Consider the following 58946-nt stretch of genomic DNA (forward strand, 5'->3'; position numbering starts at 1 on the left):
TCCTTACCCTGTTTGAGAAAATGTAAAATTTTCCTCATTTTTGAGCAATTTAGCAAACTTTATAAATGTGATATATTTTCATGCAAATTTGTTGCAATGTGTTTCTTTTCACTCAAATAATGCTTTAAACTAAAACCATAATAAAAAATCAGAAAAAAATTTTTTAAAAATTTTCAACTCGAAAATTTCATAAGGCTTACCCCTTACGTTTTTTTTGGGAAATTTTGCAAAAAAAATGAAATTGATTTATTTTAATGCCAATTGGTTGCAATGTGTTTCTTTTCACTCAAGTAATGCTTTAAATAAAAAAACGAGTGAAAAATAATAAAAAAATCAAAATATTCAAAAAATGAAAATTTACTAAGGCTCATTTTTGCCCCAAGTTTTGCCTATAACTCGGTCGGTATCTAACGGATCGCCAATCTTTAACCTGTGGTCGATAGATGGCACCAATGGCTACATTTTCTTCTCAGACGGCCATGCCCTCAGATGTCCGTGCCGGAAGTTATTCGAGGAACCAAGTTCCTTACCCTGTTTGAGAAAATGTAAAATTTTCCTCATTTTTGCACCAAGTTTTGCCTATAACTCGGTCGGTATCTAACGGATCGCCAATCTTTAACCTGTGGTCGATAGATGGCACCAATGGCTACATTTTCTTCTTGGACGGCCATGCTCTCAGGTGCCCGTGCCGGATGTTATTCGAGGAACCAAGTTCCTTACCCTGTTTGAGAAAATGTAAAATTTTCCTCATTTTTGAGCAATTTAGCAAACTTTATAAATGTGATATATTTTCATGCAAATTTGTTGCAATGTGTTTCTTTTCACTCAAATAATGCTTTAAACTAAAAACATAATAAAAAATCAGAAAAAAAATTTTTAAAAATTTTCAACTCGAAAATTTCATAAGGCTTACCCCTTACGTTTTTTTTGGGAAATTTTGCAAAAAAAATGAAATTGATTTATTTTAATGCCAATTGGTTGCAATGTGTTTCTTTTCACTCAAGTAATGCTTTAAATAAAAAAACGAGTGAAAAATAATAAAAAAATCAAAATATTCAAAAAATGAAAATTTACTAAGGCTCATTTTTGCCCCAAGTTTTGCCTATAACTCGGTCGGTATCTAACGGATCGCCAATCTTTAACCTGTGGTCGATAGATGGCACCAATGGCTACATTTTCTTCTTGGACGGCCATGCTCTCAGGTGCCCGTGCCGGAAGTTATTCGAGGAACCAAGTTCCTTACCCTGTTTGAGAAAATGTAAAATTTTCCTCATTTTTGAGCAATTTAGCAAACTTTATAAATGTGATATATTTTCATGCAAATTTGTTGCAATGTGTTTCTTTTCACTCAACTAATGCTTTAAACTAAAAACATAATAAAAAATCAGAAAAAATTTTTTTTTAAATTTTCAACTCGAAAATTTCATAAGGCTTACCCCTTACGTTTTTTTTGGGAAATTTTGCAAAAAAAATGAAATTGATTTATTTTAATGCCAATTGGTTGCAATGTGTTTCTTTTCACTCAAGTAATGCTTTAAATAACAAAATGAGCGAAAAATAATAAAAAAATCAAAATATTCAAAAAATGAAAATTTACTAAGGCTCATTTTTGCACCAAGTTTTGCATATAACTCGGTCGGTACCTAACGGATAGCCAATCTTTAACCGGTGATCGATAGATGGCACCAATGGCTACATTTTCTTCTCAGACGGCCATGCCCTCAGATGTCCGTGCCGGAAGTTATTCGAGGAACCAAGTTCCTTACCCTGTTTGAGAAAATGTAAAATTTTCCTCATTTTTGCACCAAGTTTTGCCTATAACTCGGTCGGTATCTAATGGATCGGCAATCTCTAACCTGTGGTCGATAGATGGCACCAATGGCTACATTTTCTTCTTGGACGGCCATGCTCTCAGGTGCCCGTGCCGGAAGTTATTCGAGGAACCAAGTTCCTTACCCTGTTTGAGAAAATGTAAAATTTTCCTCATTTTTGAGCAATTTAGCAAACTTTATAAATGTGATATATTTTCATGCAAATTTGTTGCAATGTGTTTCTTTTCACTCAAATAATGCTTTAAACTAAAAACATAATAAAAAATCAGAAAAAAATTTTTTTTAAATTTTCAACTCGAAAATTTCATAAGGCTTACCCCTTACGTTTTTTTTGGGAAATTTTGCAAAAAAAATGAAATTGATTTATTTTAATGCCAATTGGTTGCAATGTGTTTCTTTTCACTCAAGTAATGCTTTAAATAAAAAAACGAGTGAAAAATAATAAAAAAATCAAAATATTCAAAAAATGAAAATTTACTAAGGCTCATTTTTGCCCCAAGTTTTGCCTATAACTCGGTCGGTATCTAACGGATCGCCAATCTTTAACCTGTGGTCGATAGATGGCACCAATGGCTACATTTTCTTCTTGGACGGCCATGCTCTCAGGTGCCCGTGCCGGAAGTTATTCGAGGAACCAAGTTCCTTACCCTGTTTGAGAAAATGTAAAATTTTCCTCATTTTTGAGCAATTTAGCAAACTTTATAAATGTGATATATTTTCATGCAAATTTGTTGCAATGTGTTTCTTTTCACTCAACTAATGCTTTAAACTAAAAACATAATAAAAAATCAGAAAAAATTTTTTTTTAAATTTTCAACTCGAAAATTTCATAAGGCTTACCCCTTACGTTTTTTTTGGGAAATTTTGCAAAAAAAATGAAATTGATTTATTTTAATGCCAATTGGTTGCAATGTGTTTCTTTTCACTCAAGTAATGCTTTAAATAACAAAATGAGCGAAAAATAATAAAAAAATCAAAATATTCAAAAAATGAAAATTTACTAAGGCTCATTTTTGCACCAAGTTTTGCATATAACTCGGTCGGTACCTAACGGATAGCCAATCTTTAACCGGTGATCGATAGATGGCACCAATGGCTACATTTTCTTCTCAGACGGCCATGCCCTCAGATGTCCGTGCCGGAAGTTATTCGAGGAACCAAGTTCCTTACCCTGTTTGAGAAAATGTAAAATTTTCCTCATTTTTGCACCAAGTTTTGCCTATAACTCGGTCGGTATCTAACGGATCGCCAATCTTTAACCTGTGGTCGATAGATGGCACCAATGGCTACATTTTCTTCTTGGACGGCCATGCTCTCAGGTGCCCGTGCCGGAAGTTATTCGAGGAACCAAGTTCCTTACCCTGTTTGAGAAAATGTAAAATTTTCCTCATTTTTGAGCAATTTAGCAAACTTTATAAATGTGATATATTTTCATGCAAATTTGTTGCAATGTGTTTCTTTTCACTCAAATAATGCTTTAAACTAAAAACATAATAAAAAATCAGAAAAAATTTTTTTTTAAATTTTCAACTCGAAAATTTCATAAGGCTTACCCCTTACGTTTTTTTTGGGAAATTTTGCAAAAAAAATGAAATTGATTTATTTTAATGCCAATTGGTTGCAATGTGTTTCTTTTCACTCAAGTAATGCTTTAAATAACAAAATGAGTGAAAAATAATAAAAAAATCAAAATATTCAAAAAATGAAAATTTACTAAGGCTCATTTTTGCCCCAAGTTTTGCCTATAACTCGGTCGGTATCCAACGGATCGCCAATCTTTAACCTGTGATCGATAGATGGCACCAATGGCTACATTTTCTTCTCAGACGGCCATGCTCTCAGATGTCCGTGCCGGAAGTTATTCGAGGAACCAAGTTCCTTACCCTGTTTGAGAAAATGTAAAATTTTCCTCATTTTTGCACCAAGTTTTGCCTATAACTCGGTCGGTATCTAACGGATCGCCAATCTTTAACCTGTGGTCGATAGATGGCACCAATGGCTACATTTTCTTCTTGGACGGCCATGCTCTCAGGTGCCCGTGCCGGAAGTTATTCGAGGAACCAAGTTCCTTACCCTGTTTGAGAAAATGTAAAATTTTCCTCATTTTTGCCCGAAGTTTTGCCTATAACTCGGTCGGTATCTAATGGATCGCCAATCTTTAACCTGTGGTCGATAGATGGCACCAATGGCTACATTTTCTTCTTCGACAGCCATGCTCTCAGGTGTCTGTGCCGGAAGTTATTCGAGGAACCAAGTTCCTTACCCTGTTTGAGAAAATGTAAAATTTTCCTCATTTTTGAGCAATTTAGCAAACTTTATAAATGTGATATATTTTCATGCAAATTTGTTGCAATGTGTTTCTTTTCACTCAAATAATGCTTTAAACTAAAACCATAATAAAAAATCAGAAAAAATTTTTTAAAAATTTTCAACTCGAAAATTTCATAAGGCTTACCCCTTACGTTTTTTTTGGGAAATTTTGCAAAAAAAATGAAATTGATTTATTTTAATGCCAATTGGTTGCAATGTGTTTCTTTTCACTCAAGTAATGCTTTAAATAAAAAAACGAGTGAAAAATAATAAAAAAATCAAAATATTCAAAAAATGAAAATTTACTAAGGCTCATTTTTGCACCAAGTTTTGCATATAACTCGGTCGGTATCTAACGGATCGCCAATCTTTAACCTGTGGTCGATAGATGGCACCAATGGCTACATTTTCTTCTTGGACGGCCATGCTCTCAGGTGCCCGTGCCGGAAGTTATTCGAGGAACCAAGTTCCTTACCCTGTTTGAGAAAATGTAAAATTTTCCTCATTTTTGAGCAATTTAGCAAACTTTATAAATGTGATATATTTTCATGCAAATTTGTTGCAATGTGTTTCTTTTCACTCAAATAATGCTTTAAACTAAAAACATAATAAAAAATCAGAAAATTTTTTTTTTAAAATTTTCAACTCGAAAATTTCATAAGGCTTACCCCTTACGTTTTTTTTTGGGAAATTTTGCAAAAAAAATGAAATTGATTTATTTTAATGCCAATTGGTTGCAATGTGTTTCTTTTCACTCAAGTAATGCTTTAAATAACAAAAAGAGTGAAAAATAATAAAAAAATCAAAATATTCAAAAAATGAAAATTTACTAAGGCTCATTTTTGCACCAAGTTTTGCATATAACTCGGTCGGTATCTAACGGAACGCCAATCTTTAACCTGTGGTCGATAGATGGCACCAATGGTTACATTTTCTTCTTGGACGGCCATGCTCTCAGGTGCCCGTGCCGGAAGTTATTCGAGGAACCAAGTTCCTTACCCTGTTTGAGAAAATGTAAAATTTTCCTCATTTTTGCCCCAAGTTTTGCCTATAACTCGGTCGGTATCTAATGGATCGGCAATCTTTAACCTGTGGTCGATAGATGGCACCAATGGCTACATTTTCTTCTTCGACAGCCATGCTCTCAGGTGTCTGTGCCGGAAGTTATTCGAGGAACCAAGTTCCTTACCCTGTTTGAGAAAATGTAAAATTTTCCTCATTTTTGAGCAATTTAGCAAACTTTATAAATGTGATATATTTTCATGCAAATTTGTTGCAATGTGTTTCTTTTCACTCAAATAATGCTTTAAACTAAAAACATTATAAAAAATCAGAAAAATTTTTTTTTTAAATTTTCAACTCGAAAATTTCATAAGGCTTACCCCTTACGTTTTTTTTGGGAAATTTTGCAAAAAAAATGAAATTGATTTATTTTAATGCCAATTGGTTGCAATGTGTTTCTTTTCACTCAAGTAATGCTTTAAATAACAAAATGAGTGAAAAATAATAAAAAAATCAAAATATTCAAAAAATGAAAATTTACTAAGGCTCATTTTTGCCCCAAGTTTTGCCTATAACTCGGTCGGTATCTAACGGATCGCCAATCTTTAACCTGTGATCGATAGATGGCACCAATGGCTACATTTTCTTCTCAGACAGCCATGCCCTCAGATGTCCGTGCCGGAAGTTATTCGAGGAACCAAGTTCCTTACCCTGTTTGAGAAAATGTAAAATTTTCCTCATTTTTGCCCCAAGTTTTGCCTATAACTCGGTCGGTATCTAATGGATCGCCAATCTTTAACCTGTGGTCGATAGATGGCACCAATGGCTACATTTTCTTCTCAGACGGCCATGCCCTCAGATGTCCGTGCCGGAAGTTATTCGAGGAACCAAGTTCCTTACCCTGTTTGAGAAAATGTAAAATTTTCCTCATTTTTGCCCCAAGTTTTGCCTATAACTCGGTCGGTATCTAATGGATCGCCAATCTTTAACCTGTGGTCGATAGATGGCACCAATGGCTACATTTTCTTCTTCGACAGCCATGCTCTCAGGTGCCCGTGCCGGAAGTTATTCGAGGAACCAAGTTCCTTACCCTGTTTGAGAAAATGTAAAATTTTCCTCATTTTTGCCCCAAGTTTTGCCTATAACTCGGTCGGTATCTAATGGATCGGCAATCTCTAACCTGTGGTCGATAGATGGCACCAATGGCTACATTTTCTTCTTCGACAGCCATGCTCTCAGGTGTCTGTGCCGGAAGTTATTCGAGGAACCAAGTTCCTTACCCTGTTTGAGAAAATGTAAAATTTTCCTCATTTTTGAGCAATTTAGCAAACTTTATAAATGTGATATATTTTCATGCAAATTTGTTGCAATGTGTTTCTTTTCACTCAAATAATGCTTTAAACTAAAAACATAATAAAAAATCAGAAAAAAATTTTTTTAAAATTTTCAACTCGAAAATTTCATAAGGCTTACCCCTTACGTTTTTTTTGGGAAATTTTGCAAAAAAAATGAAATTGATTTATTTTAATGCCAATTGGTTGCAATGTGTTTCTTTTCACTCAAGTAATGCTTTAAATAACAAAATGAGTGAAAAATAATAAAAAAATCAAAATATTCAAAAAATGAAAATTTACTAAGGCTCATTTTTGCCCCAAGTTTTGCCTATAACTCGGTCGGTATCTAACGGATCGCCAATCTTTAACCTGTGGTCGATAGATGGCACCAATGGCTACATTTTCTTCTTGGACGGCCATGCTCTCAGGTGCCCGTGCCGGATGTTATTCGAGGAACCAAGTTCCTTACCCTGTTTCAGAAAATGTAAAATTTTCCTCATTTTTGAGCAATTTAGCAAACTTTATAATTGTGATATATTTTCATGCAAATTTGTTGCAATGTGTTTCTTTTCACTCAAATAATGCTTTAAATTAGAAAAATAATAAAAAATCAGAAAAAAATTTTAAAAAAATTTTCAACTCGAAAATTTCATAAGGCTTACCCCTTACGGTTTTTTGGGGAAATTTTGCAAAAAAAAATGAAATTGATTTATTTTAATGCCAATTGGTTGCAATGTGTTTCTTTTCACTCAAGTAATGCTTTAAATAAAAAAAGAGTGAAAAATAATAAAAAAATCAAAATATTCAAAAAAATGAAAATTTACTAAGGCTCATTTTTGCCCCAAGTTTTGCCTATAACTCGGTCGGTATCTAACGGATCGCCAATCTTTAACCTGTGGTCGATAGATGGCACCAATGGCTACATTTTCTTCTTGGACGGCCATGCTCTCAGGTGCCCGTGCCGGAAGTTATTCGAGGAACCAAGTTCCTTACCCTGTTTGAGAAAATGTAAAATTTTCCTCATTTTTGAGCAATTTAGCAAACTTTATAAATGTGATATATTTTCATGCAAATTTGTTGCAATGTGTTTCTTTTCACTCAACTAATGCTTTAAACTAAAAACATAATAAAAAATCAGAAAAAATTTTTTTTTAAATTTTCAACTCGAAAATTTCATAAGGCTTACCCCTTACGTTTTTTTTGGGAAATTTTGCAAAAAAAATGAAATTGATTTATTTTAATGCCAATTGGTTGCAATGTGTTTCTTTTCACTCAAGTAATGCTTTAAATAACAAAATGAGTGAAAAATAATAAAAAAATCAAAATATTCAAAAAATGAAAATTTACTAAGGCTCATTTTTGCCCCAAGTTTTGCCTATAACTCGGTCGGTATCTAACGGATCGCCAATCTTTAACCTGTGATCGATAGATGGCACCAATGGCTACATTTTCTTCTTGGACGGCCATGCCCTCAGATGTCCGTGCCGGAAGTTATTCGAGGAACCAAGTTCCTTACCCTGTTTGAGAAAATGTAAAATTTTCCTCATTTTTGCCCCAAGTTTTGCCTATAACTCGGTCGGTATCTAATGGATCGGCAATCTCTAACCTGTGGTCGATAGATGGCACCAATGGCTACATTTTCTTCTTCGACAGCCATGCTCTCAGGTGTCTGTGCCGGAAGTTATTCGAGGAACCAAGTTCCTTACCCTGTTTGAGAAAATGTAAAATTTTCCTCATTTTTGAGCAATTTAGCAAACTTTATAAATGTGATATATTTTCATGCAAATTTGTTGCAATGTGTTTCTTTTCACTCAAATAATGCTTTAAACTAAAACCATAATAAAAAATCAGAAAAAAAATTTTTAAAAATTTTCAACTCGAAAATTTCATAAGGCTTACCCCTTACGTTTTTTTGGGGAAATTTTGCAAAAAAAAATGAAATTGATTTATTTTAATGCCAATTGGTTGCAATGTGTTTCTTTTCACTCAAGTAATGCTTTAAATAAAAAAAGAGTGAAAAATAATAAAAAAATCAAAATATTCAAAAAAATGAAAATTTACTAAGGCTCATTTTTGCCCCAAGTTTTGCCTATAACTCGGTCGGTATCTAACGGATCGCCAATCTTTAACCTGTGGTCGATAGATGGCACCAATGGCTACATTTTCTTCTTGGACGGCCATGCTCTCAGGTGCCCGTGCCGGAAGTTATTCGAGGAACCAAGTTCCTTACCCTGTTTGAGAAAATGTAAAATTTTCCTCATTTTTGAGCAATTTAGCAAACTTTATAAATGTGATATATTTTCATGCAAATTTGTTGCAATGTGTTTCTTTTCACTCAACTAATGCTTTAAACTAAAAACATAATAAAAAATCAGAAAAAATTTTTTTTTAAATTTTCAACTCGAAAATTTCATAAGGCTTACCCCTTACGTTTTTTTTGGGAAATTTTGCAAAAAAAATGAAATTGATTTATTTTAATGCCAATTGGTTGCAATGTGTTTCTTTTCACTCAAGTAATGCTTTAAATAACAAAATGAGCGAAAAATAATAAAAAAATCAAAATATTCCAAAAATGAAAATTTACTAAGGCTCATTTTTGCACCAAGTTTTGCATATAACTCGGTCGGTACCTAACGGATAGCCAATCTTTAACCGGTGATCGATAGATGGCACCAATGGCTACATTTTCTTCTCAGACGGCCATGCCCTCAGATGTCCGTGCCGGAAGTTATTCGAGGAACCAAGTTCCTTACCCTGTTTGAGAAAATGTAAAATTTTCCTCATTTTTGCACCAAGTTTTGCCTATAACTCGGTCGGTATCTAACGGATCGCCAATCTTTAACCTGTGGTCGATAGATGGCACCAATGGCTACATTTTCTTCTTGGACGGCCATGCTCTCAGGTGCCCGTGCCGGAAGTTATTCGAGGAACCAAGTTCCTTACCCTGTTTGAGAAAATGTAAAATTTTCCTCATTTTTGAGCAATTTAGCAAACTTTATAAATGTGATATATTTTCATGCAAATTTGTTGCAATGTGTTTCTTTTCACTCAAATAATGCTTTAAACTAAAAACATAATAAAAAATCAGAAAAAAATTTTTTTTAAATTTTCAACTCGAAAATTTCATAAGGCTTACCCCTTACGTTTTTTTTGGGAAATTTTGCAAAAAAAATGAAATTGATTTATTTTAATGCCAATTGGTTGCAATGTGTTTCTTTTCACTCAAGTAATGCTTTAAATAACAAAATGAGTGAAAAATAATAAAAAAATCAAAATATTCAAAAAATGAAAATTTACTAAGGCTCATTTTTGCCCCAAGTTTTGCCTATAACTCGGTCGGTATCCAACGGATCGCCAATCTTTAACCTGTGATCGATAGATGGCACCAATGGCTACATTTTCTTCTCAGACGGCCATGCTCTCAGATGTCCGTGCCGGAAGTTATTCGAGGAACCAAGTTCCTTACCCTGTTTGAGAAAATGTAAAATTTTCCTCATTTTTGCACCAAGTTTTGCCTATAACTCGGTCGGTATCTAACGGATCGCCAATCTTTAACCTGTGGTCGATAGATGGCACCAATGGCTACATTTTCTTCTTGGACGGCCATGCTCTCAGGTGCCCGTGCCGGAAGTTATTCGAGGAACCAAGTTCCTTACCCTGTTTGAGAAAATGTAAAATTTTCCTCATTTTTGCCCCAAGTTTTGCCTATAACTCGGTCGGTATCTAATGGATCGCCAATCTTTAACCTGTGGTCGATAGATGGCACCAATGGCTACATTTTCTTCTTCGACAGCCATGCTCTCAGGTGTCTGTGCCGGAAGTTATTCGAGGAACCAAGTTCCTTACCCTGTTTGAGAAAATGTAAAATTTTCCTCATTTTTGAGCAATTTAGCAAACTTTATAAATGTGATATATTTTCATGCAAATTTGTTGCAATGTGTTTCTTTTCACTCAAATAATGCTTTAAACTAAAACCATAATAAAAAATCAGAAAAAAAATTTTTAAAAATTTTCAACTCGAAAATTTCATAAGGCTTACCCCTTACGTTTTTTTTGGGAAATTTTGCAAAAAAAATGAAATTGATTTATTTTAATGCCAATTGGTTGCAATGTGTTTCTTTTCACTCAAGTAATGCTTTAAATAAAAAAACGAGTGAAAAATAATAAAAAAATCAAAATATTCAAAAAATGAAAATTTACTAAGGCTCATTTTTGCACCAAGTTTTGCATATAACTCGGTCGGTATCTAACGGATCGCCAATCTTTAACCTGTGGTCGATAGATGGCACCAATGGCTACATTTTCTTCTTGGACGGCCATGCTCTCAGGTGCCTGTGCCGGAAGTTATTCGAGGAACCAAGTTCCTTACCCTGTTTGAGAAAATGTAAAATTTTCCTCATTTTTGAGCAATTTAGCAAACTTTATAAATGTGATATATTTTCATGCAAATTTGTTGCAATGTGTTTCTTTTCACTCAAATAATGCTTTAAACTAAAAACATAATAAAAAATCAGAAAATTTTTTTTTAAAAATTTTCAACTCGAAAATTTCATAAGGCTTACCCCTTACGTTTTTTTTGGGAAATTTTGCAAAAAAAATGAAATTGATTTATTTTAATGCCAATTGGTTGCAATGTGTTTCTTTTCACTCAAGTAATGCTTTAAATAACAAAATGAGTGAAAAATAATAAAAAAATCAAAATATTCAAAAAATGAAAATTTACTAAGGCTCATTTTTGCACCAAGTTTTGCATATAACTCGGTCGGTATCTAACGGATCGCCAATCTTTAACCTGTGGTCGATAGATGGCACCAATGGCTACATTTTCTTCTTGGACGGCCATGCTCTCAGGTGCCCGTGCCGGAAGTTATTCGAGGAACCAAGTTCCTTACCCTGTTTGAGAAAATGTAAAATTTTCCTCATTTTTGCCCCAAGTTTTGCCTATAACTCGGTCGGTATCTAATGGATCGGCAATCTTTAACCTGTGGTCGATAGATGGCACCAATGGCTACATTTTCTTCTTCGACAGCCATGCTCTCAGGTGTCTGTGCCGGAAGTTATTCGAGGAACCAAGTTCCTTACCCTGTTTGAGAAAATGTAAAATTTTCCTCATTTTTGAGCAATTTAGCAAACTTTATAAATGTGATATATTTTCATGCAAATTTGTTGCAATGTGTTTCTTTTCACTCAAATAATGCTTTAAACTAAAAACATTATAAAAAATCAGAAAATTTTTTTTTAAAATTTTCAACTCGAAAATTTCATAAGGCTTACCCCTTACGTTTTTTTTGGGAAATTTTGCAAAAAAAATGAAATTGATTTATTTTAATGCCAATTGGTTGCAATGTGTTTCTTTTCACTCAAGTAATGCTTTAAATAACAAAATGAGTGAAAAATAATAAAAAAATCAAAATATTCAAAAAATGAAAATTTACTAAGGCTCATTTTTGCCCCAAGTTTTGCCTATAACTCGGTCGGTATCTAACGGATCGCCAATCTTTAACCTGTGATCGATAGATGGCACCAATGGCTACATTTTCTTCTCAGACGGCCATGCCCTCAGATGTCCGTGCCGGAAGTTATTCGAGGAACCAAGTTCCTTACCCTGTTTGAGAAAATGTAAAATTTTCCTCATTTTTGCACCAAGTTTTGCCTATAACTCGGTCGGTATCTAACGGATCGCCAATCTTTAACCTGTGGTCGATAGATGGCACCAATGGCTACATTTTCTTCTTGGACGGCCATGCTCTCAGGTGCCCGTGCCGGAAGTTATTCGAGGAACCAAGTTCCTTACCCTGTTTGAGAAAATGTAAAATTTTCCTCATTTTTGCCCCAAGTTTTGCCTATAACTCGGTCGGTATCTAATGGATCGGCAATCTTTAACCTGTGGTCGATAGATGGCACCAATGGCTACATTTTCTTCTTCGACAGCCATGCTCTCAGGTGTCTGTGCCGGAAGTTATTCGAGGAACCAAGTTCCTTACCCTGTTTGAGAAAATGTAAAATTTTCCTCATTTTTGAGCAATTTAGCAAACTTTATAAATGTGATATATTTTCATGCAAATTTGTTGCAATGTGTTTCTTTTCACTCAAATAATGCTTTAAACTAAAACCATAATAAAAAATCAGAAAAAATTTTTTTAAAAATTTTCAACTCGAAAATTTCATAAGGCTTACCCCTTACGTTTTTTTTGGGAAATTTTGCAAAAAAAAAATGAAATTGATTTATTTTAATGCCAATTGGTTGCAATGTGTTTCTTTTCACTCAAGTAATGCTTTAAATAAAAAAAAAGAGTGAAAATAAAAATAAAAAAATCAAAATATTCAAAAAAATGAAAATTTACTAAGGCTCATTTTTGCCCCAAGTTTTGCCTATAACTCGGTCGGTATCCAACGGATCGCCAATCTTAACCTGTGGTCGATAGATGGCACCAATGGCTCCTTCTTCTTGGACGGCCATGCTCTCAGGTGCCCGTGCCGGAAGTTATTCGAGGAACCAAGTTCCTTACCCTGTTTGAGAAAATGTAAAATTTTCCTCATTTTTGCCCCAAGTTTTGCCTATAACTCGGTCGGTATCTAACGGATCGCCAATCTTTAACCTGTGGTCGATAGATGGCACCAATGGCTACATTTTCTTCTTGAACGGCCATGCTCTCAGGTGCCCGTACCGGAAGTTATTCGAGGAACCAAGTTCCTTACCCTGTTTGAGAAAATGTAAAATTTTCCTCATTTTTGAGCAATTTAGCAAACTTTATAAATGTGATATATTTTCATGCAAATTTGTTGCAATGTGTTTCTTTTCACTCAAATAATGCTTTAAACTAAAAACATAATAAAAAATCACAAAAAATAATTTTAAAAATTTTCAACTCGAAAATTTCATAAGGCTTACCCCTTCCTTTTTTTTTGGGAAATTTTGCAAAAAAAATGAAATTGATTTATTTTAATGCCAATTGGTTGCAATGTGTTTCTTTTCACTCAAGTAATGCTTTAAATAAAAAAAAAAGAGTGAAAATAAAAATAAAAAAATCAAAATATTCAAAAAAATGAAAATTTACTAAGGCTCATTTTTGCCCCAAGTTTTGCCTATAACTCGGTCGGTATCCAACGGATCGCCAATCTTAACCTGTGGTCGATAGATGGCACCAATGGCTACATTTTCTGCTCAGACGGCCATGCCCTCAGATGTCCGTGCCGGAAGTTATTCGAGGAACCAAGTTCCTTACCCTGTTTGAGAAAATGTAAAATTTTCCTCATTTTTGCACCAAGTTTTGTCTATAACTCGGTCGGTATCTAACGGATCGCCAATCTTTAACCTGTGGTCGATAGATGGCACCAATGGCTACATTTTCTTCTTGGACAGCCATGCTCTCAGGTGTCTGTGCCGGAAGTTATTCGAGGAACCAAGTTCCTTACCCTGTTTGAGAAAATGTAAAATTTTCCTCATTTTTGAGCAATTTAGCAAACTTTATAAATGTGATATATTTTCATGCAAATTTGTTGCAATGTGTTTCTTTTCACTCAAATAATGTTTTAAACTAAAAACATAATAAAAAATCAGAAAAAAAAATTTTAAAAAATTTCAACTCGAAAATTTCATAAGGCTTACCCCTTACGTTTTTTTTGGGAAATTTTGCAAAAAAAATGAAATTGATTTATTTTAATGCCAATTGGTTGCAATGTGTTTCTTTTCACTCAAGTAATGCTTTAAATAAAAAAAAGGATGAAAAATAATAAAAAAATCAAAATATTCAAAAAAATGAAAATTTACTAAGGCTCATTTTTGCCCCAAGTTTTGCCTATAACTCGGTCGGTATTCAACGGATCGCCAATCTTAACCTGTGGTCGATAGATGGCTACATTTTCTTCTTCGACAGAAATGCTCTCAGGTGTCTGTGCCGGAAGTTATTCAAGGAACCAAGTTCCTTACCCTGTTTCAGAAAATGTAAAATTTTCCTCATTTTTGCACCAATTTTTGTCTATAACTCGGTCGGTATCTAACGGATCGCCAATCTTTAACCTGTGGTCGATAGATGGCACCAATGGCTACATTTTCTTCTTGGACGGCCATGCTCTCAGGTGCCCGTGCCGGAAGTTATTCGAGGAACCAAGTTCCATACCCTGTTTCAGAAAATGTAAAATTTTCCTCATTTTTGCACCAATTTTTGTCTATAACTCGGTCGGTATCTAACGGATCGCCAATCTTTAACCTGTGGTCGATAGATGGCACCAATGGCTACATTTTCTTCTTGGACGGCCATGCTCTCAGGTGCCCGTGCCGGAAGTTATTCGAGGAACCAAGTTCCTTACCCTGTTTGAGAAAATGTAAAATTTTCCTCATTTTTGAGCAATTTAGCAAACTTTATAAATGTGATATATTTTCATGCAAATTTTTTGCAATGTGTTTCTTTTCACTCAAATAATGCTTTAAACTAAAAACATAATAAAAAATCAGAAAAAAAATTTTAAAAATTTTCAACTCGAAAATTTCATAAGGCTTACCCCTTACGTTTTTTTTGGGAAATTTAGCAAAAAAAATGAAATTGATTTATTTAATGCCAATTGGTTGCAATGTGTTTCTTTTCACTCTAGTAATGCTTTAAATAAAAAAATGAGTGAAAAATAATAAAAAGATCAAAATATTCAAAAAATGAAAATTTACTAAGGCTCATTTTTGCCCCAAGTTTTGCCTATAACTCGGTCGGTATCTAACGGATCGCCAATCTTTAACCTGTGGTCGATAGATGGCACCAATGGCTACATTTTCTTCTTGGACGGCCATGCTCTCAGGTGCCCGTGCCGGAAGTTATTCGAGGAACCAAGTTCCTTACCCTGTTTGAGAAAATGTAAAATTTTCCTCATTTTTGCCCCAAGTTTTGTCTATAACTCGGTCGGTATCTAACGGATCGCCAATCTTTAACCTGTGGTCGATAGATGGCACCAATGGCTACATTTTCTTCTTGGACAGCCATGCTCTCAGGTGTCTGTGCCGGAAGTTATTCGAGGAACCAAGTTCCTTACCCTGTTTGAGAAAATGTAAAATTTTCCTCATTTTTGAGCAATTTAGCAAACTTTATAAATGTGATATATTTTCATGCAAATTTGTTGCAATGTGTTTCTTTTCACTCAAATAATGCTTTAAACTAAAAACATAATAAAAAATCAGAAAAAAAAATTTTAAAAATTTTCAACTCGAAAATTTCATAAGGCTTACCCCTTACGTTTTTTTTGGGAAATTTAGCAAAAAAAATGAAATTGATTTATTTTAATGCCAATTGGTTGCAATGTGTTTCTTTTCACTCTAGTAATGCTTTAAATAAAAAAAATGAGTGAAAAATAATAAAAAGATCAAAATATTCAAAAAATGAAAATTTACTAAGGCTCATTTTTGCCCCAAGTTTTGCCTATAACTCGATCGGTATTCAACGGATCGCCAATCTTTAACCTGTGATCGATAGATGGCACCAATGGCTACATTTTCTGCTCAGACGGCCATGCCCTCAGATGTCCGTGCCGGAAGTTATTCGAGGAACCAAGTTCCTTACCCTGTTTGAGAAAATGTAAAATTTTCCTCATTTTTGCCCCAAGTTTTGCCTATAACTCGGTCGGTATCTAACGGATCGCCAATCTTTAACCTGTGGTCGATAGATGGCACCAATGGCTACATTTTCTTCTTGGACAGCCATGCTCTCAGGTGTCTGTGCCGGAAGTTATTCGAGGAACCAAGTTCCTTACCCTGTTTGAGAAAATGTAAAATTTTCCTCATTTTTGCCCCAAGTTTTGCCTATAACTCGGTCGGTATCTAACGGATCGCCAATCTTTAACCTGTGGTCGATAGATGGCACCAATGGCTACATTTTCTTCTTGAACGGCCATGCTCTCAGGTGCCCGTACCGGAAGTTATTCGAGGAACCAAGTTCCTTACCCTGTTTGAGAAAATGTAAAATTTTCCTCATTTTTGAGCAATTTAGCAAACTTTATAAATGTGATATATTTTCATGCAAATTTGTTGCAATGTGTTTCTTTTCACTCAAATAATGCTTTAAACTAAAAACATAATAAAAAATCACAAAAAATAATTTTAAAAATTTTCAACTCGAAAATTTCATAAGGCTTACCCCTTACGTTTTTTTTGGGAAATTTTGCAAAAAAAATGAAATTGATTTATTTTAATGCCAATTGGTTGCAATGTGTTTCTTTTCACTCAAGTAATGCTTTAAATAAAAAAACGAGTGAAAAATAATAAAAAAATCAAAATATTCAAAAAAATGAAAATTTACTAAGGCTCATTTTTGCCTCAAGTTTTGTCTATAACTCGGTCGGTATCCAACGGATCGCCAATCTTTAACCTGTGGTCGATAGATGGCACCAATGGCTACATTTTCTTCTTGGACGGCCATGCTCTCAGGTGCCCGTGCCGGAAGTTATTCGAGGAACCAAGTTCCTTACCCTGTTTGAGAAAATGTAAAATTATCCTCATTTTTGCACCAATTTTTGTCTATAACTCGGTCGGTATCTAACGGATCGCCAATCTTTAACCTGTGGTCGATAGATGGCACCAATGGCTACATTTTCTTCTTGGACGGCCATGCTCTCAGGTGCCCGTGCCGGAAGTTATTCGAGGAACCAAGTTCCTTACCCTGTTTGAGAAAATGTAAAATTTTCCTCATTTTTGCCCCAAGTTTTGCCTATAACTCGGTCGGTATCTAACGGATCGCCAATCTTTAACCTGTGGTCGATAGATGGCACCAATGGCTACATTTTCTTCTTGGACGGCTATGCTCTCAGGTGTCCGTGCCGGAAGTTATTCGAGGAACCAAGTTCCTTACCCTGTTTCAGAAAATGTAAAATTTTCCTCATTTTTGAGCAATTTAGCAAACTTTATAAATGTGATATATTTTCATGCAAATTTGTTGCAATGTGTTTCTTTTCACTCAAATAATGCTTTAAACTAAAAACATAATAAAAAATCACAAAAAATAATTTTAAAAATTTTCAACTCGAAAATTTCATAAGGCTTACCCCTTACGTTTTTTTTGGGAAATTTTGCAAAAAAAAATGAAATTGATTTATTTTAATGCCAATTGGTTGCAATGTGTTTCTTTTCACTCAAGTAATGCTTTAAATAAAAAAAAAGAGTGAAAATAAAAATAAAAAAATCAAAATATTCAAAAAAATGAAAATTTACTAAGGCTCATTTTTGCCCCAAGTTTTGCCTATAACTCGGTCGGTATCCAACGGATCGCCAATCTTAACCTGTGGTCGATAGATGGCACCAATGGCTACATTTTCTGCTCAGACGGCCATGCCCTCAGATGTCCGTGCCGGAAGTTATTCGAGGAACCAAGTTCCTTACCCTGTTTGAGAAAATGTAAAATTTTCCTCATTTTTGCACCAAGTTTTGTCTATAACTCGGTCGGTATCTAACGGATCGCCAATCTTTAACCTGTGGTCGATAGATGGCACCAATGGCTACATTTTCTTCTTGGACAGCCATGCTCTCAGGTGTCTGTGCCGGAAGTTATTCGAGGAACCAAGTTCCTTACCCTGTTTGAGAAAATGTAAAATTTTCCTCATTTTTGAGCAATTTAGCAAACTTTATAAATGTGATATATTTTCATGCAAATTTGTTGCAATGTGTTTCTTTTCACTCAAATAATGCTTTAAACTAAAAACATAATAAAAAATCACAAAAAATAATTTTAAAAATTTTCAACTCGAAAATTTCATAAGGCTTACCCCTTACGTTTTTTTTGGGAAATTTTGCAAAAAAAATGAAATTGATTTATTTAAATGCCAATTGGTTGCAATGTGTTTCTTTTCACTCAAGTAATGCTTTAAATAAAAAAAAGAGTGAAAATAAAAATAAAAAAATCAAAATATTCAAAAAAATGAAAATTTACTAAGGCTCATTTTTGCCCCAAGTTTTGCCTATAACTCGGTCGGTATCCAACGGATCGCCAATCTTAACCTGTGGTCGATAGATGGCACCAATGGCTACATTTTCTGCTCAGACGGCCATGCCCTCAGATGTCCGTGCCGGAAGTTATTCGAGGAACCATGTTCCTTACCCTGTTTGAGAAAATGTAAAATTTTCCTCATTTTTGCACCAAGTTTTGTCTATAACTCGGTCGGTATCTAACGGATCGCCAATCTTTAACCTGTGGTCGATAGATGGCACCAATGGCTACATTTTCTTCTTGGACAGCTATGCTCTCAGGTGTCTGTGCCGGAAGTTATTCGAGGAACCAAGTTCCTTACCCTGTTTGAGAAAATGTAAAATTTTCCTCATTTTTGAGCAATTTAGCAAACTTTATAAATGTGATATATTTTCATGCAAATTTGTTGCAATGTGTTTCTTTTCACTCAAATAATGCTTTAAACTAAAAACATAATAAAAAATCAGAAAAAAAAATTTTAAAAAATTTCAACTCGAAAATTTCATAAGGCTTACCCCTTACGTTTTTTTTGGGAAATTTTGCAAAAAAAATGAAATTGATTTATTTTAATGCCAATTGGTTGCAATGTGTTTCTTTTCACTCAAGTAATGCTTTAAATAAAAAAAAGAGTGAAAATAAAAATAAAAAAATCAAATAATTCAAAAAAATGAAAATTTACTAAGGCTCATTTTTGCCCCAAGTTTTGCCTATAACTCGGTCGGTATCCAACGGATCGCCAATCTTAACCTGTGGTCGATAGATGGCACCAATGGCTACATTTTCTGCTCAGACGGCCATGCCCTCAGATGTCCGTGCCGGAAGTTATTCGAGGAACCAAGTTCCTTACCCTGTTTGAGAAAATGTAAAATTTTCCTCATTTTTGCACCAAGTTTTGTCTATAACTCGGTCGGTATCTAACGGATCGCCAATCTTTAACCTGTGGTCGATAGATGGCACCAATGGCTACATTTTCTTCTTGGACAGCTATGCTCTCAGGTGTCTGTGCCGGAAGTTATTCGAGGAACCAAGTTCCTTACCCTGTTTGAGAAAATGTAAAATTTTCCTCATTTTTGAGCAATTTAGCAAACTTTATAAATGTGATATATTTTCATGCAAATTTGTTGCAATGTGTTTCTTTTCACTCAAATAATGCTTTAAACTAAAAACATAATAAAAAATCAGAAAAAAAAAATTTAAAAAATTTCAACTCGAAAATTTCATAAGGCTTACCCCTTACGTTTTTTTTGGGAAATTTTGCAAAAAAAATGAAATTGATTTATTTTAATGCCAATTGGTTGCAATGTGTTTCTTTTCACTCAAGTAATGCTTTAAATAAAAAAAAGAGTGAAAATAAAAATAAAAAAATCAAAATATTCAAAAAAATGAAAATTTACTAAGGCTCATTTTTGCCCCAAGTTTTGTCTATAACTCGGTCGGTATCTAACGGATCGCCAATCTTTAACCTGTGGTCGATAGATGGCACCAATGGCTACATTTTCTTCTTGGACAGCCATGCTCTCAGGTGTCTGTGCCGGAAGTTATTCGAGGAACCAAGTTCCTTACCCTGTTTGAGAAAATGTAAAATTTTCCTCATTTTTGAGCAATTTAGCAAACTTTATAAATGTGATATATTTTCATGCAAATTTGTTGCAATGTGTTTCTTTTCACTCAAATAATGCTTTAAACTAAAAACATAATAAAAAATCAAAAAAAAAAATTTTAAAAATTTTCAACTCGAAAATTTCATAAGGCTTACCCCTTACGTTTTTTTTGGGAAATTTAGCAAAAAAAATGAAATTGATTTATTTTAATGCCAATTGGTTGCAATGTGTTTCTTTTCACTCTAGTAATGCTTTAAATAAAAAAAATGAGTGAAAAATAATAAAAAGATCAAAATATTCAAAAAATGAAAATTTACTAAGGCTCATTTTTGCCCCAAGTTTTGCCTATAACTCGATCGGTATTCAACGGATCGCCAATCTTTAACCTGTGATCGATAGATGGCACCAATGGCTACATTTTCTGCTCAGACGGCCATGCCCTCAGATGTCCGTGCCGGAAGTTATTCGAGGAACCAAGTTCCTTACCCTGTTTGAGAAAATGTAAAATTATCCTCATTTTTGCCCCAAGTTTTGCCTATAACTCGGTCGGTATCTAACGGATCGCCAATCTTTAACCTGTGGTCGATAGATGGCACCAATGGCTACATTTTCTTCTTGGACAGCCATGCTCTCAGGTGTCTGTGCCGGAAGTTATTCGAGGAACCAAGTTCCTTACCCTGTTTGAGAAAATGTAAAATTTTCCTCATTTTTGCCCCAAGTTTTGCCTATAACTCGGTCGGTATCTAACGGATCGCCAATCTTTAACCTGTGGTCGATAGATGGCACCAATGGCTACATTTTCTTCTTGAACGGCCATGCTCTCAGGTGCCCGTACCGGAAGTTATTCGAGGAACCAAGTTCCTTACCCTGTTTGAGAAAATGTAAAATTTTCCTCATTTTTGAGCAATTTAGCAAACTTTATAAATGTGATATATTTTATTGCGAATTTGTTGCAATAAGTTTCTTTTGACTCAGATAGGGCCTTAATTTAAAAAAAAGAATAAAAATCAGAAAAAAATTTCAAAAAAAATTTCCACTCGAAAATTTCTCGGCTCGGTGGTACATGTGGAATAGGCGGGTATTTGTTTACCTTATTATTGCCAGCAAAATCGAGCTTTCTTACCAGCCATTACAAAAAACTTTGTTTTGGCGTCAAGTCGCGCTTCGAATAGCGATTTTTCGCTGAAAATACACGTGTAGCGACTTTTTGCAATTTTTTTTATATGAAGTTTTACAAAAATTTTCTAAATTGCGTTCGCAAACGCGACAATTGCTAAGCGTTTAGTGTTGGGGTAAGATACGACACAAAACGAAAACGAAACACATTCGTTCCACACTCCCTCTTCACTGCTTATCTCTTTCATCAAATGTATGCATCAGGACCATAATTATCAATCTTCTAAAACTTTTACTACATCTCGCCGCATTGAAGTCTCCAGCCTTCCATCAAGTGTATCAGGGGAAAAATCATTTTTAATATATTTGTCCTGCGGTTACATGTTTGCATTAAGTTTCCAATTGTTCCAGGTGAATTTGGAGACCAAAATAGTATTATTCCCTTACACTTAAAACTATGTACATTAAAATGTATTTATATTGTTTGAAATAACGACAACAAGCAGAGGAAAATGATTTATTTACAAACAGAAGCTTAATTTTGTTAGTTCTACGCATAGTTTTATCTACGATCAACCATGGATGTGAAAGTTTGTGTACATAAAATAAGTTTCAGTAAAGCTTCTAAAAAGTATAAGTATTTCAAAACCCCGTAGCTTTATTAAAAAAATAAAACATTTTACAAAAGAATAACATCATCGTATTTCACAACTCCCAAGCCTCATAAGTTGTTTGATGTTATGGTGGTGGTGGAAGTTGGATTATCATCGTAATTGTAATATTCTTCATCGATTGGATCCGTATCTGCAATAAAGGTAGAATATATAAATTATGCGCAAACCCATGCAATGTCTCCGCTGTTTGCGTTTCTCACTTCCGAATATGATAGCGGCGATCATTTCACACAAAGCCGGCAAGTATTCACACATTTTGCAAATCAGTTGAGTAACAATTCTTTGAAAGAAATTCCACACTGCGGTTTTATAATGTATGTCCTAGTAATAGTTGTTTACTTAACTGAAGCACAGTATGGAATGATTAGTGTTGGCGAAGGCTATGAACCATTTAACTGTTGTTTGGAAGCTACTCGTCAAATAAACCCACTGTTGCGAAACAAATCGTTTCGGGTCGCGCCCGAATGTATACCGGAAGTAATCAACTTAACATCTAAATTATGATATCGGTATTTAATTTTGCAATTGTACTAATTATTTCAGAGCAAATGCTCATTCCACATTTTCCATTTTGGAGCTGAAAAATAGGAACGAAAAATCATCAATGTGCAACGTATAATGGGGTAGAATACGGTAAAAGTTCAAGAGCGTGACCCCGAAAAAGAATTGCGTGATTGAATGAATTACGAGCCTTGATTTTTGTTTCATTTGTTTGTTATTTAGTAGGGAGAGAAAGTGGGTGAAAAACTGTAGCTCTTTACTTGACCTCATGACCGTCGTTTGTTTACAAATAGCAACAAACCTGTTGCTATTTACGTTGTACAATCAAATTCCGTTACTAGCAAACCTTCCGCTACTATTACCACGCGGTTCCGACAGCTGTACCGGGCAACAGGTGTGATCACGTGATCACGGGCAACAGGTTGTAAAATAACTTTACATGCCTAGCAACGCAATCTGTGGTTAGTATCCTTGGTTACAAAATATTTATTAAAATCGATCGGTTTAACCGGTGCTCATCGAAGAAAATCTCGGTAAGCTTTGGTTTTAGTTGCTCGTTAGCTGTCACCGCGAACGGTGGCTTCCGGAGGTGGATTTCAGTGATCGTTTAGCATTTTTATGTTGTTTCCCCCACCACACAAAACAGGGGTGATTTTGTACTTGTTTTGTAGTGAAAATAATTCTACACGAATGGTTAAATCGAACAATTATTGCGTTTACCTGAATAACTTGAAGGTAAGTTCCGTTACTGTATATGTAGCAGAAGATCCTAATCTTTGTAATCCAACACTGCAAGAGAATGCTGAATACGGCCACAGAAGCCCAGCAAATTGATGGGATCTAGGGTTTAATATCTCTAATTCTTTATTCTTCACTAGTTACTTAGTATCTTGTCACATAAAATAGTAACTTCTTACTTAAAATAGTAAATTCTACAAGTAAAGCAATTTCTTCTTTCACTGTTTGAAAATTTTCACCTACGCCTAGTTGCGGTGTTAACATGAAACCATAGCAACTTGTTTATCACCTTCCAGCGGTTGGTTATTCGTTGGTAACGATTCCTTGGCATTGATATTTGGAGCACTAGTTAAGCCTACTATTGTCAGTTCCTCATGTCAGCTGTTAATGCACTTTTGAAAAAAGGACTAAAGAGGGGTGCTCTGGCATTCTGAGGAGTTCTGTGATTTGCCATTATATTTCTCGTGACGGGGTCATTGAACCGAAGGGTATTGATTTATTTTCCAAAACAAATTCTGACGATGACGCTTCGTTTTTATTTTCTTTTGCAGAATCAATGAAACCCAGCACCGATCGTAGGGCATCGGCCCCAATACGCAAGCGGGCACAAGATGGAGCACGTCCTGCTGGAAGTTTGGAAACTCCCGGACCTTCCGGTTTGTTGCGCATCAATCGTAGAGCGCATCCGGAACATAATACCAAACAAATCTGGCGCGAACTCAACATGCCAACTGATTGTGACTTTCTTGGACCGAATGTATTCAGCCTGCCGGAGAAGCTGTTGCGTCATAACCCCAAGATGCGTCCATCACCGTTGGCACGTCCAAAGCCAGATCGAAACGCAGATAAAAAAAGTAAAAAGGTAATTGGTGAATAGCTAGATCAGATATTCAAATTCTATTCTCCCCGATTTTAGAAATTCGTTCCTATACTGCCTTGCGGAAGGATCGTGAAGATTTCCGCCGAAGGTTGGTGCGATTGATCGTGCGCAAGGAGCACGAAAAGGACGATCCGGAAAACACATTCCCGAATGTGGAGGAGCGTGAAATGTTGCGCTATTATCACTACATTCGCCACGGAATCGATACAGTGCATGTATCGCCCATTGATAAGCGAGTGCTGCAGCGCGTTCTTCGGCTTATACCGAAGAACTTGAGCCGTTGGAAGCAAGCACTGCGCGACATTATCGGAGAGATTAAGGAAGATTACTCGTTTGCAGTAAGGAAGGCGGTTGTTGATTTTGTTCTGGGCGATGCGATGACAAAGTATGCACGAAAGGAAGAAATCACACCGGGGCGGTTGGAAATTAAGGAGTTGCGGCTCAAGTGGAAACACCGGTACGATGAGAACCAGACCAAGATTAAGCGGAACCTGTTCTCGATCAATGCCTGTTCGGAACAAATTTTGGAACTTTGGGACACAACTTTTAAGAAGTTGTTGCTAGTGAATGTGAAAGAATTGGAAGCGAAAGGTGAAGCGTACGATTTGACGGAATTTACGGTGAGTGGATTTATCAAGACGCAAGCAATTAAGATTCGGTCCTTCAAATACTATTTTTCCCGTATGAGCAGTCTACAGTGAACCAGCAGATAGAAGAAACGAGACTTACCCTGTCGGATAAATGGTATGGTGCGATAAAGACTATATTCCAGAAAGGCATCAAGAAGAAACTTATACCGGATGATTCGAAACCCAAGATGCTAAAGAAGTTCTTCAATTCTTTAGCCACGCTCATGACAAGACAGCTGCAAAATCTGTGCATTAGCAGCATTGAATCGTACACTCATTATATTTGTGATGTTGGGGTAAATATTTGCTTCTTTTGCACTTCTGCAACACATTAACTTTCCTATCTTTAATGTTTGCAGCGTACGAACCAAGGATTTCGATTGACAATTTTGTTGGAAAATCAAGATACCCTATCATTTATTCCTAGTTTTCCTAGGTTCCAGATAGAGATTTTGAAAATAATCGATAACGTTGTAAAATCAGTGAAAAGTTTTCCCCGTATTGAGCGACAAATTTACCCCGACTTACCATGCCCTCATGAAACGTTAAGGGTATGTCTTTTAAGTGATCGTTCAAGCTGTATGAGCGTTAACTAAAGTATTTTCTATTTACATTTCACACAGCCTGAAATTCCACCTGAAGTGATCAACGTGTGTAAGGAGAAGATCCACGACGTTCTGGAGGAGCAACGTATAGGGCCTGAGCTGCGCATGCAAGACTTCGACAACTATATGACCCTAATGAACGGTTCCGATATTGATGACATCGAACGGTTCATGGAGAAACGACCTAGCTTTGAAGAGTACTGCACATACATACAACGATACAAAAAGATGGAAAATGATGTGGCACGTGAAATCTACGGTGTCGTGTCGATGGGCTTCTACGAGTTTCATCGTGAAGGACTGATTGACACACTCGAAGGGTTGGCAAAGTTTATGCAGCAAGAATTGATTGCAAAAATGACGGCTGATCAGCAAAGCGGTGCTCACCAGCTGGCGATCGAGTATGAAGCGATCTCGACCAAAATTATAACGATACCGAAGGATACGGTTGAGCTTATGACACTGAAAGCGTACGCGATCAAAATGGAAGAAACAACAATACCGGAGATGGAAGAGCGGCTCAAGAAGAATCTGCACCATTTGCTGTATCTCACGGATTATACCATATTTACTCCGCTAGAGATCAAGCAGAATAATAACACCTTCCAGTGGTACATGAAGATGCCGACAATCTTCCAAGATCACAAAAACATTATCGCCGAGAAGGTGATAGAGTATCAGGACGCTCTAAAGCGTCGTATCGAAAGCTTCCGGCGTGATTTGGAGCTCTTCTGGCAACAGGTCAAGGAGTACGACTCTTGGGGAGACATCAAGAATTTGCAGAAATATAAGAAGAAAGCCACTGCACTGGATAACAAACTTGTGGCGGCGATGGATAAGATCGATCATATTAATGAAGAGGAGACGGCATACGGTTGGGAGTTGTCACAGTATCCAATCAGAAAGCAGTGCCACGATAAACTTGCCCCGTACAAGCAGCTTTACGATGCCGGGCAAGAGTTCATGGATAAACACGACTTGTGGATGCACTCGCAGGTCGGATCGCATGATCCGGAACAGATCGACGATACAGTGGGATCGCTCTATCGAACGGTTTATAAGCTCGAGAAACATTTCTCCGATTCGTATCAAACGCAGCGCTTGGCACATGATGTGAGTATTAATGGGACTGTAGTGGACTAATGGAGGAACATCTGATGCGTGTGTCTTTTTTTTTCATATTTCAGATCAAAACCCGCATCGATCAGTTTAAGACGCATATGCCAATCGTGCAGACACTGGGCAACCCAGGCATGAAGGAACGCCACTGGGAGCAAGTGTCTGAAATCATTGGCTTCCCGATACGCATTTCCGCGGAGCTTACGCTAGAACGTGTGATTGACTATGGGCTGGACGACTACATACAGCGCTTCGAAACTATTTCCGAGAGTGCTACGAAGGAGAACAACTTAGAAAAGGCAATGATTAAGATGGTGAACGAGTGGAGTGATATGGCTTTCGTAGTATTACCGTATCGTGACACTGGTACTTATATCCTATCCGCGATAGACGATATCCAGGTACTGTTGGATGATCACATCATCAAGACGCAAACGATGAAAAGTTCGTTGTACATAAAACCGTTTGAAAAGGACATAATGTAAGTATGTTGGGAAGTGTCTCGGGAAAGGTAACCAAATGGTAGCCAAATAATATGTATCCGTGTCTCACAGTGCGTGGGAAAAGAAGCTGATGCTGCTGCAGGATATTCTCGATGATTGGCTGAAGGTGCAGGCGACCTGGATGTACTTGGAGCCGATCTTTTCGAGCCCGGACATTCAATCGCAGATGCCGGAAGAGGGTCGCCGGTTCAGTGCGGTCGACAAGATCTGGAAGGATTTGATGAAGTCAGTCCAGGCCGACACGAAGGTTTTGGTGGTGCTGGAAATAGACAAAATGTCGGAGAAATTGAAGAAATCTTACGGTCTGCTGGAGATCATCCAGAAGGGCCTGAACGAGTATCTGGAGAAGAAGCGGCTTTACTTTCCCCGTTTTTTCTTCCTGTCGAACGACGAGCTGCTTGAGATTCTGTCGGAAACGAAAGATCCGACCCGTGTCCAACCGCACCTGAAGAAGTGCTTCGAGGGTATTGCATCCCTCAACTTTACCGATGCACTCGACATTACTGTAATGCGCTCGAGTGAGGGCGAAGAGGTGGACCTGATTGAGGAAGTGTCCACGAGCAAGGCGAAGGGTCAGGTAGAAAAGTGGTTGCTTGATCTGGAGCACTCGATGAAGAAGAGCATCCATCTGAAGGTTGGCAAATCGTACGAGGCGTACACGGAGACGGAACGCCACAAGTGGGTACTGATGTGGCCCGGACAGTGTATACAATGCATTTCATGTGCATTCTGGACACTGGAGACTACCATGTGTTTTGATAGTGAAGAGCCACTGGAAGCGTTGGAGGAATATCTAGAAACGTGCAAGGTACAGATCTCCTTTATCGTGGATTTGGTGCGTGGAAAGCTGGCGATGCAGAATCGCCTCACGCTGGGCGCACTGGTTGTGTTGGACGTTCACGCGCGTGACGTGTTGCTCGATATGATCGAAAAGAAAACGACTCAGGTAGATGACTTCAATTGGCTAGCACAATTTCGGTATTACTTTGAGGATCAAAATTTGGCTACCCGTATGATAAACTCGACGCTTATGTATGGATATGAATATTTGGGCAATACGGCACGATTGGTTATTACGCCACTGACGGATCGTTGCTTCCGAACTCTGTTCGGTGCACTACATCTGCATCTAGGTGGAGCCCCCGAGGGTCCCGCTGGTACGGGTAAAACGGAGACGACGAAAGATTTAGCTAAAGCCGTTGCGAAGCAGTGCGTCGTGTTCAACTGCTCGGACGGGCTGGACTACATAGCGCTGGGTAAATTTTTCAAAGGTCTTGCATCGTGCGGGGCCTGGTCCTGTTTTGATGAGTTTAATCGCATCGATCTGGAGGTGCTTTCGGTGGTGGCGCAACAAATTTTAACCATTCAACGAGGCATCAACTCTGGTTCCCCGACGATGGTGTTCGAGGGCACGACGCTAAATCTAGACCCTAGCTGTGCTGTGTTCATTACGATGAATCCCGGGTATGCCGGTCGATCAGAGCTTCCAGACAATCTGAAAGCTCTGTTTCGTTCGGTAGCTATGATGGTACCGGACTATGTGTTGATCTCGGAGATTGAGTTGTATGCGTACGGTTTTCTGAACGCGAAGCCCCTGGCGGTAAAGATCGTCGCCACGTATCGGCTATGCTCGGAGCAGCTGAGCTCGCAGCCTCACTACGATTACGGTATGCGGGCGGTTAAATCGGTACTGAAGGCGGCCGGTGCCCTGAAGCTACGCTACCCGGACGAATCGGAAGACATATTGGTGCTGCGTTCGATCAAGGATGTAAATTTGGCAAAATTCCTCAACCAAGATGTGCCACTGTTCCAGGGCATCATATCGGATCTATTCCCGGGTGTAGTGCTTCCGAAGCCGGACTACGCAGTGTTCGATACCGCCGTGCAGAAAGCTTGCGAGAAGAACAACAAACAGTTCACGCCGTTCTTCCTAGAGAAGGTGCAGCAACTGTACGAGATGATTGTAGTGCGACACGGGCTGATGATCGTTGGGCCTCCGCTGGGCGGTAAAACGACCGCTTATCGAATTTTAGCCGAAGCGTTGGCCACCATTGAGGAGCAGGGTGAAATGGGTGAGCACCGGGCACAGTATACTGTTATGAACCCGAAGGCCATCACGATGGGTCAGCTGTACGGACAGTTTGATCCGGTATCGCACGAGTGGAGCGATGGCATACTGGCAGTAAGCTATCGGCATTACGCGCAAAGTACCAGCACGGATCGCAAGTGGCTTATTTTCGATGGTCCGGTCGATGCGATCTGGATCGAGAACATGAACACTGTGCTGGACGATAATAAGAAGCTGTGTCTAATGTCGGGCGAAATCATACAGCTATCGTCGACGACGAATTTGATCTTTGAGGTGATGGATCTGGACGCCGCTTCCCCGGCCACAGTGTCCCGCTGTGGAATGATCTACATGGAACCGGCCTCGTTGGGCTGGGAGCCGGTACTGGAGTCGTGGAAGAACACGCTTCCACCGGCACTGCACTCAATGAACAAGCAGGTCATTACGCAAATGTTTCATCGCTTCTGTCCAATGCTGCTGTGGTTTGTCCGCAGAGGCGGCGGCTTACGAGAGATGATGCCGACGAGCGACTCGAACCTTGTCCTGTCCGTGATGCATCTGTTCGATTGTTTCATGGACGATTACCGGAACGAGGCTTACATGAAGGCCGTCTCGGAGGTGGACGTGAGGGCGCAGCTAGAGGGTGTGTTCTTCTTTTCCTGCATTTGGGCTATTGGCGGCCCGCTCGAGACCGACAGTCGGGCCAAGTTCAGCGAGCTCTTCCGTGCACTGACCGAGAAAGTGTTTCCACCGGAGCTGAACGAGAAGTTCTGCATACCGGAGCATCTGCAGGTGCAGCCACTTTCGAAGCCATTCATCTTCCAGATCCCGAAGGGCGGCACCGTATTCGACTACCGCTTCACCAAGGAGGGTAAGGGCAAATGGCGCCCGTGGGCCGAAGAGATTAGCCAAAGCACAAGCATCCAGCGGGACGTGCCGGTGAATCAAGTGATCGTGCCGACGATTGAAACGATACGCATCGGTGCACTGCTGGAGCTGCTGGTGCAGCACGGCAAGTGTCTCCTACTCGTCGGTCCCACGGGCACTGGCAAGAGTGTCTACACGATCGACTTCCTGCTGAAGCGCAACGATACTAACATATTCAAGCCGCTGTTGATCAGCTTCTCGGCGCAAACAACCGCCAATCAGGTGCAGGACATTATTATGTCTAAGCTGGACAAGCGCCGCAAGGGAGTGTTTGGTCCGCCGCTCGGCAAGAAGTGCGTCGTGTTCATCGATGATGTGTCGATGCCGTTGAAGGAAACATACGGTGCACAGCCACCGATCGAGATTGTGCGCATGTGGCTGGATCACTGTCTGTGGTACGATCGGAAGGACGTCACGGCGATGAAGCTGGTCGATCTGCAGTTAATGTGTGCGATGGGACCGCCAAGCACGGGAAACACCGTATCGCCAAGGTTCTCGCAGCATTTCAACTCGATCGCGATGGACGAGTTCGACGATCAGACACTGATCGGTATCTTCAGCAAGATAGTGCTGTGGCATCTAGATACACGGGGTTTCTCGAAAGAGTTTGACCCGTGCATCGATGAGATCGTCCTATCGACACTCCAGATTTATCGTCAAGCACGCGCCATCCTGCTACCGACGCCGGCCAAATGTCACTATCTGTTCAACCTGCGCGACTTTTCGCGCGTTATTCAGGGCGTGCTGTTATCCGTACCGGAAGGTACGGAAACGCTCAACAGCATGCGGCGCCTGTGGGCGCACGAGATACTGCGTGTGTACGGTGATCGGCTGGTAGACGACAGTGACCGAGAATGGTTGTTCGAGGAACTTTGCACCGTCATACGGGAGTACATGAAGGAGGATCCGAAAGATCTGTTCGATCGATTCGTGGAAGGAAACGAACTTACGGAAACATCGTTGCGGGCGCTGATGTTTTGCGATTTCACCAATCCTAAAGCGGACACTAAGCTCTACCTGGAAGTGATGGATATCGAGGAGCTGAGCTTCGTTGTGGAATCGTACCTAGTGGAGTACAACAACATGTCCAAGAAGCCGATGTCGTTGGTACTTTTTCGGTTTGCGATTGAACATCTCTCAAGGATCTGTCGGATCATTAAACAACCTCGAAGCCATGCGTTGCTTGTTGGCGTTGGAGGTTCCGGTAGACAGTCATTAGCCCGTATTGCGTCCCACATCTGCTCGTATGAGCTCTACCAGGTTGAAATATCCCGCCAGTACGGTATGACAGAATGGCGTGAAGATATGAAAAACCTTCTGAAGAAAGTGTGCGGCGCCGATCAGCACATCTGCTTCCTGTTCACGGATACGCAGATTAAGGAGGAAGGTTTCCTCGAGGATATTAACAATTTGCTCAACTCTGGTGAGATTCCGAACCTGTTTACCAACGAGGAAAAGTCGGAAATTATCGAGAAGATGCGCCAAATGGATCGTCAGAAGGAGAAAAGTCAGCAAACTGATGGTAGTTTGGTGGCACTATTCAACCTTTTCGTTACGGTAAATCTAATTTCTACAGAAAACAGAAGTTTCATTTTAATCTTGGCATCTTACTAACATGTTTTAATGATATCCTTTGCAGATAATACGAGATCAGTTGCATATTGTACTGTCGATGTCCCCGATCGGTGATTCATTCAGGAATAGGGTTCGAAAGTTTCCTTCAGTTGTGAACTGCTGTACCATCGATTGGTTCCAACCGTGGCCTAAGGACGCGTTGACGGCGGTGGCTACTAAGTTTTTGTCGACAGTAGAAATGACGGACATGGAGCGTCAGTGTTGTATCGATATGTGCATGGAGTTTCACACTAGCACCCAGCAGTTATCAGATGAGTTTCTGTTGCGCTTGAAACGGTACAACTACGTCACACCAACATCGTATCTGGAGATGATCCATACTTTCAAGACTTTGCTTGACAAAAAACGCACGTAAGTAGTGTACTAACCGCATTCGTTACGTTGCAATTTACTTCTGCACTTCTGCTTTGTTTTTTTGTAGTGAGGTGCTGACAGGCAAGAACCGCTATCTGACCGGCCTAAAACAGCTCGAAATAGCAGCCCAACAGATCGGTGTGATGCAGGAGCAACTTGAAGCCGTTCAGCCACAGATGAAGATCGCTGCCGAAACAGTTGCCCAGCAGATGGCTAAGGTGCAGGCAGATAGTGAGGTGGCAGCCGAGCAGAAGCAAATGGTCGAAAAGGATGAAGCTGCTGCGCAGGAACAGGCGGCTGCTGCGAATGCCATCAAGGAGGTGTGTGATGCTAAGCTAGCTGATGCGATGCCTATTTTGGACGCTGCCATGGAAGCACTGAACACACTAACGCCAGCAGATATAACGATCGTGAAAACGATGAAAAGCCCACCGATAGGGGTGAAGGTCGTAATGGAGGCGGTATGCATATTAAAGGACCTGAAGCCAGACCGGGTCCAGAACCCGTCCGGTATGGGAATGGTGGAAGATTACTGGGGTCCTTCGAAGCGTGTCCTAGGTGACATAAAGTTTATGGATGGTTTGCTAAACTTCGAGAAGGATGATATTCCGCCGAAGGTGATACAAAAACTTGAGGAGCGTGTCTTTACCAACGAAAACTTTGATCCTGAGAAGGTGAAGGCGGCGTCAACGGCTGCGGAAGGATTGTGCAAATGGGTCATAGCGATTGCAAAGTACGATAAGGTGGCAAAGGAAATTGCACCTAAAAAGGCAGCGTTAGCAGAAGCTCAAGCGAGTTATAATGTAAGTTCTGGAATATTATTTACTGGTTATCTTACTATCCCGCTAATATAATTTATCTTTGGCTATTACTTTCTACTAGTCCGCTATGACAATATTGAATGCAAAGCTGGAACAGTTACGTATCGTAGAGGAAAATCTTGCAGATCTGCAGCGCAAGCTGGACGAACAGATTGCTCAGCACGCCAAACTGCAGGCCAATGTGGAGCTGTGCATGAAAAAGCTGGAACGCGCTACCGAGATCATTACCGGTCTGGGCGGTGAGAAGGATCGGTGGCAGACGGCAGCAGAAACACTAGCGCTAGTCTATGACACGCTCACTGGAGACGTGCTGATTGCATCTGGTATTGTCGCGTACTTAGGACCTTTCACGATGCAGTTCCGAGCGCAACAGATCGCACAGTGGATTGAACGATGTACGGATCGTGGAATCATCTGTTCCCAGGATTTCCAGCTCGTGAACGTGCTTGGAAATCCGGTGGATATTAGAGCATGGAACATCTTCGGTTTGCCAAGTGATGCATTTTCCGTCGAGAGTGCTATCATCATTCAGTAAGAATTGATCGGGAGCTTTGGGAATACGTTGAGAAGGGAACCAAAAATTTGGTATCGTTGTGGTATGATTCGAGATTTGAAGTGTAATGTAGCGGCTTCTTTCTCTTTTCAGCAACGCTCGACGCTGGCCTCTGATGATCGATCCCCAAGGACAGGCAAACAAATGGGTACGCAATATGGAGAAAGCCAACCGCATTTGTATTATACGTCTCTCACAGCCCGACTATACACGCGTGCTGGAGAATGCTATACAGTTCGGCCTGCCAGTCCTACTAGAGAATGTTGGTGAAGAGATCGAACCAATGCTGGAACCGATCCTGTTGAAACAAATCTTCCGACAAGGAGGAACAATGTGCATCAAGCTGGGGGACTCAATCATCGAGTACAACGATTCGTTCAAGTTTTACATCACGACAAAACTTCGAAGTCCTCATTATTTGCCGGAGATCGCGGTGAAAGTGACGCTGCTAAACTTCATGATCACACAAACTGGATTGCAGGATCAGCTGCTATCGATAACGGTGGCCCGCGAACGGCCCGAACTTGAGACGGAGAAGAACGCATTGATCGTGCAAGGGGCAGAGAACAAGCGGCAACTGCAGGAGATCGAAGACAAGATCCTGCAGGTCCTCTCGTCCGAGGGTAACATTCTCGAGGATGAAACCGCTGTATCGGTCCTAAGCTCGTCGAAAACGCTGGCCAACGAGATCAACGAGAAGCAAATCGTTGCTGAGGGGACCGAACGTCAGATCGATGCGGCCCGTCTGCAGTACACGCCAATTGCGGCCCACTCGACGGTACTGTTCTTCACGATTGCCGACTTGGCCTGCATCGATCCGATGTATCAGTACAGCCTAAACTGGTTCGTAAACCTCTTTACCGCGGCTATCGACAATACCGAGAAGGTGGATGAGGTGCCAGCCCGCTTGGAGGATCTTAGGACCTACTTTACGTACAGCCTTTACGAGAATATCTGCCGCAGTCTGTTTGAGAAGGACAAGATACTGTTCTCGCTATTATTGGCAACCAATCTACAGCAGGACGCCGGTCAGCTCGGCGCGCCCGAGCTGATGTTTCTGCTTACTGGAGGTGTTGGATTGGACAATACCGATCCAAACCCGGCATTAGATTGGCTGCCGGACAAAAACTGGGATGAGCTCTGTCGTTTGACGGTATCGTTCGAGGAGTTCGGTCCATTGAAGGAGCACGTGGTGCAGAATCTAGAGAGCTGGAAGCGGTACTTTGACGACGATACACCACATGAGGCGCCCACACCGGAGCCGTGGAATTCTCAGCTTACAGCGTTCCAGAAGCTCCTGGTACTTCGATGCTTCCGGGCGGATAAGTTGGTTCCTGCGATCGAGTTGTATGTGGCAGGTAGGTGAACAATTAACCTTAGAATATTGCTGACCTGTACGAACTATGTCAATCAATTCCAGGAACTATGGAACCGAAATACGTGGAACCTCCGGCCTTCAATTTAGCTGCATCGTACGACGAATCGAACTGCTGTGTACCATTGATCTTCGTGCTAACACCCGGTACCGATCCAACGGCCACACTGATTAAATTTGCCGATGCCCAGGGATTGGGTGCAAATCGACTCTTCTCGCTTTCGCTCGGCCAGGGTCAAGGTCCGATTGCCACCAAAATGATCGACGAAGGTACAAAGTTTGGTAATTGGGTTCTGTTGCAAAACTGTCACCTCGCCCAGAGCTGGATGCCGACACTGGAGAAGATTTGTGAAAGCTTCCAGCCGGACACAACTCATCCCGACTTTCGGCTCTGGCTAACCTCCTACCCGACGGAACATTTCCCGGTGGTTGTGCTGCAGAACGGAATCAAGATTACCAACGAACCGCCGAAAGGTCTGCGCATGAACGTAACACGCTCGTTCATGAGTGATCCAATCTCGAACGTCGAATGGTTCGAGGCATGCAAGCAACCGCTCAACTTCAAGAAGCTTTTATTCAGTCTGTGCTTCTTCCACGGTATCGTGCAGGAACGGCGTCAGTTTGGTCCGATCGGTTGGAATATACCGTACGAGTTTAATGAGACCGATCTAAGCATTAGTTTGACGCAGTTACGAATGTTTTTGGACGAGTACGAAGAGGTACCATATGTGGCACTCCGGTACCTGACTGGAGAATGTAACTACGGTGGCCGTGTGACGGATGATTGGGATCGTCGATGTTTAAATACGATTCTCGCAAAGTTCTACACATCGGAGGTTTTGGAGAACGAGAGCTACATCTACGATGAGGCGGGATTGTACCCGGTGCCTGAGCTGAAGGAACACGAAGAGTTTGTGGCGTTTATACGGGACCTGCCGGTTATTGCCCGGCCTGGTGTCTTTGGACTTCACGAAAATGCAGATATAATTAAGGATCAAAAGGAAACTGACACATTGTTGGCCAATGCTCTCAAGACACAGGTATGTAGGTTCTGTTGCTTAGCTGCAACACATCTGTAGTTTGTAACGCCCTTTTCTTATCTGATGCAAAACATAAGGATCGTACGGTAAGTATGCAATGCATTATTCTGGTAAATTTTCACTATAGCTCAACGAATAGTAAGTATAGGTAAAATAAATATATCACCCACAATTTTAAAAGGGTTCATATTAAAGTGTCAAATAACGTAATTATCTGAATTTAATACTACATCCCTAAAACGCGCCCTATTAGGATTTGCTGCAAATGAAGGTAATTTAATAAAAGTGGTTACATTGTCTAAAATGTCCCAAAAAGTTTAAAGGAAAAATCAATTATATGTTATTCTACTAATTGGCTAAATTTCCATTGGATTCCATCATTCTATTGGCAATGGTAGATTCTTGAGGATCTAAAGGTTTGTAAAATATTGGACATATTTGGGTTTTGTTTTGTTTCTTAAAATTACGATAATCATTTTACATGTATAAAACTTTTAAGTAAGGTGAATCTTCAACTAATTGAGAATTATATTCTCGTCGTACAGAACACGTCAACCGGTGTGTTCAAGGAAACTCCGGCCGAGCTTGTGATTCGCGTATCGTCTGATATCTTGAAGCGTCTGCCGCCAGAGTTCGATCGGGATGCTGCACTGGAGAAGTATCCGACCGACTATCATCAAGTATACCAAAATTTGCGATATCAAAATGTTATATTCGTATATGTTAAATTATAATGTTTCCATCACTCCTCTGCAGAGCATGAATACGGTTCTGGTGCAGGAAATGGTAAGGTTCAACAATCTGCTTATTTGCATCCGGAGTAGCCTTCAGACGGCTCGCAAAGCAATGCAAGGTCTCGTCGCCATGTCACCAACTGTGGAAGAGGTGGTCAGTGCGATACTGATCGGCAAGATTCCTTCCGTCTGGGCAAAGCGATCCTATCCTAGTCTGAAACCGCTCGGATCCTACATTGTGGACTTTATCGCTCGTCTAGAGTTTCTGCAAAAATGGTACGATGAGGGCCCGCCAGCCACATTCTGGGTGTCGGGCTTTTTCTTCACCCAAGCATTTTTGACCGGTGCCCAGCAAAATTTTGCCCGAAAGTACGTCATACCAATCGATCTGCTGGTGTTCGACAATGAAGTGTTGAAGGAAACGGAAATCACGGAACCACCGGAAGATGGAGTGTACGTGTACGGACTGTTTTTGGAGGGGACGAGATGGGACAGGGAAAAGGGATATCTTCAGGAATCCATACCACGCGTCCTGTTCGATACAGTGCCTTACGTGAGTACGATTTTTCATGGCAAGTTTTGCTTGAGCTAAGTTAATTTTATTACTTTTAGATTCTCTTGAAACCGATGAAGAAAGATGATTTTGTTCCGCGGCATACGTATCACTGTCCGGTTTACAAGACGGCCGAAAGACGCGGAACGCTTTCCACGACGGGTCACAGTACGAATTTCGTCATAGCATTGCTGCTGAACTGCGATCCCACTGTGAAACCGGACCATTGGGTTATGCGTGGTGCAGCTATGCTGTGTCAGCTTAGTCACTAACCGGTTTCTCACTCAACACGGAACTAGAATCGTATGAGAATGGAATTTTGGTTTTGCCCCTTCCTATGATCAATGATGTTGAGGGTTTTTCCGAATCGTAAGCCGTAGTGTTTAAATTAAAACCAGAATCCAAAATGATGATTTTTTATGGTGCAGAAAGCTAAATTTGAAATGTCGGCAGAATACTTTTTTATATCTAACAACACAATTTTTACGAATATTGTATTGGACAAAATTATATTATCACTTTTTTTACCTTTGTATAAATATAGAAAAGAGGTTTTTAGAATTGTGGTATTCGCCTCTGTATTGATAGATAAGATAAAACACATACTAAACTGTTTACATAACTACTAAAGTGAATATAATAATTTTTTATTCATGGTTAAAACCATAATATACATTAGGGATGTGCACCGATAATACGGAGGAAGGTATAATATACGATATATTTAATATGCTTTGCAAACATAGATGGCGGACGTGGTGAATAAGTCATAGTTTAGCCAGTAACAATGAATGTGAAATACGTAAACACGTCTTTATCCGATTCTTTCTGTGCTGACAACGTAAAATCGTTGCGTAAGATTCGCTTTTCTTTTCATTCCTGTGCTGTGTGACACACAAAAAATAATTTGGTTAATCCTTTTTCCTGCTGTGTGGCAGATTTCTCACCTGAGGTTCTTCGTTTACAAGGTTTGGCGTAACATACACTGTGGAAAACTGTTTAACTTTGCGTTTGTTTGTTGCGTAACTGTACTGTTGTTCTGGTTTGCGTGTTGTGATTTAAAAATCTGGCACTGAGTGATCCATCTTGCCGCGCAACCAGGAGGTGGATAGTTTCTTCATCATCACATCGTAGATCATCTTTGGCACGATCGTGAGCGTGATTACCTGCTCGGACCCATTGATCAACTGCCCGATTTCTTTATCCTTCATAGCGATCACGTTCTGGCCATTCACCTCCAACAGCTGCTGATCGATCAGCAGTCCGTTTCGTGCCGCAGATGAATCCTTCACGATGGCCGTGATGGTACCGTTGTTGAACTGGAAACCGAAACTGCCGGACGAATCCTTGTGCAGCGTAATAGCACGCTCGAAGGGTCTGTGGATAATACCAAGATTTATTTCATTAAACACGTGCAACATTCAAATCTACGAACAAGACTGTAAAGGAATCATTCTAATCCCACTTACCGGTCGCGCACCACCACGGAGATGTTATTCTTGTCACTCTTCTTGAGCAGCTTGTGCACGTCATCGACAGAAAAGCCTGCCACCAGCGCACCGTTGATCTGCAGTATCTGATCACCGAAACGCAAACCGGCCAATGCAGCCGGGCTGTTTTTAACGACCACGCACACAAAAATGCCCTTATTGATCGCTTGCACCCGAAGGCCAACTTTCTTGTCCGCGCCCTTACACATTATAAGCTGCGGGGTAGGTGTGTTAGTAGGTGCAGCAGATATGCGAGAAAAGAGAAAACGAGTTTAGCAAACGATTATGCATCACTGTTGAGCGACTGTTAGTTACCTCACGTATTCCATTAGTCACTTGACCACGCTGCAGTCCGGTAAAGTTACCGGTAACGGGTGCGACCATGTTAGCATTGTTTACGATAGCCACCGCAGATTGCTGAGGTACGATGGCAGACGACGTACCGTTCGCTTGTTGGACGTACTGTGGGAGGTTCGCTTGGATCATCTCCTTGGACAACTCCAGGCCCATGTATTCGTACAGATCGGGATACATTAGGGCACCTGCCCCACCCAACTGAGGGCTAGAAGGCTTCTCGGATTGCTTTTCACTCGTGAAACTAGGGTACAAACCATAACCATCCTTCGTGGCAGGTGCTGACGGTGGGTACGGCTGGTACTGCTGTTGTTGGGCCGCGGCTGTAGCGATCGCCGTATTCTGTGACTGGACCATCTTATCGACCAGCATATCTTCTAGCGATGGATAGAGCGACATTGTGAATGCTGCAATGAAAGACGCGTTTAGTGCGAAGGAAACAGATCCAACTGCCCTACGGCGAATAAAATTCCCAATTGCTGATAAGGGTGGGATGTTTTGATAAGGTTAGTGCAAGCAGTGAGATGAATCAAGTATTTGAAAATGATTCATTCTAAACGCGTGATGATGATGGAAATAACGCTTCAACGTCCAAACGCTTGTGTACCTCACGGAAATAGGATCGCTGACGCAAAAAATATTGATCGAATTATGAGCTTCTAATGCTAAGCAATAGCATCATAATCTAGTAGCACGTTCACACATTATAGCACTGTTTAGCCAGCATAGAACAAACCTTTCCAATCCTTTGTTTGAACTCTTTGTTAAGCGAAAAACTTTTCAAGACGGAATAGAACCACCAGTGCGATAAATATTAAGAAGAAGTGCACTTTTATGCGCCCAGGATGACATCGATGCACTACGGCGCATTATGTTGTGGGGGTTAACAAAAAAGGGGTTGCTGGTACTCACATTGACTATGAAGTTTAGAGGAAAGTTGCAAATTAAAATAACCCTACACCGATTCCTCGCAAAAACCTAAACAACGAATGAATGTAGCGTGCGTATGACTCACTAGCCCACCCAAATCTCTGTGGGGGGTGTTTAGCTTTGGCAAGCGAAATGTATGCTGCCTTCCACCGGATTATGAATCATCAACGGAGTGTTTGCTTGTTCTTGATATTCTGCCATGCTTAATGCGATGCAGCACGATTCCGGAATAAAATTCCACACCATTTTGCTGCTTACCTTTGTTTTGCGACGAACAACTGAAATGAATGTTTTTCTACACTGCAATGAATTTTTACAGATAAACGGTATTTTCGGTAGAAAATGTTTAGAATATCGCTACACCGCACGAGCACGACGTGTTTTGTTCGGCTGATGTATTTGTTTTGAAGGGCTCCAGGATGTCAAAGGGTGCTTAAATACCACTCCAGCACAGGGTAGCTCATATGGACTGCGTATTTTTCAATTATTCAATAGAAGCAGATGTGATTTTTGGGAACTTTAATAATTACCAGTCGTTATCATAAAAAAAAAACAGGCATAAATTGTAAATCAGAATTAAATTACATATAAGTTTTGATTGTATGTATAATAAACTTTTGATTCGTATCGCCGGCAAACAGCTTTGTCCACCAACCTTGGCTATCCAATTTGACAGCCGCTTTAATCAAAGCGGCTTGCTCGGAGGCGTCTGCCATTTGTTTTTTTATCGGTGCGAAAAGATTATTGATTTTTAGGTGCCTATTGAGCCAACTTAACGGAAATTGTTGAAGAAATGTAAGTAATGATTAGCTAAAACTTCCTTTCCACTGTATTGATCGGTTTTCCGTGCGTTTGGTTCACCGTAGGGCGCGTTCGAAAAATCGCTCCGATTCAGAGGAATCGGAAAAGACCGACAAGAAGCAGCGCGGTCGGGAAAAGGAGCGTAAAAAGCGCAGTTCCAGCAGCAGCGATAGTAGTGGAAGGTATAAAATATTGCTTTGCCACTTGTAGTGTGTGGTTTGGTTATTCTCTAAAAATCCGTTGTTTTACTTCAAATAGCTCGTCCGGTAGTAGTTCATCTCGCAGCAGTTCCGGATCACGTTCGAGCTCTTCCAGCAGCAGCTCGTCGTCTTCCAGCTCGTCCTCGTCATCCAGCAGCGAGGCCGACCGTTCTCGCACCAAGCGCAAAACTAACACCCGGTCACGCTCACGCAGCAAGAGCCCAGCGGAGCCGGCACAGAACTGGGACAAACAGTTGGCCGTAACCGCGAAGGAACCGGCGGCGAAGGGTACAAGTGTACGCTCAAAGTCGAAGGAACGATCGGATCGTCGCAGTTCGGAACCGCGCGATAATGACAAAGAAAACAAGCAGAGCCGTGCGGCATCGGTCGACAAATCGAACAAAGATTCGCGCAGCCGTCGCTCACGCTCCGGTTCGTCGAAGAGGAAGCGTCGCGAGCGCTCCGTAACGCCACGACCGATACGCATCCACATCGGACGATTGACGCGCAACGTAAACCGAGATCACATCATGGAGATTTTCAGTTCATACGGTGAGATAAGCAAGGTCGATTTTCCGATGGATCGGTTCCAGACGATTGGCCGTGGCTTTTGCTACGTTGAGTATGTCGATCCGGACGGTGCGGAAAATGCGATGAAAAACATGGACGGCGGACAGATTGATGGGCAGGAAATTACGGCTTCACCGGTGTTGGTACCGAAGACGCGTCCACCACCGCGTCGTCCGTCACCGATTATGCGCAACAATCGGCCAATGCCACGCTGGAGAGCATCACCGATGCGTTACCGGCGTCGTCCATCGATCCGACGTAGCCCCAGGCGCAGGCGTTCCCGCAGCCCCGTACGAAGACGTCGCCAGAGCAACAGCTCGGACAGTTCGCGCTAGACAGGGATTGGTGAAGCCCCCGTAATCAGTACACCCCAGGTCTGACGATCTAGTTTTTACATTTGAATTTCAAGTCTTACTGCACTGCCTAGGGAAGAAATCACATTTTAACATTTTACCATGTGTGCATCATTGAACCAAATTTCTGATTCAGTTTTTCCCTTGCTATTCTGGGCATATCTGAGCTGAGCAGTAGCTTTCATTTTTCGTTGGAAAATGCACTCCACGAATCACGAACGCATGATTCTGACGAGAATGTGACATTTATGTTCAATTTCATATAACACATCATAGCATAATATAACAATTATGGATTAAAATAAAATCAATGCCGCATTTTTTATTCACATCCTAAGAAAGGGAAACACAAACAAACAGGGCGGGAGCTATCCGGTGTACCTTGTTGTATTTGTAAACGCTCATACGCAGGTTGCAGGTTAAAGCGCTGTATAGTATGTCCATCTTGGCACATAACACACCGTACTCAGCTGGATTTCGTATTCATGGGTGGAGTCATATTGTACACAGGGTTTTTTCCACTTTTTCTTTACCTACTGGCTAAAAATCACATTGGTTAGATTGAACGTATTTTCTTCACAAACTATCCCGTGTCGGGGGGTTCCTTCGATGCACGAGTTTCCGAGTGATGGTATTGGGTGTGTACACATTTCTTCTCCATACTTGGCTCTATTACCAACAATTGGCTCTGGGTATTCTTCCACCTTCCTACTCTGGTTCTGTTGACTTGGATTACCCAAAGCTGAATACTCTAGTCCTATCGTCGTATCGCCGTTGCACGTGAACAAATCAAGATTTGAACCCAGGGTTGTGCCGTAAGCCATGCAGACGCATGTACAATTCGCTTGTGTCTATTTGTTCTCATACTCAACGATATTTCTACAGAGTGCAGCAAATTTCCGTACGTGATCTTGCACAAGCCGCTTGTTGACACGTTCCCTGTAGCAACGAGCAAGGCGTATTAGCACTGTAAAATGAAAATATCAATCAAGTCGTCACAGCACAATACCACTTACTTGATAACTTTTCGCATAAATTGCTCCTTATCGTTTGCGCTAACGAATGCCGTCGGGAAGTTTGTTATTTCTAGCAGCTTCATCCACTGGATAAACTCTGTCGGATAGCGGTAGTTAAGGGCCAGAAAGATATCGGCAAATATTTCCACCTGTGTGCGAAGCGCGGTACCGCCTGGAAGGAAACGAAACGATTTGAACGCACACACTCGTGTTGTTTCATGTGTGTGGCAAGAGTAAACGGGGTACGTACCGATGCACAAAAAGGTAGATCGAACGATATTTTCACCCTGGGCCAGTACCACATTCATCATCACTGGATGATTGGTCGATTCCTTTACGAACATCGTGATAAACGTGACACTCTTCTTCATGGGGCCAGTCTCGGGTAACATCATACACTTGGTGGCTGCAGAACCAGACCGCATTTTAGTATATTGTGATTGTAACATAAAAATGTATTTCTTCAGTTCTTACCAAAGTCTACCAGCTTCATACAGTCAACCTGTACCTCACTGTAGCATATAGGGATCTTCTTCGATATTCTCGTGTTGAACGCGTAGAACGTTTCAATCAAATCCGCTATCCGGGATAGTTTTCCCAAATTTTGCTAAAAGCAAAAGTAACTCGCCGAATTAATTACGCGATGCTTTTTAAATGTCTCTTTCCATCTCTTACCTGCATCTGGTTAAAGTTATAGTCCATGATGGCAGTAAACAGTTGCACCATGAGTTGTCTAGAGTCTTGATCTTTGTAAAACATTAGGATGAACTGGAATGATCACATTAAAACGAATGTAAATTAAGCTTTAGCTTCCTCTACCACTCCGATCGATTCCCCATACATACATTTCCCGCAATGTCTGCCGCCGACACGACACAGTTAGTGTTCAGGATCGACAGCACCAGACAGCACATCTCCGTTAGCAGCGGTTTGATGTCATCCATCAGATTCGTGAGCGCTTGCTGCAGCGCTTTGCACAGCGTATCGATGACCGTTTCATCGTGAATCCACAGCGTACAAAGATCCTTCAACAGTCCCATCGTTTTTTCCAGTATCAGCAAGATCGGCTGTACGGGTGCGCCCGGTACCGGCGTACCGGGAAAAGGTAACTTCTGTGCATCCGGTCCCAACCCCTTGTCCATGTCGCCCTCCGTCGGTTTCCGAATGTTCAGCGAGGAGAATAGCTTCGAGATCATTTCAAGCCGCAGCACAACTCGTGCCTTGGTCGGTTCGGTCCGATCGTTGTTTTGTACGTGTATCTGAAGCTCCTCGAAGCAGGGCGACACCATCGCGTCCAGGTAGAGGATGATGTTTTCGTACGAGATCACGCTCAGTATATTACCGACGGTGTACATCAGCCGGATCATTTCCGCATTCTTCAGGTGACCTTCCTGCAGGGCCGTACGACACGCGTCCAGCAGTGGTAGTGCGTACGGGATTACCTCCTTCTGGCATTCGGATGTGAGATCCTTCAAACCGAGCGTTGCCTGGGAAGCTTTGGTGGAGTTTAGCCCCTTCACCAGAAGCGTGATGGCGGACGGGAGATATTTGGGATTGTCCCCGATCCACTCGCTGTACGCTCCGACCGTCTCGAGTGCCATACCGAACAGCTTATCGTTGTACTTTTCGTACGGGATTTCGTTCAGTATTTTGAGCAACTTTACGATCTGCTGATGTTCGGTGTATTCAATCTTTTGCGCAATGGAACAGAACGCGTGTATGGTCGCTTCGAGTAGCGTCCAGCTTTCGGTAGACTGTGGATCGTAGCTAAGGTACATGATCGATTCATCGAGCGCCTCCGACAGCACATCCAGCATGAGATCGTTCAACACATCATGGCAGGAAAGGAGCGTATCACCGATATCCTGCCGATAGCATCGGAACGCTTCCAGATCGTCATCGTTCCACTTGTGCAGCGAAGATTCCGTGGGTAGCTGGGACTTTCTTACCAACACCTTTACCACGTGAGCGTATACTGGTTTAATGGCTTCCAGGCAACGTTTCTTACGTTCGCTGGTGTCCATCGAAAGGACCTCCTCCTGCAGCATGTACCAAAACTCCAACGCGTACGTACTGCACGATTCGTCCACCGGATAGGTGCCCGGTTTGTCCGTACATTTGATCAACATATCGACCGTCCGTGTGTACACCTTCGACACTTCTTCCGAGTCGGTGGTGATGCCGGCAAAAATTGCCGATGAAAAGCACTCGAGGGTAGAAAGAAACAGGGCGTAGATTATGAGGGCAAGATTTTCGTTGTCATTGTTCTCTTTGTACTCCGCATCCAGGATGGGTACGAGCACGTCCAAAAACAACTTCATGTAGCTTATGATGGTGAAAGAATACTTCGTGCTTTGAGTCGCGTACGAAGTGATAATGTTCTGAAGAAAAAAAAAAAGAAATTTTTAAATGAATCTGAGTATTCACGACACCGTGAGTTAGTGGAAGGTTGTTTTTTTTTACCGCTAATGACTTCAATGCCGTCTCCGCTAGTTCGTTTTCTTCCGGCATTAAACAACCGTCATCCTTCGGTTCCTTCCAGTAGCAGTAGTGGACGGCTTTCAGCAACGTTTGTACCATCGCTTCCCGATCGTTTAAATGGACGTTTCCATGCGCGACCCAGGTGCCGGTACATTTGGCCGCATTTATCAACCCATTCATGTCGTGCGGTTCGACTGTACTGTGGCTTAGCTTCTCGTTCAGGTACGTCACCACGGTTTGCATGACAAACTCCGCATTCCGGTTTAGCTCTTCGCAAACCACCGGTCGAGGGATCTGTGTTCGTATGGTTTTCACCTCCACCGGGATACCCTCCAGGACCGCCATCAGGATCTCGATCTGGGTAACCTTCGAAAGGTTGCCCAACTGTTCGTGAAGAAACATATTGGTCACCTCCTCAATCACCGTTGGATGGCGCAGCATGTGCACGATAAAGAGACCAAGCTAAAAGTGACAAACATATCCATGTTTAACCGTAAAATTCTTACGAAACCATACTTCCTCATCTTACCGAGATGCAAAGCCTGTTCAGCACGATCTTCGGACCGTTTCCAAAGAGTACGATCGTTTCCAGCAGCTTCTGCTTCAGTTCGTGGTGCGCTTCCTTCGGCACTTCCACCCAATCGCTGCGCAGCTTCGAATTCAGTGTGATTGCACCGAAAAACTGAATCTCGGACGATTTGTTCAGCTGCATCAGCTCCCAACAGAAAGACCAGGCCTGTGGACTGTTCTGCACCTGCTGTAGCCATTTGTGCGTTTCTTTCTGCTGCTCGGAGCCACCACGATAAAAGGATAGGACAGCCGCCTCTATAGTTTGCACTTCGTCCATGATTTCAGTCACCGATTTCGGCACCGTGTTGCCGTGCGTTCCCCAGCTGCCAGTACCCAGTTGTGTACGGGAAGTTTTTTTTTCTGTTTGTTAATTTCCAATAGCGGATAGTAGGAAACTTTCGATTGTAATCATTTGCCGGCCATCCCTATCACTTATATTTATGGTAAGGTTTAGTTGACTTTTGGTAAACGGAGCAAGGAGCAATAGAAAATAAAAATATATTTTACACAATCTCAAAAAAGCGATGTTGTTTCGGTTTCCTAGCACTGACAGCCTTGTGTGGGTGGATTGCTGTCACCGAATAAGGTTGTTATTGACGCAAGATGTGTGCGCAGTGGAATGTAGAAATTCGTTATTATTTTTTACAAATTATTGCTACAACTATATAATCATGATTAAATTTTCTTTTCAAAACATTTACTTAATTTATTGTTCAAAATCAATAACACTAGCTGCGCGTCGTCGTTTTTGATACCTAGCGGTGTTCAAAAGAAAAATTCAATCCGTCGATCGGAGGCTATGCATACCTTGTGCGTGTTCCGATGACGTCTGTCAGCTGTCAAACAATCGACGCACGGTATTTTTCTTCCTTCCTTTGCACCTTCTTTTCAAAACGAGACTTTGCCGAGAAATACTGTGTCCAAGCTCAAATCGCGTGTAAATATAAAACAACACCATCAACAATGGTCCGTATCAGCGTGCTGGCTGATGCACTGAAGTGCATCAACAATGCAGAAAAGCGTGGCAAGCGCCAGGTCCTGATTCGCCCGAACTCAAAGGTGGTCATCAAGTTCCTGACCGTGATGATGAAGCACGGCTACATCGGCGAGTTCGAAATCGTCGATGATCACCGCAGCGGAAAGGTCGTGGTCAATCTAACCGGCCGCCTGAACAAGGCCGGCATCATCTCGCCCCGGTTCGACACGAAAGTGAACGATCTGGAACGCTGGACCAACAATCTGCTGCCCTCTCGTCAGTTTGGCTACGTCGTGCTCACTACCAGCGGTGGAATCATGGACCACGAAGAGGCTCGGCGGAAGCATTTGGGAGGAAAGATTCTCGGATATTTCTTCTAAGCGCACGTTCCTTTGCAAAAAATCATAATGCAATGTCGGTCAAATCTTCCAGGATCTCGAAGAAGGTTGCTTTTTATCAACAATCGCAAATTTGGTAGCAGAGAAGAGCAGAGAACGTCAACAATCTCATGGATCGGATTCCGAGTGTCTTGAAGCGTGTGTGAAAAACGGCGAATGTTAATAAAGGGAAATATCTAAAATGAACCCTGTTAAGTGTCGCCTGTTCTTTGTTTTAGCCATAATCACAACTTTCATACGAGTCTAATAATTATGAAGAAAGGATCACGGATGTTCTCTAACCCCGGCTCTAAACGCTTAGCAATTGTCGCGTTTGCGAACGCGAATCAGAAAATTTTTGCGAAACTCCATATAAAAAAAATTGTGAAAAGTCGCTATACGTGTATTTTCAGCGAAAAATCGCGATTCGAAGCGCGACTTGACGCCATGACAGTTTTCTGTAATAACAAGGTAAACATGGCAATACCAAGGTAAACTAATACAAATTAAAAAATTAAATATTTTGAGTGTTATTAAATATTGTAAATTAAATTAAAAAATCGAGTGCTATTTATTTATTAAAAGTACGTACGTATTGTATATAATTATTGTGAATGTCAATATTATTTTTAAAACAGAAGAATCGCTGTTAATTCAAAACAAAAATCCCATATCGTGGACAAATGCATGGCTGCATTGTTTATGAATTTATTACTTGTATGTTGAACTTGCTTGAACAAGATAAATTAATTAATAATTAATTAATAATTAATTAAATTAATTAATTAGAAAAAATATTAGAGTTTAAAAAAATAGAGTTAAAAAATATTAGATAGTCCACAGCACAGTGTTCGATCCCTTTTGGAAGCTGTGTTGGAATCGTGGTTATGAATACCTGTATATTGAGGGTACGGTGACGGTCATGAAATGAGAAAAAAGCCATACACATTTGATTACCCGTATTCGAAGATTTTTACCTTTATGCTACTCGAAGCTGCCGATCCCAATTCTATTTTGCCCGGTGTATGACGCGGTGGGCAAACACATCTTCGTTCACCTATTTATCTTGTTACAATTCTTTCTGGCTACCGTAAAAAATTATAACAAGATTTTTCAGCGTTAAACACACAAGAAAACAAAACGGACCAATCTGCGGTACTGTTAGCAACAGCCGTTATTTGTATCACAGGAGTTAGCAGCATCCTGCCACGAGCTTTCTTGATGGTCCATTGTTTTAAAACATCGTCACTGGGGTTAAACAACTTGCCTTTCTCATCAACTTCATCAAAACAATAAATTTACTATTTATTATAATTTTCTTTGTTTAAAATAATTTAATTTAATTCGAAATTAATTTCCCGCTACCGGCCAGATTGAAAACATAAACAAACCTTGCACGAGAAAACTTAAACAACCTTGAAGTCGCGCCGAAAGTCGCAAAATTTTTTGGGAAAACTGTGCTACGATTGTCGCGTTCGCAAACGCGACAATTGCTAAGCATGTAGGCACGGGGTAAGATCCCGCAAATGACTGCTCATACTGAAGATGTAAGAATATGCTTGATTCTTTAGATTTAGTAAGTCATTTACATTAAATGTATCTAACTTACTCATAGGCCAACAACTTAGTTCAATATTCAAGGATATCATATCCTCCAACGAATTCGTGAAATTTTCATAACGTAAACGAATTTACAGGAATTGAACTTTTCAACACCACAGCGTAGACAAAGCCCGGCTTGTGGGAATGAAAATAAACAATCAAAATAAAAACACGATAAACTTCAAGTAACCCGTGTCTACTTTTTGCCGGCATTTTAACTCGTTTTAAACAATCGTAAACCGAATTTTACTGTGCTCTTTCTTCTTAAACAACCGATTTTTTCTTCCAATACATGAAAGAAAATGAGCTTACAGTTCTCTGCGTTGTATCAGGCATACACACGATAAACCGATCTTGTCCACCACATGGCGCAAATTTTAATTCTGGAAGCATTCTACGGTGGATCCCATAAGCAATTGATAGATGTTTTAACCAAGAGTAAGTAGCTTCCCATATCATACATACACGTCCTTCCAGCTTTAGATTTGATCTATCTCTTGTTTTCGCTTATAGAATTTACTGAGGAAGAATACGATTTATTTACGATACCCGCGAAAAAATGGCACTGGTGTGCAAGGATGAGTGCATTACACTTTGCGGGACGTATTCCCGCCACCCATCAGTACCGAATAATATTCTGCAGCTCGGTGCTAAATCTATCGGAACTGATCGGAATGCGAACGGATTTGACTAACTGCCGCAAGATAGTTTACTTCCACGAGAATCAACTCTGCTATCCGGTGAGGGATAGTAAACAGCGTGATGTACAGTATGGAATCAATCAGATAACGAGCTGCCTTTGTGCGGACAGGGTGCTGTTTAACTCACGCTACAACATGACCTCTTTCCTGGAGAGTGTGCAATCGTTTTTGAACATCGTACCAAATATGAGCTTTAAAGGCGTGCGTGATAAAATTGCTCCTAAATGTAACGTTTTGTATTTCCCCGTTGAGTTTGGGAATCTCTCGAGAACGCGATCCAGTAAAAAGGAGGATTCAGAAAAGTAAGTGCATTTGTATATTAAGATTTAAATTACGTTAAAAAGTGCATTTTTTACCTTTCAGAAAACCTCTTCACATAATTTGGCCCCATCGATGGGAACACGACAAAAATCCCGAACAACTTGTAGAGGCATTGTTGGCGCTGCAGGAAAAAGGGGTCAACTTTCACGTGTCGATACTTGGTGAAAGGTTTGAAACCATTCCAAACTGTTTCGAGAACATTGAGGATCAACTGCACGGGAAGGTGATACAGTTTGGACCTCTATCTAGAGAGGATTATCGGCGCACCTTAGCAGAAGGTGATGTAGTACTCTCTACTGCACTACACGAGTTCTATGGAGTGGCAATGTAATTAGTAGCTTTAAATAATTATTTTAATTATACTTCAACAACATGTTTTCAATCTTCCTTTAAGGCTCGAAGCAGTCTACAGTGGTTGTGTTCCACTAGCACCGAATCGCTTAGTTTATCCTGAACTATATCCAAGCGATAAACTTTTCAACACGACCGCCCAGTTAGTAAAACAGCTGTACAATTGGTGCCGCAATCGTACCCTGTTCGAGAAGCATCGGGATGCCTTTTTTAGTCAAATCAGCTTGGATGCTTATACGGCTGACCAGCTAGTACCGCAATTCATCGGAATAATAAGAAACGTGAGCTGAGACATCAACAAGGTAGGATATTTATTGTATAAAAAATGTGCATTATACAATTTGATTAAACCAAAAGTAAGAACAATCTCTTTACTATATGAAGTGATATTCGAAATTTCATTCATTTTGTTCACATCGTCTCAGTCATTTAGTTTGAAAGGCTATGTTGTTGATACAAGTGATCAATTACCAAACATTTGTTAGCAGTCTTTGGTTGTGCAAGAACATGCATACACCTTTTCTCCCACATTCTGCAATTGGCAGCAGTCTGAAAAACATAGGCCCTAGGAAAACAAACCTCCCGTAGAGAAGTTCAAAAGCCTTAAGAAACAAATAGAGCTAGGCTTAAGAAAATATTCAGTTCGTATGGGCACCCTTGGGCACGAACCGTACAGCAAGTAACCGATTCAGCTGGTTGTGTCGGGTGTTGATATTTGCCATTTGCTTAACCGAGCGCATAAAGAAGACGTCCATCTAACACGATGCCAAACTGTAGCATCCTACCTTGAACGAAACGAATTGATAGAAGGAAAATTTCGTTCTTAAATTCGTGACGCTAACATGTCGCATTAAATATCAAGTCTTGAGTCTTTTGAGTGTTTCGTATCCTTTCTACCCCGTTCATCTAAAGAGGCTCTCTATTATGCTTGAACGGCGTTAGAGTAAATAAACAGAAGAAAAGGAAACCACACGTATCCCGCACAACATGCTTCTTCCTTGGGTGATGATGGCCAGCCAGATTTGTCGGTCACAAAAGTGAAGAAATGTAGATTGCCGGATGATGGGACATGGTATGAGGATTAGTTTTGCACTCATCCATTTTTCTAAAAGTCTCAAAGGACTTTTACCCTGGTTCATCTTGCAAGACAGTTTTTTTGTGGGTTGGTTGACCGTTTATGTTTCACATCTTGTTTTTTGTTCTACAACCTTCAAAGAACTTACCAGTGGGTAAGTGAGTGCTTCCCTTTTTTTTTATTCTGAATTATTTCTAAAGTGAAAAAAATCAGCTTTTCAGAATAATCAGAAGGATTAGTTAAAAGAAGTGTAGCAAATTTTGTCTTCTCTTTATTATTTTTTCACTTAAAAAAATGTAACTTAGTTTGTGGCTTTTTCCCATTGATGGATGGCCACTTCGATTGTTGGTGTGGTGCATTCAAATGTCCATTCAAGAAACGGTAGCACTGCAATACTATCGTTTCACTAGGAAACATATCCTAAGAAAGGACATCTTTCCCCCCATTCATAGACAGTTCATTCTCCCGAAGACCGATCAGTGTGAGCATCGGTGCATATCGGATGGAGCTGCTTTCGAATGAATAAGTTCGAATCCTAATTTCGTTTCGTCGGAAATACAAAAAAGGCTAGCGCTGTCTCTTGGTGCTTGGTTTGTGCTTCATTTATGTATGGATTCCTTGTGAGAGTGTGTATGTCTTTCTGTGCTGGAGTGGAAAAGCTACGTCAAGACTCACTGGCATGGAAACTGTACATACCGATTCCCTGCCAACGCAAGTTCTGTCGGACGGTCAATCGAGATACGGTTGAGATACGCATGGCTGAATCATAGAAAGGACAGAAAATTCGAAAAACAAAAGCATTGACCGCAGGGGGGGCGATGTTGGTAGGGAGAATTCGCAGCAGCGATTAGGAAAGACAAGACAAGTCGAAAGATTTAGTGGTGGGTTTTATTGCTGTTTCAAAAATAACAGAAATAACTAACTAGAATTTAATTTTACTCCAAATATCTTTTTTTCTGTTTTATTAATTTATGTGTTTCCATTAAAGTTTATTCAACCTCTTTTCATTTGCCCTAGTTTCTTTATAATTTGTAGGTAAAACTCACCTTAAGAAGACGCACACATTGCGTACCTTCATGTCCCTGTCGGGTTAGATTTTGTACCGAAGTTTGCGTTGCAGAGAAAGACCCAACTTCACACCTCACAGGTTCTTAGTTTTTCCCAGACCTCTCTGATGATCCTCCCGTCGTCCATGGGAAGTGAGCCGTGAGCATGGCCGCAGCTGTTTCGTTAACACTTGAGCTACGCCACAGCACAGAAGCATAGAGGAATGTATCTTGCTTACCGTCTTCGAAATTTCCCGCTGAGAAAAGGAAACCATTCCAGCCGTAAAAGAACAAAAAGCCGTAAGGAACGAAATCAAACAAGGATTGTTTATTTGCTATTTTGTATGTGGAGGCCAGGGTTTTTGGGAGGGCACAAAAAGTGGGTTTGGATATGTGTGTGACAGAATGATTCTTAACATTCCGCTACCACTCTCTGGGACAGATTGGGCACACATTTTCGAAATGTGTTTATTCGTAGCAGGTTCCGTAGCCGGGGCCCGTGTGTAGGTGCCGTTCTTATCGAAGAAAGAATCAATTTAAAGAACATTAAACAAACAAACTTTCTACGACGGCCATTCGATGAGCTCGAGCAGCAGATCAAAAGGGCAGTTTTGCTACGGTTCGGTGCGCTCCGTGTGAGCGTACATCAATCGTATGCAGATGTGCAAGCTGCCCGTGATTAGGAGATTTATGTTCAACTGTGACTAAATGGGAATCGATGTGATAAGCGATCTATAACCTTCTTTTTATTGCACCTTACATCTAGTTTAACAACTTCACAATTTAAAAAACGCTTACTGTATAAATGGAATTACAAAGAACTTCTAAATAGCTCTAAACTTATGCTAACATATTTGTAATAATTATTTTAATTCGTTTTCACTAAATTCAATTTGTAATCTTCTTTATATAATCTAACTTGTACCTTTATAAACGCTAATATTTCCTTTTTTTCTAATTATAATCTACTTGTAGATAAAAATTTCAACAAACAACACTAGCAGGTAGCATGCTTTTGTCCTGAAAAACTTTTAACAAATATTAACCAATGTGTACACAATCTCCTACCTACGCTAACATAACTTTTTATGATTGTGAATTATTAACGATGTTTAAAAGATAAAAATTTTCGTTTCAAATAACATTTCTGTAAACGCAACAGTTACATCGGTGCCGTCTTTGCCTAGGATTAACGAACGCTTTACACCCATCTCCTAGGCCACTCCGAAGGCTAGTCCAGCACTTTGATACACTTTTGACGTAGAAGTATCTGTGAAAAGGGAATTAGAATTCGGTTGTTTCGTTTTTTTAAGTGGGTAAACATTAAACGGTTTACTAGCTTTTTTCAAGTGCCTCAAGTTGAGATGATTGTGGTGAGAGTGGCCAAAAAAGAACAAGCATAAAATACCAACTAAATTGACTGCCGTTCGTACATCGTATTACCGGGATATTGTGGCTTTTTGGGGGTTTTACGCATACATTCTATATAAGGAGCGACTAATGGCGAGCAAAATAGTTTTGGAAGGCGATACGCTGAGGTGAAAATAATGTGAAAAATAACTTTTTTATTAGTTTAATGGTACTGGGAACAATTTCACGCGATCGACAGTTTGTCACTTTAGTTGCATTTTATTGCAATGGAATGGTATGGATTTATGTTGACAAAAAAAAAAAGGAATTAAAATGCTTAGACGAGGTGGTTACACATTATGGCAATACTCACATTCCGGTGTGTAATTATTCTTTCAAATGAGACGATTCAACGAACGTTTTGCTGGGCGTATTACATGTTTTTTTTTGTGGATGTATGTGGATGGATGTATGTATGCTTTTTTGTTCTGTTTTTTTTTTCTTTTATAAGAAAATATAAAGTTTCTTTATGCACGAAATATATTGCTATTGCTTTTCACCGCCCGTTCCGGCGTGAGACGGTTTGGCGTATATTGGTTGTATGAATTGGACCACATCGACCTGAGATTTTGGAATGGATGGAACGGTAACGAGGAATGTTTTAATCATCTGGTGAAGGACTACAGTCGATAATATGAAGCAAGAATGTCTCTTTAAAGTATTTACTACGCTTCCCACTTTTGCTATATTTCGAATGCATTGTGTAATGGAAACACTTCCCTTTAGAACTGTATATAGCACAACGACAAAACAAATCCAATTATTTATTCACTCAACGGTCAATTGTTACAAGTGCTCTAGTAGGTTCTATACGTACTTAATATTGCTTTTTATCTGTTATTTGTTTTTGTGGGTAATTTACTATATTCTAACACAATTTCTCCATGTTTTACATTACACAAGTCATTCGAAACCGCGGTTTGCAAATCGGGAATGTATTGAAAGTGAAAAAACAATATACAGTGAGTGGAAATGGGGGGAAAAATATATATAATTATGCAAAATTTGCAAAACCTTCTGTAACACCAATAAGACAAAACATTTGTACAGAAACTGAACTTTAAAAAAGGAATAATAATTTTTGTTCTTAAACTGTTTACAGCAGGAAACTATTTGTGCTTTACTTCTATCGAATGGTTATTGTACCGCTCAAGGAACTATTCGTGTATTTTTTTTACATATGAATGATCTATCACTCTTGTACACCAGTTAGGGTAATACGCTAACAAATTCAAACTTGGTGCAAAACGCAGTTGCAATTCTCATATTTATAAGTCTTATGGTAATATTCAAATAGCTCTTCGATTCATTGTTTTTGGGCGACATTACCTAAACAAAACATTTAACTGTTCAAGAATTTTACTCCAGTTCTTACAGCATTCGGTGTGTTAAGTCCGAATACTTACCTCAACATAATAGGAGGACTTGAATGGCTTATTTTCCCGTTTGAAAACGGCAGATGATCATCTGATCATCAAAAACCAATTGCAAAGGCTAACAAAAATGGTATCGACACCATTGGTAAATGCATTTTTCTCTTTGTAAATAAATACCAATTTCTCTTCATAAACTCAACTACACTTGACTTTCTGGCTCATTAACACATTCCAATATTCTGCCATCCACCGGCTTTAAGTGTTCAGCTTCGCAGCAAAAACTTGGTCCAGTGTTCGGCTTCCCGGTTGCTATATGCCACACTGTACCTCTGCCGCTGCTTCTTGGGCGGGCCCTTGTTTTGTTTTTGTATTGCAACCGATGAAGTAGTGGCAGAAGTAGTAGTAGTAGTAGTAAGCGTAATTAGTTGCGGTAAGAGAACAAGCAGGTAAAGAACAAGCGATAGGAACAAAGCAAAGCTTTGGCTAGGGAACATGCAGTTAAACGACTAATGAGAATCATTTCAATCGATGAGGAAGATTAGAGAATGGAAAATATGAAGCTATTAGTATGAATTTATGAGCAAATGAGCGTGACAAATGTTTTATTACTATATTCACATCACATTTTCTACTGTCGTCTAAATCTCTACACAGGCACTTGCATCTACTTCTAGCACTACTACTTGACACGTTTCGTATGGCAGTCAACGATATATCTATCATGGCGTGGCAGTTTTAATTTTCTGTTTCAAATTGATACACTCTGTTCGACTACGACTAACTGTACCATACCACTATTGCGATGGGATCACGAGAAGGAATCAGAAATTTCCATAAAGGCGCAATGAGTTGCTAGTAGCACTACGCCTTTTTATTTTATAGGCGATGTAGTGTATAATGTAGATAATAAATAAGTTTTAAATCGAATCATTACTGCACTACATGATGTGGAACCATGAAAGACTTGTTAGCGGCAATGGCAATGGCGCAACGACACGACACTACTGGGCGCAGAGCTAAAGGCGAGGCTAAAGTTTGAGATGCTTGAAATTGGAAATAACGTTCATACAGTTACATACTTTAAAGGCCTGCCCGGAGAACCAGTCGTATCATCTCCATATCTTACACGTGTTGTCCTTCGATGCGGTAATGATGGCGTCACCGGAGTAGTTGAACGAGCAGGAGAACACTTCCCCATCGTGCCCGGACAGCGTTTGGGTGCAGGTTCCGGTGCCCGAGTTCCAGATGCGTGCCGTCTTGTCTGCCGATGCTGTCAGCAACAAACCGCCCGGTGGGCTGAACGTTACCTTGGACACCTCATCGGTATGGCCCGCCATAATGGTGACGAGTTCGAAGTTCCCGGTAACGTCCCACACTTTGGCAGTACAGTCTGCACTACCGGTGGCCAATCGAGTGCCGGTACAGTTGAAAGCAACATCGAGCACCTCGTCCTTGTGGGTGGCCGTTGCCTGTGCATCGTCCAGACGTCGAAGATCCCAAATCTTGGCCGTCCGATCGAGGGAACTTGTTGCGATTAGATTGCACTGGAAGTTCCAAACTGCGTTACTTAGCTCCGCCTCGTGACCTCGGATAACGATGGCATGTCTGGGAAGAAAGGGTTAGATTAGAGACCGTCGAACTGGATGGAACTGGGGCTGATCTTACTCCTTCGCACGCATATCCCAAACGGTGGCAGTTTCGTCGAACGAGGCCGTCAGCAGCAGCGTTCCTTCCTTGTTGAACCGTGCAGATATAACTTCGGCCGAGTGGTCCGCAAACAGATGTACCTCTTGGCCAGTTTCGGAATGAAAAACGCGAGCCGTATTATCCATACTGCAGGTAGCGACCAACTCGCACTGATGTGGATTAAATTCGGCACCCACAATTTCGGCCGTATGTCCCCAAAGGGTGTTGATACAGTTGCCCGAAACGGGATTCCATATCTTGGCAGTTTTGTCAAACGATCCCGTAAGTATACGGTCACTGATGAGGAGGGGGAAAGAAAGAAACCGTGGTGTAAGTGTTACTGCTATGTAAGCAATACGAAGACATACCATCTGGGATAGTTGTAGGCCACAGAAAAGACGACATTTTCGTGGCCTTTAAGAACTTTCTCTTCATCGCCGCTCTCCACATTCCATATGCGGCAGGTACGATCATAAGACCCGGTAATACATCTAAGGGAGAGAGGTAAAAGTAGTTCCATTTTAATCTGCGACATTCAGCGCCGAATAGTAATAATGGGTTCCTACTTCTTTCCGGACTTGTCGAAACACACATTCGTGAGCGGCAGAATGTGAGTTTGTAGCGTTTTAAATAGATAAAACTTTGTCTTCACTGGTTCCTTTAGCTTCTTTTGCAGCTTTTCCAGTATTTCCGTAACCTGGGGGAACACTTCTTGCGTAATAAGTGGTTCGGTGGATGCAATTTGCTTCGTTAGCACTTGGAGATCACAGCTGAAAGTCACGGAAATAGGTTGGAAGAAGTGTATGAAGCGTTACACTTGTCTACGTGTAGGTTCCCTTTTGGAATACTTACCTTGGAGTAAGATCGAACAAATCTATCATTTTTGTCCCTTCGATACCTTTCTTTTGGTAGTTCAGAGCAATTCCTGTGGGGGGGGGGTGCAAAAGACTGGTTATGTATGGTTTTATGCAAAACGTGTGCATACTCTCCTACCTGGTGGATAGTAACGAAGGTAAATCTTGATTAATCTCATCGGAACAGGACGCTGGTGCACAGTCGGAACGACACTCGGATAAAGAGCCTAATCGAATACGAATCGATAGTGAAATTAAAGTATTTAAAAAGCACGACAATCGTATCGTGTAACGGAAAAATAACATCCGAACCGAGTGAGAACTGTAACTGAACTGAAAATTTATTCCTCGCTCGTTGGATCGATAGCGCGAAGGATATCGATACAGTCGTGTGAGCACCCAAGGCAACCTTTGGTGGTACGGTACGGTCGTTTAAAGGAATCGTTTTGTAACACGTGTTTATTCGCTGTTGCTAGGGTCGTTGCGAATTGGCCTTTTTGATTTGTTACTATTTTGCGTAAACACTTGTTGCCGATTCCGAGAGTGGATTGCATCGGAATGGCGTCGCGGAGGTTTGTGTTCTAGAAATGGGAAAGATTGTAAGCGATAAGTTAGTTCCTGCATTGAACCGACTTATTTTGTGTGAAAATCGCTGTTCTAACAGGTCAAGATCAAAAGAAAGCGTCTAAGATATATTCGAAACAATTAAGCAGCTGTTAAACAGCGTATAGGCTGTGCATTGTACATTAAGATGTTCGTTAAAGTGTTTTTTTACAAGAATAGCAACTTTAATACGATTAAAACGTTGATGGAGAGATAAACGTATCGTGAAACGCTTTCAAACAAAACAATCAGTATAATAGATCCAGAGATCAAGTTTTGCTAACAGAGCTACTAAACAGCGTAAGAGTTTCAGTTCTCTTTTTCGTGATTTTCGAGTTAGTAGTCACAATAACTTTGCTTTTTATTTGGGATTTATAATAAATAGTAGCAATGTTTTAAAATAGTACAAAACATTAAAGTACGTCTAAGCCACACTACAACAGCAAAGGGGAAAAAGAAACTTGAACCAGGAACTAGGAACTGAATCCTAAACGCACCGAAAAAAAAAACATTGCCTTACTGTTGGAAGCTGTGTGATTTTAACCACGTGTTGTGTGTTTTGTTTAACACCGTTCGGAAGGCGTTAAAAAACCTCCAATTCCCGTATCGTGGTGTATGGAGATGTTCCGGGTGAGTTGGATTAGACGCATCATTCAGCCAAAGGGTCGTTCAGGGATGTGCGTGTAGGGGACAGTAAAAACGATTTGATCGAAAAGTTACCCTCTGGACGGGAGAAACCTATGATATGATAGGCTGAAAAGTATTAAAAACTCGATCTCGACACTGCGATAAGAAACATATCTTCTGAGTTATTTATATTATTTTGTGTTATTAAAAGTATTTTATTAATGCTTTACCTTTCACTAATGTATCTTTTTCAAACTCAGTAACTGTTCCAACCATCCTTACTTTTAGGGTGGCACTTTTGGACCGACATTCAAAAATGGTTTGCTCCACAAA

General features: G+C 40.5%; 7 protein-coding genes and 1 long non-coding RNA gene across 14 annotated transcripts; 4 read left to right on the plus strand and 4 right to left on the minus strand.

Moving 5' to 3' along the window:
- Nucleotides 1-7378: 7378 nt before the first annotated feature.
- Nucleotides 7379-12337, minus strand: LOC125766626 (uncharacterized). The gene is made up of 3 exons (XR_007418678.1): nt 11461-12337; nt 10225-10747; nt 7379-7894 (listed from the first exon to the last, which is right to left on the minus strand). It is a non-coding gene; the product is annotated as an uncharacterized LOC125766626 (long non-coding RNA).
- Nucleotides 12338-22550: 10213 nt separating this feature from the next.
- On the plus strand, nt 22551-37253 carry LOC125766572 (dynein axonemal heavy chain 7). 3 transcript variants are annotated; one of them, XM_049432644.1, is made up of 16 exons: nt 22553-23044; nt 23599-23901; nt 23964-24547; nt 24619-24852; nt 24916-25107; nt 25180-26274; nt 26349-26761; nt 26835-31335; nt 31418-31764; nt 31835-32570; nt 32650-33119; nt 33235-34499; nt 34562-35556; nt 36102-36236; nt 36313-36843; nt 36903-37253. In XM_049432644.1, exons 2-16 carry the CDS (start codon nt 23604-23606, stop codon nt 37113-37115), a joined length of 12009 nt encoding a protein of 4002 aa, XP_049288601.1. In that variant the 5' UTR covers nt 22553-23044; nt 23599-23603; the 3' UTR covers nt 37116-37253. The 3 variants fall into 3 exon arrangements, with proteins under 3 accessions (XP_049288602.1, XP_049288601.1, XP_049288600.1); XM_049432643.1 differs by having other exon boundaries at nt 22553-23901; XM_049432645.1 differs by lacking the exons at nt 36102-36236; nt 36313-36843; nt 36903-37253 and adding an exon at nt 35634-35821 and having other exon boundaries at nt 22551-23901.
- A 203-nt stretch (nt 37254-37456) lies between these two features.
- Nucleotides 37457-40037, minus strand: LOC125766606 (syntenin-1-like). 4 transcript variants are annotated; one of them, XM_049432795.1, is made up of 4 exons: nt 39876-40037; nt 38649-39094; nt 38313-38548; nt 37457-38220 (listed from the first exon to the last, which is right to left on the minus strand). In XM_049432795.1, the coding sequence occupies exons 2-4, from the start codon at nt 39084-39086 to the stop codon at nt 37902-37904; spliced, it is 993 nt and encodes a 330-aa protein (XP_049288752.1). In that variant the 5' UTR covers nt 39087-39094; nt 39876-40037; the 3' UTR covers nt 37457-37901. The 4 variants fall into 4 exon arrangements, with proteins under 4 accessions (XP_049288752.1, XP_049288755.1, XP_049288753.1 ...); XM_049432798.1 differs by lacking the exon at nt 39876-40037 and adding an exon at nt 39600-39850; XM_049432796.1 differs by lacking the exon at nt 39876-40037 and adding an exon at nt 39424-39570.
- A 246-nt stretch (nt 40038-40283) lies between these two features.
- Nucleotides 40284-41848, plus strand: LOC125766608 (RNA-binding protein with serine-rich domain 1-A). Its single transcript, XM_049432801.1, has 3 exons — nt 40284-40412; nt 40484-40600; nt 40677-41848. Coding segments are annotated over exons 1-3 (966 nt in total). The 5' UTR covers nt 40284-40410; the 3' UTR covers nt 41524-41848.
- Nucleotides 41831-46195, minus strand: LOC125766583 (importin-13). The gene is made up of 8 exons (XM_049432735.1): nt 45568-46195; nt 45021-45500; nt 43403-44938; nt 43233-43325; nt 43032-43164; nt 42808-42963; nt 42558-42729; nt 41831-42480 (listed from the first exon to the last, which is right to left on the minus strand). The coding sequence occupies exons 1-8, from the start codon at nt 45883-45885 to the stop codon at nt 42393-42395; spliced, it is 2976 nt and encodes a 991-aa protein (XP_049288692.1). The 5' UTR covers nt 45886-46195; the 3' UTR covers nt 41831-42392.
- Nucleotides 46196-46475: 280 nt separating this feature from the next.
- On the plus strand, nt 46476-47168 carry LOC125766617 (40S ribosomal protein S15Aa). Its single transcript, XM_049432811.1, has one exon. The coding sequence runs from the start codon at nt 46572-46574 to the stop codon at nt 46962-46964; it is 393 nt and encodes a 130-aa protein (XP_049288768.1). The 5' UTR covers nt 46476-46571; the 3' UTR covers nt 46965-47168.
- Nucleotides 47169-48480: 1312 nt separating this feature from the next.
- LOC125766603 (glycosyltransferase-like domain-containing protein 1-like) lies at nt 48481-55705 on the plus strand. 2 transcript variants are annotated; one of them, XM_049432789.1, is made up of 5 exons: nt 48481-49001; nt 49077-49566; nt 49628-49912; nt 49980-50238; nt 55498-55705. In XM_049432789.1, exons 1-4 carry the CDS (start codon nt 48929-48931, stop codon nt 50224-50226), a joined length of 1095 nt encoding a protein of 364 aa, XP_049288746.1. In that variant the 5' UTR covers nt 48481-48928; the 3' UTR covers nt 50227-50238; nt 55498-55705. The 2 variants fall into 2 exon arrangements, with proteins under 2 accessions (XP_049288746.1, XP_049288745.1); XM_049432788.1 differs by lacking the exon at nt 55498-55705 and having other exon boundaries at nt 49980-51585.
- LOC125766600 (dynein assembly factor with WDR repeat domains 1-like) lies at nt 51587-58348 on the minus strand. Its single transcript, XM_049432785.1, is given in 7 exon segments — nt 51587-53327; nt 55923-56448; nt 56509-56884; nt 56887-57020; nt 57096-57299; nt 57382-57454; nt 57523-58348. Coding segments are annotated over 6 exon segments (1323 nt in total). The 5' UTR covers nt 57563-58348; the 3' UTR covers nt 51587-53327; nt 55923-55952.
- Nucleotides 58349-58946: the final 598 nt, after the last annotated feature.

The sequence above is a fragment of the Anopheles funestus genome, chromosome 2RL, assembly GCF_943734845.2.
Source record: "Anopheles funestus chromosome 2RL, idAnoFuneDA-416_04, whole genome shotgun sequence".
Classification (NCBI taxonomy): Eukaryota; Metazoa; Arthropoda; class Insecta; order Diptera; family Culicidae; genus Anopheles; species Anopheles funestus.

Coding starts and splice junctions, on each gene's coding strand:
- LOC125766603 (XM_049432789.1), top strand. CDS start 48,929: ATGGCGCAAATTTTAATTCTGGAAGCATTCTACGGTGGATCCCATAAG. Junction 49,567..49,627: donor AAAAAGGAGGATTCAGAAAA/GTAAGTGCATTT, acceptor TTTACCTTTCAG/AAAACCTCTTCACATAATTT. Junction 49,913..49,979: donor GAGTTCTATGGAGTGGCAAT/GTAATTAGTAGC, acceptor TCTTCCTTTAAG/GCTCGAAGCAGTCTACAGTG.
- LOC125766606 (XM_049432795.1), bottom strand. CDS start 39,086: ATGTCGCTCTATCCATCGCTAGAAGATATGCTGGTCGATAAGATGGTC. Junction 38,549..38,648: donor TGACTAATGGAATACGTGAG/GTAACTAACAGT, acceptor CCTACCCCGCAG/CTTATAATGTGTAAGGGCGC. Junction 38,221..38,312: donor TCCGTGGTGGTGCGCGACCG/GTAAGTGGGATT, acceptor TATTATCCACAG/ACCCTTCGAGCGTGCTATTA.
- LOC125766572 (XM_049432643.1), top strand. CDS start 23,604: ATGAAACCCAGCACCGATCGTAGGGCATCGGCCCCAATACGCAAGCGG. Junction 31,336..31,417: donor TATTCAACCTTTTCGTTACG/GTAAATCTAATT, acceptor TATCCTTTGCAG/ATAATACGAGATCAGTTGCA. Junction 34,500..34,561: donor GATCGAGTTGTATGTGGCAG/GTAGGTGAACAA, acceptor AATCAATTCCAG/GAACTATGGAACCGAAATAC.
- LOC125766608 (XM_049432801.1), top strand. Junction 40,601..40,676: donor AGCAGCGATAGTAGTGGAAG/GTATAAAATATT, acceptor TACTTCAAATAG/CTCGTCCGGTAGTAGTTCAT.
- LOC125766583 (XM_049432735.1), bottom strand. CDS start 45,885: ATGGACGAAGTGCAAACTATAGAGGCGGCTGTCCTATCCTTTTATCGT. Junction 45,501..45,567: donor TGAACAGGCTTTGCATCTCG/GTAAGATGAGGA, acceptor TGTCACTTTTAG/CTTGGTCTCTTTATCGTGCA. Junction 42,481..42,557: donor TTTATGCGAAAAGTTATCAA/GTAAGTGGTATT, acceptor TCGTTGCTACAG/GGAACGTGTCAACAAGCGGC.
- LOC125766617 (XM_049432811.1), top strand. CDS start 46,572: ATGGTCCGTATCAGCGTGCTGGCTGATGCACTGAAGTGCATCAACAAT.